Here is a 61,826-nt window from a genome sequence, read left to right on the forward strand (position 1 = left end):
GCAGACTGATGAGACTAATCCACCCCTCAGCCCAGCTACGGTCTCTATCTACCTCTTTAATGTCTCACTGTGTCTACTGTATAGAACAGCCCAGCTACTGTCTCTATCTACTCCAGCTACTCTCCAGCTACTGTCTCTATCTACTCCAGCTGCTCTCCAGCTACTGTCTCTATCTACTCCAGCTACTCTATCTACTCCAGCTACCCTCCAGCTACTGTCTCTGGCTATTCTTTAAAAGTGCCTTCCTCACCATCTTAAATAAGCACGCCCCATTCAAAAAAATGTAGAACTAGGAATAGATATAGTCCTTGGTTCACTCCAGACCTGACTGCCCTTGACCAGCACAAAAACATCCTGTGGCGTTCTGCAATAGCATCGAATAGTCCCCACGATATGCAGCTGAACAGGGAAGTCAGGAACCAATATACACAGGCAGTTAGGAAAGCTAAGGCTAGCTTTTTCAAACAGAAATTTGCATCCTGTAGCACAAACTCAAAAAAGTTCTGGGACACTGTAAAGTCCATGGAGAATAAGAGCACCTCCTCCCAGCTGCCCACTGCACTGAAGATAGGAAACACTGTCACCACCGATAAATCTGCGATAATTGAGAATTTCAATAAGCATTTCTCTACTTCTGGCCATGCTTTCCACCTGGCTACCCCGGTCAACTGCCCGGCACCCTCCACAGCAAACCACCAAAGCCCCCACCACTTCTCCTTTACCCAAATCCAGATAGCTGATGTTCTGAAAGAGCTGCAAAATCTGGACCCCTACAAATCAGCCGGGTTAGACAATCTGGACCCTCTCTTTCTAAAATGATCTGCCGAAATTGTTGCAACCCCTATTACTAGCCTGTTGAACCTCTCTTTCGTATTATCTGAGATTCCCAAAGATTGGAAAGCTGCCGCGATCATCCCCCTCTTAAAAGGGGGTGACACTGTAGACCCAAACTGCTACAGACCTATATCTATCCTACCCTGTCTTTCTAAGGTCTTCGAAAGCCAAGTCAGCAAACAGATCACCGACCATTTTGAATCCCACCGTACCTTCTCCGCTATGCAATCTGGTTCACAACCTACTGTTTTAGAACTACAGTGGGGAGAACAAGTATTTGATACACTGCCGATTCTGCAGGTTTTCCTACTTACAAAGCATGTAGAGGTCTGTAATTTTTATCATAGGTACACTTCAACTGTGAGAGATGGAATCTAAAACAAAAATCCAGAAAATCACATTGTATGATTTTTAAGTAATTCATTAGAATTTGAATTTGAATTAATGCATTTTAATTAATTTGCATTTTTGGACATACCCCTCCACACCAGCGGGGGGCGCCAGTGTTTTATGTTAGGGATCGGATCATAATCCGTGACCGGATCTTTTATTTCCCCGAGGCTCTGTTTCCATGAGTGTTTAATATTTGAGACTTCACTCATTATCTCGTGCTGAAACAACCGGGTTAGATACATAGCTAGTTCAATCAGAGTTAAATACCTCAAATATCATATTCACAATGTCTCAAAGCAAAAAAATGGAATTTATCAACAATCAAAACATCAATAGCCACTACAATGTTAACACATGATTGTCATGAGTTTAGTACTATTGGTTTGTTTTTGCTTAGTGACATTGCGAATATCATCTTTAACTCTGATTTAAGTTTGGTAAATATCTAACCCGGTTTCAGCATGAGAAAATGCGTGAAGTCCCAAATTCCTGCGAGATACTGCGCAGTCACAGATACGGAGCCTCAGAAATGAAAGGTCTGGTCATGGATTAAGAGCCACTCTCTTTATGTTAATGTGACCTCTAGTGTTGTGTTTCAATCAGGAGGGGCGAGCAGAATCAACAAACCTCTGCATCATTCAAGACCGTTTCTTTGTGAGAAGGAGTTAAAGTTCACAGTTAGCCATTGTTATGTAAATGACTGCTGAAAAGTACCCAAGACCTTGCCTTGACTCCAAGTCGGAGAAGGGGTGCCAGCCTGCGTTGCGTAGATGGTAACTTAAAAGTCTGAGCCTTTTGGGTAAAACACTGTGGTAAATCCTCAGTGGAAATGTGCCATCAGTGCCCCTTGGGGTGCCCAGTGAGATGAGGCCTGGTGGGTGTCCAGTGAGATGAGGCCTGGTGGGGTGTTCAGTAAGATGAGGCCTGGTGGGGTGTCCAGTGAGAAAAGGCCTGGTGGGGTGTCCAGTGAGATGAGGCCTGTTGGGGTGTCCAGTGAGATGAGGCCTGGTGGGTGTCCAGTGAGATGAGGCCTGGTGGGATGTCCAGTGAGATGAGGTCTGGTGGGATGTCCAGTGAGATGAGACCTGGTGGGTGTCCAGTGAGATGAAGATGAGGCCTGGTGGGTGTCCAGTAAGATGAGGCCTGGTGGGTGTCCAGTGAGATGAGGCCTGGTGGGTGTCCAGTGAGATGAGGCCTGGTGGGTGTCCAGTGAGATGAGGCCTGGTGGGTGTTCAGTAAGATGAGGCCTGGTGGGGTGTCCAGTGAGATGAGGCCTGTTGGGGTGACCAGTGAGATGAGGCCTGTTGGGGTGACCAGTGAGAGATGGCCTACTGTTCCCTGGTTCCCCTGGGCCCTGAGGCCCTGTGTAGGTCTATTCCACAGCCCTACCGGCCAGCTTGCATGTACATTAAAGGTCCTGAATGCAAAGTAATGGGATGAAAATACCACTTGCTTCTTAACATCCCACCAGCCAGTGTTCCAGAACATCTTTAACATTCCACCAGCCAGTGTTCCAGAACATCTTTAACATCCCACCAGCCAGTGTTCCAGAACATCTTTAACATCCCACCAGTCAGTGTTCCAGAACATCTTTAACATTCCACCAGCCAGTGTTCCAGAACATCTTTAACATTCCACCAGTCAGTGTTCCAGAACATCTTTAACATCCCACCAGCCAGTGTTCCAGAACATCTTTAACATCCCACCAGCCAGTGTTCCAGAACATCTTTAACATCCCAACTGTCTACATCTCAGAAAAGAGAAAAGAAACAGAGTTATGGTTTTAAAGCTGATATTGTTAAAATATATAGAAAAAAGAACGAGACGACTCACAGAGCAGAGCTTTCAGGAGGTTGCATCATCAGCTAGGTGAGGTAAGGTACTTGCTTTAAAGTCTATATTGCACAGATAGGGGTAGAGAGCTTAGAGGGAACTGTCCTCGCTGTTCTATTTCACTATATATGTTCGTTAATATGTCATTAACATATCACACATGTCATAAAAAATGCAAATATGTGCATTTCTGCATCAAAGCTACAATGCTTGGTTGGAAGCAAGCTTGTATGCATGATCTATTGACACGGTGGGGGGTATAGTATGTTGGGGATGGTGTGGTATGCATGATCTATTGACACGGTGGGGGGTATAGTATGTTGGGGATGGTGTGGTATGCATGATCTATTGACATGGTGGGGGGTATAGTATGTTGGGGATGGTGTGGTATGCATGATCTATTGACATGGTGGGGGGTATAGTATGTTGGGGATGGTGTGGTATGCATGATCTATTGACATGGTGGGGGGTATAGTATGTTGGGGATGGTGTGGTATGCATGATCTATTGACATGGTGGGGGGTATGTTGGGGATGGTGTGGTATGCATGATCTATTGACATGGTGGGGGGTATAGTATGTTGGGGATGGTGTGGTATGCATGATCTATTGACATGGTGGGGGGTATGTTGGGGATGGTGTGGTATGCATGATCTATTGACATGGGGGTATAGTACGTTGTTTGAGTGTGTGTTAATAGGGACAAAGTAGTAAAATGTTGGCTTATCACCAGAGGTGTGGACCCAACCCTCCCCAACCCTTCCCAACCCTCCCCAACCCTTCCCAACCCTCCCCAACCCTTCCCAACCTCCCCAACCCTCCCCAACCCTTCCCCTCCCCAACCCTTCCCAACCCTCCCCAACCCTTCCCAACCCTCCCCAACCCTTCCCAACCCTTCCCAACCCTCCCCAACCCTCCCCAACCCTTCCGAATCCTCCTCAACCCTTCCCAACCCTCCCCAACCCTTCCCAAGCCTCCCCAACCCTTCCCAAGCCTCCCCAACCCTTCCCAAGCCTCCCCAACCCTCCCAACCCTCCCCAACCCTCTCCAACCCTCCCCAACCCTCCCCAACCCTTCCCAACCCTCCCCAAGCCTCCCAAGCCTCCCCAACCCTCCCCAAGCTTCCCCAACCCTCCCCAAGCCTCCCCATGCCTCCCCAACCCTCCCCAAGCCTCCCCAACCTCCCCAACCCTTCCCAACCTCCCCAACCCTCCCCAACCCTTCCCAACCCTCCCCAACCCTTCCCAACCCTCCCCAACCTCCCCAACCCTCCCCAACCCTCCCCAAGCCTCCCCAACCCTCCCCAACCCTCCCCAAGCTTCCCCAAGCCTCCCCAACCCTCCCCAAGCCTCCCCAAGCCTCCCCAAGCCTCCACAACACTTCCCAACCCTTCCCAACCCTCCCCAACCCTCCTGAAGCCTCCCCAACCCTTCCCAACCCTCCCCAACCCTCCCCGAGCCCAAATATTAAAATGATGCTATTAAACAAAGTGTGCAGCGCATCAACTCTTCATTTCACGGATTACAGTTTGAATCGGACAGCAGCCAATCAAATTTTGCCAGCTGAGAAAAAGCTGTGCGTGGCAGTGCAGAGGAACGTCGGCGGGTCAATTGGGGCGGCAGGGTAGCCTAGTGGTTAGAGTGTTGGACTAGTAACTGGAAGGTTGCAAGTTCAAACCCCCGAGCTGACAAGGTACAAATCTGTCGTTCTGCCCCCTGAACAGGCAGTTAACCCACTGTTCCTAGGCCGTCATTGAAAATAAGAATTTGTTCTTAACTGACTTGCCTAGTTAAATAAAGGTTAAATTAAAAAATTCAGATGGAGCCCTTGGAAAGATGATACACAAAACACTTATTTTCGGATATAAAGACGATGCTCTACCAACAAAAAACGGATTGCAACTTGCAAAACATGCAGGAAGAAAATGACAGACGGAGGAGCAACAACTTCCAACTTTGTTCGCCATTTGAAGCTGCACAAAGCAGTAAGTCGTGGCTAATATAGCCGACAGCAATATATAACTTTACTAGTGTAGCATGTAGGCTAACGTAACACCCAAGATTGAGCTACATACAACTGGCTAAGCAGTTGGTAAATCCTGCCTGATGTTACTGCTGTTCCTAATACCATTGACATACGTCAGCCGACTGTAACCACACAGAGAGAGTGTGTGTTAAGGTTGGGCGATTTGTGTACAAGCCTACATCGCCCGATTGGGCCCCATAGCAATCCTCGTTCTCTTTCTCATGGAAATATAACGTTTATTTGGAAAGTAATAAATATACAGATATTTTTAAAAGCATTCATGATTTGCGTAAATGTAATATACTATTACTCTTGTTGAAAATATGAAATGGTATTACATTTGGTGAAGAGCACATTGTGACTTGTTTTCGGACCTGACTTGAGTGCTAAGACTTGAGACTTACTTGTGACTTGTAAAACAATGACTTGGTCCCACCTCTACTAATCATTGACTGCTGTGTGTGCTACAGACTAATCCTGCTACTGATGACCTTGACACCAGCTTTAGGACTACAGAGCCTGTAGACACATTAGGTGAAGGCTTTCAGCCTGGAATCAAGATCAAGTTCAACATCATCTGACTTTGAAACAAGCCAGGAGAGTCAAAGGTAAATATTTATAGAAGCCCTCTTGAGAAAAGAGGTCAAATCACAGTGGTGCGTGGGTAAAATCACATTGGTGCGTGGGTAAAATCACAGTGGTGCGTGGGTAAAATCACAGTGTTGCGTGGGTAAAATCACAGTGGTGCGTGGGTAAAATCACAGTGGTGCGTGGGTAAAATCACAGTGGTGCGTGGGTAAAATCACAGTGGTGCGTGGGTAAAATCACAGTGGTGCGTGGGTAAAATCACAGTGGTGCGTGGGTAAAATCACAGTGGTGCGTGGGTAAAATCACAGGGGAAGCCAATCCAGAAAAAACAGCCACATTACAACCTGTGTGTTGTGATAATTGCGTTGTTTGCTCTATAAACTGAGCAGAGACAAGAAGAAGACACAGTGATATATAGACCTAAAGGCAGAGACAATAAGAAGACACAGTGATATATAGACCTAAAGGCAGAGACAATAAGAAGACACAGTGATATATAGACCTAAAGGCTGAGACAATAAGACACAGTGATATACAGACCTAAAGGCTGAGACAATAAGACACAGTGATATATAGACCTAAAGGCAGAGACAATAAGAAGACACAGTGATATATAGACAGAGACAATAAGACACAGTGATATATAGACCTAAAGGCAGAGACAATAAGACACAGTGATATATAGACCTAAAGGCAGAGACAATAAGACACAGTGATATATAGACCTAAAGTGCAGAGGCAACAATAAGAAGACACAGTGATATATAGACCTAAAGGCAGAGACAATAAGAAGACACAGTGATTTATAGACAGAGACAATAAGAAGACACAGTGATATATAGACCTAAAGGCAGAGACAATAAGAAGACACAGTGATATATAGGCCTAAAGGCAGAGACAATAAGACACAGTGATATATAGACCTAAAGGCAGAGACAATAAGACACAGTGATTTATAGGCCTAGAGGCAGAGACAATAAGACACAGTGAGATATAGGCCTAAAGAGAGACAATAAGACACAGTGATATATAGACCTAAGAGACAATAAGACACAGTGAGACAAAGGCAGAGACAATAAGACACAGTGATATATAGACCTAAAGGCAGAGACAATAAGAAGACACAGTGATATATAGGCCTAAAGGCAGAGACAATAAGAAGACACAGTGATATATAGACCTAAAGGCAGAGACAATAAGACACAGTGATATATAGGCCTAAAGGCAGAGACAATAAGAAGACACAGTGATATATAGGCCTAAAGGCAGAGACAATAAGAAGACACAGTGATATATAGACCTAAAGGCAGAGACAATAAGACACAGTGATATATAGACCTAAAGGCAGAGACAATAAGACACAGTGATATATAGACCTAAAGGCTGAGACAATAAGAAGACACAGTGATATATAGACCTAAAGGCAGAGACAAGAAGAAGACACAGTGATATACAGACCTAAAGGCAGAGACAATAAGAAGACACAGTGATATATAGACCTAAAGGCAGAGACAATAAGAAGACACAGTGATATATAGACCTAAAGGCAGAGACAATAAGACACAGTGATATATAGACCTAAAGGCAGATACAATAAGACACAGTGAGACCTAAAGGCAGAGACAATAAGACACAGTGATATATAGACCTAAAGGCTGAGACAATAAGAAGACACAGTGATATATAGACCTAAAGGCAGAGACAAGAAGAAGACACAGTGATATACAGACCTAAAGGCAGAGACAATAAGACACAGTGATATACAGACCTAAAGGCAGAGACAATAAGACACAGTGATATATAGACCTAAAGGCAGAGACAATAAGACACAGTGATATATAGACCTAAAGGCAGAGACAATAAGACACAGTGGCAGAATAAAATTCAACCACACATTCGTTTCATTACAAAACCGTCTCTCCGGTGAAGTCTATAAAACATATGGCATGTAACAGCTACATGACCTACAGCATGGGTCAAGCAGGGTAATGTTAACATATTACATCTAGCTGAATGTTGAACTTCCATCCTCTCAGACCAGGGACACAATGTATGAATTAATGGTTGGATCAGAATCACCGTTGTAATCTTTGGCCAGTACGGAGATTTAAATAAAACCACAAGTCCAAATCACTATCTAAGGCGATGGCTAATTTAGAAAAATGGACCATTTTTAGCTAGCTAGTCACTAGAGGACAACAACACAACAAGATGCAACAATTCAAGCTTTTTTTCTGTCAATAATGATGTTTGGCTTTTGATGTGATTGGTTCTGAAGCCAAATCTAAACTGGCTTCCCGTGGCACTTTTTTTTTGTTGGTGCACCAGGACCAATCACAGCTGAGCTCCCTCAGTTTAGCTCAACGCTGATTGGCTATTATTATTTCAAAAATGTAATCAAGGGAGGTCAAATGCTCGCTGGCTTTCTTTGCAGTCAATGCTACGACAATGTCCTACTCTTTCTGACCAGACAGCATCAGATAAATAAGCTACGTATACTGAGACATGGGGAGAGTGGCTGTTACGGTACTCTTTGCATGGGGAGAGTGGCTGTTACGGTACTCTTTGCATGGGGAGAGTGGCTGTTACGGTACTCTTTGCATGGGGAGAGTGGCTGTTACGGTACTCTTTGCATGGGGAGAGTGGCTGTTACGGTACTCTTTGCATGGGGAGAGTGGCTGTTACGGTACTCTTCCTTGCTCATTTACTCTATTGTAGGCAGTGCTTGTCTACTCAACAGCACAACTACAAGTCAACCCCCCCCCTCCTCAAACCTTTCACATCTTGGCTAACAGCCCATCTCAATGCCCCATTATGGACTCTGAGTTGAACCAAACACACCAGTCTACTGTGCCCTTGTTTGATTACAGATGAACATGGCTTATTGCATGGTTACACATCCTCATGATCAGACGTAATGTTATTCACATCCTCACGATCAGTCTTCATGTCTTTCCAGGAGACTTGCAGTACTAACAAATCTTCTGTAAGAGGTCGAAGCAGTTGGGGGTGAAGAAAGAGAGGCTTGTCCACCTGGCTGTGGAGTACAGAAAGTGACCAGACGGTTGTCTAGAAGGAGCCACAGCCCCCCCCAAACCCAACATCCCTGCCAACATCGCCACAGCGCCAAAGCTTGCAAACCAGCTGCCATTACTCAACACAAGAATAGCTTCACCAGCTGAAGAACATTCTGGAATCGGCCTGGAAGATTCAACCAACACACCTTTTAAAACCTCCACATCCATATCCAGACTTAATGTGGTAATAATATAAAATGTCTAGTAAGGTTAAAACTGCATTGTGCTATAGATATTGCTAGCTTTTGTACATACTGTATGTATATAATGATGTTTTATATTTTAAAAAAGAAACTAATAGTATTGACTTCAACTTCTTCATTAATTCATTATGGTATTCATGAAATGTATTTAGATAAACTATCTTCCATCTTATTGCTAAAACAAATGATGCAGGGAGTTTAAACGAATTTGTTGGCAAGTAAAATGTATCACTAATCATTATGTCTGAAACACCTCTCATCACTCATCATTATGTCTGAAACACCCTCTCATCACTAATCATTATGTCTGAAACACCTCATCTCTAATCATTATGTCTGAAACACCTCTCATCACTCATCATTATGTCTGAAACACCTCATCACTAAACATTATGTCTGAAACACCTCTCATCACTAATCATTATGTCTGAAACACCTCTCATCACTAATCATTATGTCTGAAACACCTCTCATCACTAATCATTATGTCTGAAACACCTCTCATCACTAATCATTATGTCTGAAACACCTCATCACTAATCATTATGTCTGAAACACCTCATCACTCATCATTATGTCTGAAACACCTCATCACTAATCATTATGTCTGAAACACCTCTCATCACTAATCATTCTGTCTGAAACCCCCTCTCATCACTAATCATTATGTCTGAAACACCTCATCACTTATCATTATGTCTGAAACACCTCATCACTAATCATTATGTCTGAATCACCTCATCACTAATCATTATGTCTGAAACACCTCTCATCACGAATCACTATGTCTGAAACACCTCTCATCACGAATCATTATGTCTGAAACACCTCTCATCACTAATCATTATGTCTGAAACACCTCTCATCACTAATCATTATGTCTGAAACACCTCTCATCACTAATCATTATGTCTGAAACACCTCTCATCACTAATCATTATGTCTGAAACACCTCATCACTAAACATTATGTCTGAATCACCTCATCACTAATCATTATGTCTGAATCACCTCATCACTAATCATTATGTCTGAAACACCTCATCACTAAACATTATATCGGAAACACCTCATCACTAAACATTATATCGGAAACACCTCTCATCACTATGTCTGAAACACCTCATCACTAAACATTATGTCTGAAACACCTCTCATCACTCATCATTATGTCTGAAACACCTCATCACTAAACATTGTCTGAAACACCTCTCATCACTAATCATTATGTCTGAAACACCTCATCACTAATCATTATGTCTGAAACACCTCTCATCACTCATCATTATGTCTGAAACACCTCATCACTAATCATTATGTCTGAAACACCTCTCATCACTCATCATTATGTCGGAAACACCTCTCATCACTCATCATTATGTCTGAAACACCTCTCACCACTTATCATTATGTCTGAAACACCTCTCATCACTAATCATTATGTCTGAATCACCTCATCACTAATCATTATGTCTGAATCACCTCATCACTAATCATTATGTCTGAAACACCTCTCATCACTAATCATTATGTCTGAAACACCTCTCATCACTAATCATTATGTCTGAAACACCTCTCATCACTAATCATTATGTCTGAAACACCTCATCACTAAACATTATATCGGAAACACCTCTCATCACTATGTCTGAAACACCTCATCACTAATCATTATGTCTGAAAAACCCTCTCATCACTAATCATTATGTCTGAAACACCTCTCTTCACTCATCATTATGTCTGAAACACCTCTCATCACTAATCATTATGTCTGAAACACCTCATCACCAATCATTGTCTGAAACACCTCTCATCACTAATCATTATGTCTGAATCACCTCATCACTAATCATTATGTCTAAATCACCTCATCACTAATCATTATGTCTGACCATGTTATCTCTACTCCCTGTATATAACCATGTTATTGACTTCTCCCTGTATATAACCATGTTATCTCTACTCCCTGTATATAACCATGTTATTGACTACTCCCTGTATATAACCATGTTATTGACTACTCCCTGTATATAACCATGTTATTGACTACTCCCTGTATATAACCATGTTATTGACTACTCCCTGTATATAACCATGTTATTGACTACACCCTCATATAACCATGTTATTGACTACTCCCTGTATATAACCATGTTATTGACTACTCCCTGTATATAACCATGTTATCTCTACTCCCTGTATATTACATTTTATTGAATCCCTATATATAACCATGTTATTGACTCTCCCTGTAATACCATGTTATTGACTACTCCCTGTATATAACATGTTATTGACTACTCCCTGTATATAACCATGTTATCTCTCTCCCTTATATTACCATTTTATTGACTTCTCCATCACTAATCATTATTGACTCTGAAACACCATCATATTTTCTCCCTGTATATAACCATGTTATCTATTTGCATTTTAATCTTTCATCTTTAACTCTGTTGTAAATGGACCCATAAATCAGCAGCATTTCACTGTTAAATCTACATTTGTTTTCTATGAAGCATGTGACAAATAAAATTAGCTTGCAAACCAGCTGCCATTACTCAACACAAGAATAGCTTCACCAGCTGAAGAACATTCTGGAATCGGCCTGGAAGATTCAACCAACACACCTTTTAAAACCTCCACATCCATATCCAGACTTAATGTGGTAATAATATAAAATGTCTAGTAAGGTTAAAACTGCATTGTGCTATAGATATTGCTAGCTTTTGTACATACTGTATGTATATAATGATCTTTTATATTTTAAAAAAGAAACTAATAGTATTGACTTCAACTTCTTCATTAATTCATTATGGTATTCATGAAATGTATTTAGATAAACTATCTTCCATCTTATTGCTAAAACAAATGATGCAGGGAGTTTAAACGAATCATAAAATGTATCACTAATCATTATGTCTGAAACACCTCTCATCACTAATCATTATGTCTGAAACACCCTCTCATCACTAATCATTATGTCTGAAACACCTCTCATCACTCATCATTATGTCTGAAACACCTCATCACTAAACATTATGTCTGAAACACCTCTCATCACTAATCATTATGTCTGAAACACCTCTCATCACTAATCATTATGTCTGAAACACCCTCTCATCACTAATCATTATGTCTGAAACACCTCTCATCACTAATCATTATGTCTGAAACACCTCATCACTCATCATTATGTCTGAAACACCTCATCACTAATCATTATGTCTGAAACACCTCTCATCACTAATCATTCTGTCTGAAACCCCCTCTCATCACTAATCATTATGTCTGAAACACCTCATCACTAATCATTATGTCTGAATCACCTCATCACTAATCATTATGTCTGAAACACCTCTCATCACGAATCACTATGTCTGAAACACCTCTCATCACGAATCATTATGTCTGAAACACCTCTCATCACTAATCATTATGTCTGAAACACCTCTCATCACTAATCATTATGTCTGAAACACCTCTCATCACTAATCATTATGTCTGAAACACCTCTCATCACTAATCATTATGTCTAAAACACCTCATCACTAAACATTATGTCTGAAACACCTCTCATCACTAATTATTATGTCTGAAACACCTCATCACTAAACATTATATCGGAAACACCTCATCACTAAACATTATATCGGAAACACCTCTCATCACTATGTCTGAAACACCTCATACTAAACATTATGTCTGAAACACCTCTCATCACTAATCATTATGTCTGAATCACCTCATCACTAATCATTATGTCTGAATCACCTCATCACTAATCATTATGTCTGAAACACCTCTCATCACTAATCATTATGTCTGAAACACCTCTCATCACTAATCATTATGTCTGAAACACCTCTCATCACTAATCATTATGTCTGAAACACCTCATCACTAAACATTATATCGGAAACACCTCTCATCACTATGTCTGAAACACCTCATCACTAATCATTATGTCTGAAAAACCCTCTCATCACTAATCATTATGTCTGAAACACCTCTCTTCACTCATCATTATGTCTGAAACACCTCTCATCACTAATCATTATGTCTGAAACACCTCATCACCAATCATTGTCTGAAACACCTCTCATCACTAATCATTATGTCTGAATCACCTCATCACTAATCATTATGTCTAAATCACCTCATCACTAATCATTATGTCTGAATCACCTCATCTTTAATCATTATGTCTGAAACACCTCTCATCACTAATCATTATGTCTGAAACACCCTCTCATCACTAATCATTATGTCTGAAACACCTCTCATCACTAATCATTATGTCTGAAACACCTCTCATCACTAATCATTATGTCTGAAACACCTCATCACTAATCATTATGCCTGAAACACCTCTCATCACTAATCATTGTCTGAAACACCTCATCACTAATCATACTGTCTGAAACACCTCTCATCACTCATCATTATGTCTGAAACACCTCTCATCACTAATCATTATGTCTGAAACACCTCATCACTCATCATTATGTCTGAAACACCTCATCACTCATCATTATGTCTGAAAAACCTCATCACTCATCATTATGTCTGAAACACCTCATCACTAATCATTATGTCTGAAACACCTCATCACTAATCATTTTGTCTGAAAAACCTCATCACTCATCATTATGTAGGGAGACTGTAAAAACACTCCACATAGTGTTTAGCAGTGATGTTTCCCTCTAAGAGGCTCGGTCTTGGACAGAGGAATGTCATTTGTGGTTAACACATGTTGGGCCACAACAGAGATGGACTATAAATGTTGCAACAGGCTTTGACCACTGACTGCAGTAGGCTCCATCAGCAGACCCACAGCCGTTACAGGGAATTAGTCAACAACAATAACGTAACAAAATGTGGAAACAGTCTGAATACTTTCCAAATGCTCTTTATTTGTATAGTACAAAGCTACACAACCATGTTAGTTATTGACTACTCCCTGTATATAACCATGTTATTGACTACTCCCTGTATATAACCATGTTATCTCTACTCCCTGTATATAACCATGTTATTGACTACTCCCTGTATATAACCATGTTATCTCTACTCCCTGTATATAACCATGTTATTGACTACTCCCTGTATATAACCATGTTATCTCTACTCCCTGTATATAACCATGTTATTGACTACTCCCTGTATATAACCATGTTATCTCTACTCCCTGTATATAACCATGTTATCTCTACTCCCTGTATATAACCATGTTATTGACTACTCCCTGTATATAACCATGTTATCTCTACTCCCTGTATATAACCATGTTATTGACTACTCCCTGTATATAACCATGTTATTGACTACTCCCTGTATATAACCATGTTATTGACTACTCCCTGTATATAACCATGTTATTGACTACTCCCTGTATATAACCATGTTATTGACTACTCCCTGTATATAACCATGTTATCTCTACTCCCTGTATATAACCATGTTATTGACTACTCCCTGTATATAACCATGTTATTGACTACTCCCTGTATATAACCATGTTATCTCTACTCCCTGTATATAACCATGTTATCTCTACTCCTGTATATAACCATGTTATTGACTACTATATAACCATGTTATCTCCCTGTATATAACCATGTTATTGACTACTCCCTGTATATAACCATGTTATTGACTACTCCCTGTATATAACCATGTTATCTCTACTCCCTGTATATAACCATGTTATCTCTACTCCCTGTATATAACCATGTTATTGACTACTCCCTGTATATAACCATGTTATTCTACTCCCTGTATATAACCATGTTATTGACTACTCCCCCTGTATATAACCATGTTATTGACTACTCCCGGTATATAACCATGTTATTGACTACTCCATGTATATAACCATGTTATTGACTACTCCCTGTATATAACCATGTTATTGACTACTCCCTGTATATAACCATGTTATCTCTACTCCCTGTATATAACCATGTTATCTCTACTCCCTGTATATAACCATGTTATCTCTACTCCCTGTATATAACCATGTTATTGACTACTCCCTGTATATAACCATGTTATCTCTACTCCCTGTATATAACCATGTTATTGACTACTCCCTGTATATAACCATGTTATCTCTACTCCCTGTATATAACCATGTTATTGACTACTCCCTGTATATAACCATGTTATTGACTACTCCCTGTATATAACCATGTTATTGACTACTCCCTGTATATAACCATGTTATTGACTACTCCCTGTATATAACCATGTTATCTCTACTCCCTGTATATAACCATGTTATCTCTACTCCCTGTATATAACCATGTTATGTCTACTCCCTGTATATAACCATGTTATCTCTACTCCCTGTATATAACCATGTTATCTCTACTCCCTGTATATAACCATGCTATGTCTACTCCCTGTATATAACCATGTTATTGACTACTCCCTGTATATAACCATGTTATCTCTACTCCCTGTATATAGCCATGTTATTGACTACTCCCTGTATATAACCATGTTATCTCTACTCCCTGTATATAACCATGTTATTGACAACTCCCTGTATATAACCGTGTTATTGACTACTCCCTGTATATAACCATGTTATTGACTACTCCCTGTATATAACCATGTTATTGACTACTCCCTGTATATAACCATGTTATTGACAACTCCCTGTATATAGCCATGTTATTGATTTCTCCCTGTATATAACCATGTTATTGACTACTCCCGGTATATAACCATGTTATTGACTACTCCATGTATATAACCATGTTATTGACTACTCCCTGTATATAACCATGTTATTGACTACTCCATGTATATAACCATGTTATCTCTACTCCCTGTATATAACCATGTTATCTCTACTCCCTGTATATAACCATGTTATCTCAACTCTGTGTATATAACCATGTTATTGACTTCTCCCTGTATATAACCATGTTATCTCTACTCCCTGTATATAACCATGTTATTGACTACTCCCTGTATATAACCATGTTATCTCTACTCCCGGTATATAACCATGTTATCTCTACTCCCTGTATATAACCATGTTATCTCTACTCCCTGTATATAACCATGTTATCTCTACTCCCTGTATATAACCATGTTATTGACTACTCCCTGTATATAACCATGTTATTGACTACTCCCTGTATATAACCATGTTATTGACTACTCCCTGTATATAACCATGTTATTGACTACTCCCTGTATATAACCATGTTATCTCTACTCCCTGTATATAACCATGTTATTGACTACTCCCTGTATATAACCATGTTATTGACTACTCCCTGTATATAACCATGTTATTGACTACTCCCTGTATATAACCATGTTATTCTACTCCCTGTATATAACCATGTTATCTCTACTCCCTGTATATAACCATGTTATCTCTACTCCCTGTATATAACCATGTTATTGACTACTCCATGTATATAACCATGTTATTGACTACTCCCTGTATATAACCATGTTATTGACTACTCCCTGTATATAACCATGTTATCTCTACTCCCTGTATATAACCATGTTATCTCTACTCCCTGTATATAACCATGTTATTGACTACTCCCTGTATATAACCATGTTATCTCTACTCCCTGTATATAACCATGTTATTGACTACTCCCTGTATATAACCATGTTATTGACTACTCCCTGTATATAACCATGTTATCTCTACTCCCTGTATATAACCATGTTATTGACTACTCCCTGTATATAACCATGTTATTGACTACTCCTGTATATAACCATGTTATTCTACTCCCTGTATATAACCATGTTATTGACTACTCCCTGTATATAACCATGTTATTGACTACTCCTGTATATAACCATGTTATCTCTACTCCCTGTATATAGCCATGTTATTGACTACTCCCTGTATATAACCATGTTATCTCTACTCCCTGTATATAACCATGTTATTGACAACTCCCTGTATATAACCGTGTTATTGACTACTCCCTGTATATAACCATGTTATTGACTACTCCCTGTATATAACCATGTTATTGACTACTCCCTGTATATAACCATGTTATTGACAACTCCCTGTATATAGCCATGTTATTGATTTCTCCCTGTATATAACCATGTTATTGACTACTCCCGGTATATAACCATGTTATTGACTACTCCATGTATATAACCATGTTATTGACTACTCCCTGTATATAACCATGTTATTGACTACTCCCTGTATATAACCATGTTATTGACTACTCCCTGTATATAACCATGTTATTGACTACTCCCTGTATATAACCATGTTATTGACTACTCCCTGTATATAACCATGTTATTGACTACTCCCTGTATATAACCATGTTATTGACTACTCCCTGTATATAACCATGTTATTGACTACTCCCTGTATATAACCATGTTATTGACTACTCCCTGTATATAACCATGTTATCTCTACTCCCTGTATATAACCATGTTATCTCTACTCCCTGTATATAACCATGTTATTGACTTCTCCCTGTATATAACCATGTTATCTCTACTCCCTGTATATAACCATGTTATTGACTACTCCCTGTATATAACCATGTTATTGACTACTCCCTGTATATAACCATGTTATTGACTACTCCCTGTATATAACCATGTTATTGACTACTCCCTGTATATAACCATGTTATTGACTACTCCCTGTATATAACCATGTTATTGACTACTCCCTGTATATAACCATGTTATTGACTACTCCCTGTATATAACCATGTTATTGACTACTCCCTGTATATAACCATGTTATTGACTACTCCCTGTATATAACCATGTTATTGACTACTCCCTGTATATAACCATGTTATTGACTACTCCCTGTATATAACCATGTTATTGACTACTCCCTGTATATAACCATGTTATCTCTACTCCCTGTATATTACCATTTTATTGACTTCTCCCTATATATAACCATGTTATTGACTTCTCCCTGTATATAGCCATGTTATATTTTCTCCCTGTATATAACCATGTTATCTATTTGCATTTTAATCTTTCATCTTTAACTCTGTTGTAAATGGACCCATAAATCAGCAGCATTTCACTGTTAAATCTACATTTGTTTTCTATGAAGCATGTGACAAATAAAATTAGATTTAGATTTGAGATTATGCACCAAAAATACTTCAGGAATGGGCTTTTTAAGTTTAATAAAATAAAAAAATAAAAAAAGGGGGATAAAAAGTGATTAAACAACCCGTTTGCCATAATTCCCTCAATCCAATCAGGAAGGAGACGCAAAGGAAAACAAACCCTGTGATTAGTCGGGAGACCCCATGGTTTTCAGGCGCCCCGCCCTTACATTGTGGCTTGTGAATGAGGGGTAACTAGAAACCGACGTCACATCATCGTGTGCTCTTTTGTGTGACACAGCTCCAACTTTGTAGTGTCCAGCAAGGCAACGCTATGGACAGTGTGCACGATAAGAAAACTGCAACTTTAATTTAACAATATTTAATACATTTACATGCGTAACAATCTCCAACACAAGCGAGAAGATGCGCGCTATGGAACCTTCATTTTAACTAAGGAGACAGTGAATTACTTTTTAAGCTGTTGATCCCGAGAAGGAAACGCAAAGGAGTACATTTTTCTAACGCAAATGAGTACCTTTTTCTACAGCTATTTACAAAGACCTGAGACCAAGAAGTCATGAGAATACGGAGACCATGCGCACGGTTTTGTGAACTTGTACAAGCAGTTTAGGCTCGAGACAGAAAAGCGAAAACCGTTTTATATGTAAGAGATCATTTTTCTGGTATATATGAAACTCGAGTTTTTGAAAAGGAACATTTTTTTACATTTAGGATTTTATTCAATGTTTTTATTTTAACTATGGTGGAATCGGCTCATTGGGCAGGTACGGCGCGTTGTGCGCTGGTGATCTTGTGTGCGCTTTTCCCGTTGTGTCCAGGCCAGTACCACGGTGAGAAGGGCATCTCTATACCCGAACACGGCTTCTGCCAGCCCATCTCCATACCCCTCTGTACGGACATCGCCTATAACCAGACCATCATGCCGAATCTCCTCGGTCACACGAACCAGGAAGACGCCGGGCTTGAGGTGCACCAGTTCTACCCGCTCGTCAAGGTCCAGTGTTCCATGGACCTGAAGTTCTTCCTGTGTTCTATGTACGCGCCGGTCTGTACGGTCCTCGAGCAGGCGATCCCGCCGTGCAGGTCCTTGTGTGAGCGGGCGAGACAAGGCTGCGAGGCCCTGATGAATAAGTTCGGTTTCCAGTGGCCGGAGAGGCTCCGCTGTGAGAACTTCCCCATCCACGGAGCGGGAGAGATCTGTGTGGGTCAAAACACCTCGGACACTGGTAGCCCCACCTCGTACCCAACACCCTACCTTCCTGAGCTCATGACTCTACCCCCCAATATGGGTCGACCGAGTCAGCAACAGGAGTTCTCCTGCCCGCTACAACTGCAGGTGCCCAACTATCTGAACTACTATTTTATGGGGGTTAAGGACTGCGGCGCGCCTTGCGAGCCCACCAAGCCCAACGGGTTGATGTATTTTCGGGAGGAGGAGGTGAAGTTTGGCCGGCTCTGGGTCGGGATCTGGTCCATTCTGTGCTGTGTGAGCACCCTGTTCACAGTGCTGACCTATCTAGTGGACATGAGACGGTTCTGCTACCCGGAGAGGCCTATCATCTTCCTCTCCGGCTGTTACTTCATGGTGGCCACTGCCTACGCCGCCGGGTTCATCTTAGAGGATAAAGTGGTGTGTATTGATAAATTCAAGGATACTGGTTATAAGACTGTAGCTCAGGGAACTAAGAAGGAGGGCTGTACAATTCTCTTTATGATTGTGTATTTCTTCGGCATGGCCAGCTCTATATGGTGGGTGATTCTGTCCTTCACATGGTTCCTCTCTGCCGGTATGAAGTGGGGGCATGAAGCCATTGAGGCCAACTCTCCTTATTTCCACCTCGCTGCCTGGGCTGTACCCGCTGTTAAAACGATTACCATCCTGGCCATGGGACAGGTGGATGGAGATCTACTCACAGGGGTGTGTTATGTGGGCATCAACAGTGTGGATTCCTTGCGTGGTTTTGTTCTGGCACCTCTTTTTGTCTACTTGTTTATAGGGACGTCGTTCCTTCTCGCAGGATTTGTCTCTCTGTTCCGGATCAGAACTATCATGAAACACGACGGAACCAAGACGGAGAAGCTGGAGAAGCTTATGGTTCGGATCGGAGTGTTCAGTGTCCTCTACACCGTTCCTGCCACGATCATCATAGCCTGCTACTTCTACGAGCAGGCGTTCCGTGAACAGTGGGAGAAAACGTGGCATACACAGATCTGTAAAAGGTTTGCTGTGCCTTGTCCACCAAACAATTTTGCGCTCATGACCCCAGACTTTACTGTCTTCATGATCAAGTATTTGATGACTTTGATTGTCGGCATCACCTCCGGGTTTTGGATATGGTCAGGCAAAACACTGCAGTCATGGCGCAGGTTCTATAAGAGACTGCGTACCAGCAACGAGGGAGAAACGACAGTATGAACATCAATGACAGACCGAGTACCAGCAACCAGGGAGAAACGACAGTATGAACATCAATGACAGACCGAGTACCAGCAACCAGGGAGAAACGACAGTATGAACATCAATGACAGACCGAGTACCAGCAACCAGGGAGAAACGACAGTATGAACATCAATGACAGACCGAGTACCAGCAACCAGGGAATGATAATATAATAGACGGTGTCCCAAATGGCACCCTACGCCCTATTTAGTGCACTGCTTTTGGCCAGGGCCCATATAGTAGTGCACTAGTAAGGGAGTAGGGTGCCATTTGGGAGCAGGACATAACGCATGGAGTAAGACCTATGATGAGTTCAATACGGGGGTCTGTGGCTCGTGCAGCCCCGCCCCCCTGCAGCCCCGCCCCCTGCCGAACTGAACGATCAGAATCCTTTCAGGAGCCAATAAAAAGCCATTGTGGTTTCCTAGATCCCAGGGTTGTTGTTACGAAAACAAGCTCATACGGACACTTTATTGTGCAATGATCATCTGAAGAGGAATACGGAGAAACGAATCGTTCCTAACGTATCGGTACCGGCAAATTCTGAATCATGTAGAGCCCCTGGGTGTTTGTAAGAAAGTGTTTTTCATTACAGAGGTGATCCTGTAACAATTTTATACAATGAATGAGCCTATTCACACTATAGAGCTACGACGACATCATATAACGCTACTGGCTTCAGTTGAAGACAGAACACGTTTGACCTGATGAATTTATACTGCATATTTGTTTGACATTCACAGCCAACCAGTGACAATCATGCATATTTTTGTGGCACAGTATGACTGACAGACATTGCATTTAGAGATGGGATAGAATATGCATGTGTGTAGCAGTGGAATTATGCCAGCTACTGCAGTATACATATCTTGTAAAAACATATATTTTTTTTCTTCAAAAAATTAAATCTATTTTGGATAAAAATACATTTTTTTACAAATGCTTTTTAATGCTGTAAACGGTTTGTAGGCTACATGTACAATTTCACGGATTAAAATTATTATTATTATTATTTTTTAAATGTCTTGCTTTTATGGTCAATGTGTAGCCTATGAGAATAGTTTGTAAGTCGATGATTTAAGGGAAAGGTTCACTCTTACCCTGTAAGCAGTCTATGGAGGTAGGACAGCAATCCATGCTGTGGTTTAGTTTCCCTGGCACGGTTTACAAATGCTAATGTTTTAGCATTTGTGGACGCAAATCCCATTCAAGTCCTGGTACCGATATTAGCTTTTTTTTCCCACGCCTCACGTTTGAACATGATGCGTGAAAAATGCAGTTACCCAACAGTGTGTATGCCACCATCTTGGTCTATTTAAAATCTCCTCTCATTGATTGAGACAGGTGGGTGTCCACTCCAAAGTGCCGCCCCCTGCAACGAGACTTGGACGTTTGGAACGGGGCAGCAGGTATCCTAGTGGTTAGAGGAGGTATCCTAGTGGTTAGAGGAGGTATCCTAGTGGTTAGAGGAGGCAGGTAGCCTAGTGGTTAGAGGAGGCAGGTAGCCTAGTGGTTAGAGGAGGGAGGCAGGTAGCCTAGTGGTTAGAGGAGGTATCCTAGTGGTTAGAGGAGGCAGGTAGCCTAGTGGTTAGAGGAGGTATCCTAGTGGTTAGAGGAGGTATCCTAGTGGTTAGAGGAGGTATCCTAGTGGTTAGAGGCAGGTAGCCTAGTGGTTAGAGGAGGCAGGTAGCCTAGTGGTTAGAGGAGGTATCCTAGTGGTTAGAGGAGGTATCCTAGTGGTTAGAGGAGGTATCCTAGTGGTTAGAGGAGGCAGGTAGCCTAGTGGTTAGAGGAGGCAGGTAGCCTAGTGGTTAGAGGAGGGAGGCAGGTAGTCTAGTGGTTAGAGGAGGTATCCTAGTGGTTAGAGGAGGCAGGTAGCCTAGTGGTTAGAGGAGGCAGGTAGCCTAGTGGTTAGAGGAGGGAGGCAGGTAGCCTAGTGGTTAGAGGAGGCAGGCAGCCTAGTGGTTAGAGGAGGCAGGTAGCCTTAGTGGTTAGAGGAGGCAGGTAGCCTAGTGGTTAGAGGAGGCAGGTAGCCTAGTGGTTAGAGGAGGCAGGTAGCCTAGTGGGTAGAGGAGACAGGTAGCCTAGTGGTTAGAGCGTTGGAATCCCTAAACTGACAAGGTAAACATCTGCCGTTCTGCCCCTGAACAAGGCAGTTAACCCACTGGTCCCCCAGTAAAAAAAAACATGTGTTTTATCTCCCAAGTTGGGAATTGAGGAGGTATGAATAATTAAAGGTTGGTCAAAAATATTCTGTGCTAAGTGTTTAACATGACCTACTTAATAATGCCTATCAGCATCTTAATTAGAACAAGCAGCCTATCAGCATCTTAATTAGAACAATCAGCCTATCAGCCTGATAGACAGACCATCATTACTGTTCTATGTGATATTTCTAATAGCTGAGTCTATTGTTCTCCCAACGGCCCAGTGATGTACTGGGCCGTATGCACTACCCTCTGTAGTGCCTTGGGGTCGGAGGCCGAGCAGTTGCCATACCAGGCAGTGATGCAACCAGTTAGGATGCTCTTGATGGTGCAGCTGTATTTGGACCATGATAGTTTGTTGGTGATGTGGACACCAAGGAACTTGATGCTCTCAACCTGCTCCACTACAGCACCTTTGATGAGAATGGGGGCGTGCTGATGAGAATGGGGGCGTGCTCGGTCCTCCTTTTCCTGTAGTCCACAATCATCTCTTTGGTCTTCAGTTTAGAGGAAATAAACAAAACAACACCGATGAAGAATACATACCGTTTATCAAAAAGTATATTATATATACAGTGCCTTGCGAAAGTTTTCGGCCCCCTTGAACTTTGCGACCTTTTGCCACATTTCAGGCTTCAAACATAAAGATATAAAACTGTATTTTTTGTGAAGAATCAACAACAAGTGGGACACAATCATGAAGTGGAACGACATTTATTGGATATTTCAAACTTTTTTAACAAATCAAAAACTGAAAAATTGGGCGTGCAAAATTATTCAGCCCCCTTAAGTTAATACTTTGTAGCGCCACCTTTTGCTGCGATTACAGCTGTATGTCGCTTGGGGTATGTCTCTATCAGTTTTGCACATCGAGAGACTGAAATTTTTTCCCATTCCTCCTTGCAAGACAGCTCGAGCTCAGTGAGGTTGGATGGAGAGCATTTGTGAACAGCAGTTTTCAGTTCATTCCACAGCTTCTCAATTGGATTCAGGTCTGGATTTGACTTGGCCATTCTAACACCTGGATATGTTTATTTTTGAACCATTCCATTGTAGATTTTGCTTTATGTTTTGGATCATTGTCTTGTTGGAAGACAAATCTCCATCCCAGTCTCAGGTCTTTTGCAGACTCCATCAGGTTTTCTTCCAGAATGGTCCTGTATTTGGCTCCATCCATCTTCCCATCAATTTTAACCATCTTCCCTGTCCCTGCTGAAGAAAAGCAGGCCCAAACCATGATGCTGCTACCACCATGTTTGACAGTGGGGATGGTGTGTTCAGGGTGATGAGCTGTGTTGCTTTTACGCCAAACTTAACATTTTGCATTGTTGGCAAAATTTCAATTTTGGTTTCATCTGACCAGAGCACCTTCTTCCACATGTTTGGTGTGTCTCCCAGGTGGCTTGTGGCAAACTTTAAACACTTTTTATGGATATCTTTAAGAAATGGCTTTCTTCTTGCCACTCTTCCATAAAGGCCAGATTTGTGCAATATACGACTGATTGTTGTCCTATGGACAGAGTCTCCCACCTCAGCTGTAGATCTCTGCAGTTCATCCAGAGTGATCATGGGCCTCTTGGCTGCATCTCTGATCAGTCTTCTCCTTGTATGAGCTGAAAGTTTAGAGGGACGGCCAGGTCTTGGTAGATTTGCAGTGGTCTGATACTCCTTCCATTTCAATATTATCGCTTGCACAGTGCTCCTTGGGATGTTTAAAGCTTGGGAAATCTTTTTGTATCCAAATCCAGCTTTAAACTTCTTCACAACAGTATCTCGGACCTGCCTGGTGTGTTCCTTTCATGATGCTCTCTGCGCTTTTAACGGACCTCTAAATCAAATCAAATCAAATCAAATCAAATTTTATTTGTCGTTAGGTTAGCAGATGTTAACGTTGAGTAGCGAAATGCTTGTGAGTCTGACCAATGAGTGATCATGATGCTCTCTGCGCTTTTAACGGACCTCTGAGGCTATCACAGTGCAGGTGCATTTATACGGAGACTTGATTACACACAGGTGGATTGTATTTATCATCATTAGTCATTTAGGTCAACATTGGATCATTCAGAGATCCTCACTGAACTTCTGGAGAGAGTTTGCTGCACTAAAAGTAAAGGGGCTGAATAATTTTGCACGCCCAATTTTTCAGTTTTTGATTTGTTAATTTTTTTTTGAAATATCCAATAAATGTCGTTCCACTTCATGATTGTGTCCCACTTGTTGTTGATTCTTCACAAAAAAATACAGTTTTATATCTTTATGTTTGAAGCCTGAAATATGGCAAAAGGTCGCAAAGTTCAAGGGGGGCGAATACTTTCGCAAGGCACTGTACATACCGTTTATCAAAAAGGAACATAGACCAAAAAGGGGGGGCGTAATTCACGTAATTCACTGTTTACAGTAACAAGCAGTGACGGTCTGTTTACAGTAACAATGTCTTACCTGCCCCGCCCTCCGTGTCTGCACTGTATTGTCCTCAAAGGGCTTGTTTGGGATAGCAAGACTCCTGGTCCGGAGGGAATAGCTGCACATGTACTGAGCTTGTTTGATAGCCTTGCCCTGGAGGGAATAGCAGGGTCAGTTAGGGTCTGTTTACATAACAAGCAGTGACGGTCTGTTTACAGTAACAACTGTTAGGGTCTGTTTACAGTAACAAGCAGTGACGGTCTTTTTACAATAACAAGTTAGTTAGGGTCTGTTTACAGTAACAAATAGTTAGGGTCTGTTTACAATAACAAGCAGTGACGGTCTGTTTACAGTAACAAGCAGTGACGGTCTGTTTACAGTAACAAGTTAGTTAGGGTCTGTTTACAATAACAAGCGGTGACGGTCTGTTTACAGTAACAACTTAGTTAGGGTCTGTTTACAGTAACAAGCAGTGACGGTCTTTTTACAATAACAAGTTAGTTAGGGTCTGTTTACAGTAACAAATAGTTAGGGTCTGTTTACAATAACAAGCAGTGACGGTCTGTTTACAGTAACAAGTTAGTTAGGGTCTTTTTACAATAACAAGGTGACGGTCTGTTTACAGTAACAAGTTAGTTAGGGTCTGTTTACAATAACAAGCAGTGACGGTCTGTTTACAATAACAAGTTAGTTAGGGTCTGTTTACAATAACAAGCGGTGACGGTCTGTTTACAGTAACAAGTTAGTTAGGGTCTGTTTACAATAACAAGGTAGTTAGGGTCTGTTTACAATAACAAGTTAGTTAGGGTCTGTTTACAATAACAAGCAGTGAAGGTCTGTTTACAATAACAAGCAGTTAGGGTCTGTTTACAGTAACAAGTTAGTTAGGGTCTGTTTACAGTAACAAGTTAGTTAGGGTCTGTTTACAACAACAAGTTAGTTAGGGTCTGTTTACAGTAACAAGCAGTGACGGTCTGTTTACAATAACAAGCAGTGAGGCTCAGGGCCGGATTAAGAAATCCAGGGTTCCATTTTTTTTAGTAGCGCCTCTAGATAGATATGTCTTAATTGATCTATAACCAGTCTGGACTATGATCAATTAAGACATATCTATAACCAGTCTGGACTATAATCAATTAAGACATATCTATAACCAGTCTGGACTATAATCAATTAAGACATATCTATAACCAGTCTGGACTATAATCAATTAAACCACATCTATAATGAGCTTGTACTATGATCAATTAAACCACATCTATAATGAGTCTTGATGTCAGCGAGGGAATATAAAAAGGTGAGTCAAGGTTTGTTGGGGCATGTCCAACATGGCCTGAAATGACCTGAAACAGTCCCATTATCATGGTAGAAGCACAACCTACATAGGTTTGTTGGGCCGTGTCCAACATGGCCTGATTGACCTTTTCATTTATGTAGATTAAATCTGTGGTGTGATTGACCTTTCCAATGCCGTCTTAATTTTCTTTTGACCTTAAAATCAACATGGATTTTTGTCACTTCCTGATACGTTGGCGCCACCTATCTGCAGTTTGGCGCGTGTCAGATTTGACCTTGGGTAATAAATGACCAACTACCAGCTAATAGAGTATTAATAAAAACAAGATTAAAACTGACAGCTCTGGTATGAAATAAAAAATGTTTGTTTCGATCACAGTTATCTTATTCTTCAGTCTCACTGGCAGATACTGAAACGAAAATGAGATGCAATTTGTACGCTTCTTCTAAAACTTCTGGACTTCTAAACAGGGCCGGTTCTGTTGGACTACAACTGTCTGGACTTCTAAACAGGGCCTGTTCTGTTGGACTACAACTGTCTGGACTTCTAAACAGGGCCTGTTCTGTTGGACTACAACTGTCTGGACTTCTAAACAGGACCTGTTCTGTTGGACTACTGGACGAGTCATATAAATCAAATCAACGTTTATTTGTCACTGTATATACAGTGGGGCAAAAAAGTATTTAGTCAGCCACCAATTGTGCAAGTTCTCCCACTTAAAAAGATGAGAGAGCCCTGTAATTTTCATCATAGGTACACTTCAACTATGACAGACAAAATTAGAAAAAGAAATCCAGAAAATCACATTGTAGGATTTTTAATGAATTTATTTGCAAATTATGATGGAAAATAAGTACTTGGTCAATAACAAAAGTTTATATCAATATTTTGTTATATACCCTTTGTTGGCAATGACAGAGGTCAAACGTTTTCTGTAAGTCTTTACAAGGTTTTCACACACTGTTGCTGGTATTTTGGCCCACTCCTTCATGCAGATCTCCTCTAGAGCAGTGATGTTTTGGGGCTGTTGCTGGGCAACACGGACTTTCAACTCCCTCCAAAGATTTTCTATGGGTTTGAGATCTGGAGACTGGCTAGGCCACTCCAGGACCTTGAAATGCTTCTTACGAAGCCACTCCTTCGTTGCCCGGGCGGTGTGTTTGGGATCATTGTCATGCTGAAAGATCCAGCCACGTTTCATCTTCAATGCCCTTGTTGATGGAAGGAGGTTTTCACTCAAAATCTCACGATACATGGCCCCATTCATTCTTTCCTTTACACGGATCAGTCGTCCTGGTCCCTTTGCAGAAAAACAGCCCCAAAGCATGATATTTCCACCCCCATGCTTCACAGTAGGTATGGTGTTCTTTGGATGCAACTCAGCATTCTTTGTCCTCCAAACACGACGAGTTTAGTTTTTACCAAAACGTTATATTTTGGGTTCATCTGACCATATGACATTCTCCCAATCTTCTTCTGGATCATCCAAATGCTCTCTAGCAAACTTCAGACGGACATGTACTGGCTTAAGCAGGGGGACACGTCTTGCACTGCAGGATTTGAGTCCCTGGCGGCGTAGTGTTACTTAGGCTTTGTTACTTTGTAGGCTTTGTTACTTTGGTCCCAGCTCTCTGCAGGTCATTCACTAGGTCCCCCCGTGTGGTTCTGGGATTTTTGCTCACCGTTCTTGTGATCATTTTGACCCCACGGGGTGAGATCTTGCGTGGAGCCCCAGATCGAGGGAGATTATCAGTGGTCTTGTATGTCTTCCATTTCCTAATAATTGCCCCCACAGTTGATTTCTTCAAACCAAGCTGCTTACCTATTGCAGATTCAGTCTTCCCAGCCTGGTGCAGGTCTACAATTTTGTTGCTGGTGTCATTTGACAGCTCTTTGGTCTTGGCCAGTGGAGTTTGGAGTGTGACTGTTTGAGGTTGTGGACAGGTGTCTTTTATACTGATAACAAGTTCAAACAGGTGCCATTAATACAGGTAACGAGTGGAGGACAGAGGAGCCTCTTAAAGAAGAATTTATTGGTCTGTGAGAGCCAGAAATCTTGCTTGTTTGTAGGTGACCAAATACTTATTTTCCACCATAATTTGCAAATAAATTCCTTAAAAATCCTACAATGTGATTTTCTGGATTTTTTCCCCCTCATTTTGTCTGTCATAGTTGAAGTGTACCTATGATTAAAATTACAGGCCTCTCATATTTTTAAGTGGGAGAACTTGCACAATTGGTGGCTGACTAAATACTTTTTTGCCCCACTGTATGTCAGACTCTCCTATACCACTTTGCCACAACATGTTATACCCCAGAGGTTACAAAATAAACCCTTAAGGTGATATAACTTGCATCCGTATTATCGGGCTGTGAAACCCACATCCCTGTATTATCGGTCTGTGAAACCCACATCCCTGTATTATCGGGCTGTGAAACCCACATCCGAATGGCTTCAGAATGAGCATTTCTTACCATTTATTGCATTGCTTTCTTCAGTGAAATACAGACTGTATAAAACGCCAAATATACCAAAAGCTAAATGAAGCAGTGATTTACGACTATTTAACCGTGTGTTAATCCTTACTGAAACATTCAAACTACAAACATTTAACCAGTTAAACATAATGAATACATGACAACTAGATACAAACATTTTATAAAAAATAATTCATACAAAAAGTCAAGAGTTGGCTATAACATGAGTACAAACAAAGTGAGTGTGTTTGTGTACATTATAAATTCCCCATCATAAAAATGTATCTCCATTCCCCAATCAAACACCTTCATCGACACCAAAAGCAAAACAAAAAATGTGTACTTTTTCTCCAATCTGGCAACCCATAAAATTCTACATAGCCTTGTATAAAATGCATTATGAAGAAAATCGTGTAGGTCATTTGAGGCTTGACCCCTGCTTTGCTTCAGCTGAGGAGAAGAGCATATATCTGAGTAGCTTTAGGTACGATCATCCACGTACAGCACACCCAAACTGATCATCCACGTACAGCATACCCAAAACTGCATATCGTGGTTTCCCCTCCTGAATTGAGACAACTAATAACATGAGATGCCGTGCAATAATACAATTTAAAAAACGGTCTTACTCAAATAAAATATATTTAAAAAAAGACGTATACAAAATATACAAGAGGGGTAACATTTGAATACATTATTTTCTTTTAGAAAATACGAACTGTGTACGATGCTAACTTTTGCTATACAAGGTTTGTCAGAATTAAAACTGGGAACTCACAGCCTTTATCCTGCCATGAATAAGTACAACAGTGATGGGTTTTGTGGGATTGAAAGGTATGTCAATGTTACATTTACCAGTCATTTTTTACAAAAGAGAACATAGATGTAAGGTTGTAAGGCAATGTCAAAATCAGTTCAGGGTAACAATGGAGTCCCTAACTGTGATTGTTTTTTAATTAAAAATTGTTTTAAAAAATAAAAATAATTAGCTTCTCAGCAAAGAGCAATTGCTCAAGCAAGAATTTTGCAATGACTGTCTAGGAGTGGTGTGAGTGGAGGAGGGGAACCTAGCTGTTATTGGCAGAGAGGGTCTGAGTGGGGAGGGAACCTAGCTGTTATTGGCAGAGAGGGTCTGAGTGGGGAGGGAACCTAGCTGTTATTGGCAGAGAGGGTCTGATGTGGGGAGGGAACCTAGCTGTTATTGGCAGATTTCTGACAAAAGAGGGAACCTAGCTGTTATTGGCAGAGCAGGGTCTGAGTGGGGTAGGGAACCTAGCTGTTATTGGCAGAGAGGGTCTGAGTGGGGAAATAAAAATAATTAGCTGTTATTGGCAGAGAGGGTCTGAGTGGGGAGGGAACCTTGCTGTTACTGGCAGAGAGGGTCTGAGTGGGGAGGGAACCTAGCTGTTATTGGCAGAGAGGGTCTGAGTGGGGAGGGAACCTAGCTGTTATTGGCAGAGAGGTCTGAGTGGGGAGGGAACCTAGCTGTTATTGGCAGAGAGGGTCTGAGTGGGGAGGGAACCTAGCTGTTATTGGCAGAGAGGGTCTGAGTGGGGAGGGAACCTAGCTGTTATTGGCAGAGAGGGTCTGAGTGGGGAGGGAACCTAGCTGTTATTGGCAGAGAGGGTCTGAGTGGGGAGGGAACCTAGCTGTTATTGGCAGAGAGGGTCTGAGTGGGGAGGGAACCTAGCTGTTATTGGCAGAGAGGGTCTGAGTGGGGAGGGAACCTAGCTGTTATTGGCAGAGAGGGTCTGAGTGGGGAGGGAACCTAGCTGTTATTGGCAGAGAGGGTCTGAGTGGGGAGGGAACCTAGCTGTTATTGGCAGAGAGGGTCTGAGTGGGGAGGGAACCTAGCTGTTATTGGCAGAGAGGGTCTGAGTGGGGAGGGAACCTAGCTGTTATTGGCAGAGAGGGTCTGAGTGGGGAGGGAACCTAGCTGTTATTGGCAGAGAGGGTCTGAGTGGGGAGGGAACCTAGCTGTTATTGGCAGAGAGGGTCTGAGTGGGGAGGGAACCTAGCTGTTATTGGCAGAGAGGGTCTGAGTGGGGAGGGAACCTAGCTGTTATTGGCAGAGAGGGTCTGAGTGGGGAGGGAACCTAGCTGTTATTGGCAGAGAGGTTGTGAGTGGGGAGGGAACCTAGCTGTTATTGGCAGAGAGGGTCTGAGTGGGGAGGGAACCTAGCTGTTATTGGCAGAGAGGGTCTGAGTGGGGAGGGAACCTAGCTGTTATTGGCAGAGAGGGTCTGAGTGGGGAGGGAACCTAGCTGTTATTGGCAGAGAGGGTCTGAGTGGGGAGGGAACCTAGCTGTTATTGGCAGAGAGGGTCTGAGTGGGGAGGGAACCTAGCTGTTATTGGCAGAGAGGGTCTGAGTGGGGAGGGAACCTAGCTGTTATTGGTAGAGAGGGTCTGAGTGGGGAGGGAACCTAGCTGTTATTGGCAGAGAGGGTCTGAGTGGGGAGGGAACCTAGCTGTTATTGGCAGAGAGGGTCTGAGTGGGGAGGGAACCTAGCTGTTATTGGCAGAGAGGGTCTGAGTGGGGAGGGAACCTAGCTGTTATTGGCAGAGAGGGTCTGAGTGGGGAGGGAACCTAGCTGTTATTGGTAGAGAGGGTCTGAGTGGGGAGGGAACCTAGCTGTTATTGGCAGAGAGGGTCTGAGTGGGGAGGGAACCTAGCTGTTATTGGCAGAGAGGGTCTGAGTGGGGAGGGAACCTAGCTGTTATTGGCAGAGAGGGTCTGAGTGGGGAGGGAACCTAGCTGTTATTGGTAGAGAGGTTGTGAGTGGGGAGGGAACCTAGCTGTTATTGGCAGAGAGGGTCTGAGTGGGGAGGGAACCTAGCTGTTATTGGCAGAGAGGGTCTGAGTGGGGAGGGGAACATTGAAAACTATTGGCAGAGGTTTGAAACTCTCATTTCAGGTCTAATAACTAATTTACTAGGTCAAAACTCCATCCCACCAAAACAAAAACAGGCTGGAATTTCAAGTGGGCGGTCTTTCCAATCAGCTCTTACACTAAAAGAGCATTATCATTATTTTCACAATATTAATCCAACCTCAGTGTGGAAATATATATACAGAACAAAGAAAAATGTGCACTGGGCCTTTAACGTACTCAGTGTACAGTAATCAGTACTACAGAGTACTACACAGCTCAGATTAACGTACAGTAAGGTTGAGCCGAGGACATGTGCAGCGTTTACCGGGAATGAAGTCTCTCCGGTTGAGCCGAGGACATGTGCAGCGTTTACCGGGAATGAAGTCTCTCCGGTTGAGCCGAGGACATGTGCAGCGTTTACCGGGAATGAAGTCTCTCCGGTTGAGCCGAGGACATGTGCAGCGTTTACCGGGAATGAAGTCTCTCCGGTTGAGCCGACGACATGATTCTCGGTAAAAGCTGCACAAGTCTCCGATAAAGCGGGGAACGTTGTCTTTATATTGTGTAAAGCTGAACTTCGACGATGCAGATTGAACAGAGCCCTTTAGTAAGGTATTTTACAAGTTCTCTAACAGAAAGAGAAGTGAATGAGAACTTGGTTATTAAATACCCCTGGTGTGTTACTGAAGACAAGCGCTTTGAATGAACCGAGGAGGAGACATTAGTGACGTCGTATTACATGCCACCTGTAAAGTAACAACTGGATAACACACAGACCTGAAGTTGGGAATTAACAGTGGCATGCTAGCTACAGGTAACTGCCAAAACACCTGAGTAAATGACGGGATACAAAGTATATTGAAAGCAGGTGCTTCCACACAGGTGTTGTTCCCAAATTAATTAAGCAATTAACATCCCATCATGCTTAGGGTCACGGGGGAAAAAAAATGCTGAGCATGGCCATTATTTTGGCTACCATGACCATGCCCTCCATAGGATGACAATGAACCCATCCACAGGGCTTGAGAGGTCACTGAATAATTTGAGTATTAAAATGATAAAACCCATATACCACCACCATCTCAGGTCACCAGATCTCAACCCGATGGAACACTGACGGGAGATTCTGGAGCGGCGCCCGAGACGTTTTCCACCACCGCCAACAAAGAAACACCAAACGATGGAATTCCTTAAGAAAGAACGGTGTGGCATCCCTCCAATAGAGTCCCAGACACTTGTAGTATCTATGTCATGGTGCGTTGAAGCTGTTCTGGCTGGTGGTCACCCAACACTCTCTATTAAAGACACGATGTTAGTGTTTCCTTTACTTTGGCCGTTACCTGGATCTTCAATAAATGGTATGGATCTATAGCTAGTAAAAATATATACTGTCGAAAGATATGGGGACGGAGGGCAATTAACCAAACTGAAGCTAGGGGGTGGGGGTCTGAAGAAACACTATCATTCTGATGTCATCTATCCAACCAATGAGTCTTCTGATGGACCACGTCTGGACCATAGTAACCTTGTTCCGGTGGCCGTAAACATCAAGCAGTAGGAGTGCTGATCTAGGATCAGGTCCCCCTTGTCCATTTGGTCAATGGGGCGGCAGGGTAGCCTAGTGGTTAGAGCGTTGGGCCAGTAACCAAAAGGGTACTGGATCGAATCCCCGAGCTGACAAGGTAAAAAAAAAAAGTCTTGTCTGCTGACTTTTTTTTGTTTAAATACCCAAAACTGATCTCCGATCAGCAATCCTACTCTGAAATGCATTCAGACCCTGTTTGTGCCGTCTTGCCAACTCCTACAGTCACGCCTTCATAGGAATTTTCAAAACAGCACAAACAGACCAGGTGACGATAAGAGAACATGAGATGTATCAGACAATTATTCTCTCCTCTCTGGCAGAGATCTCTACCACTGAGAGGAACACAAAGCCAAACAAATCACTCAGTAATTGTACAAATATAAAATACAATATTATCATCAACAACAAAAAAGTTAAATCCAGGAAGACTAATTATTCCGAAGTCCTCCAGTCTGTTCCTGATAGACCTCGATGACGTCCTCGTCTTCCATCCCCAGCTACAAGAGATAGGGAGGACAGAGATGTTTAGATGGAGACACAATAGCGGTGATTACAAAGGCAGCCCAGTTCTGATCTTTTGCCCAATTATGAGCGAAAGAGCTGATGTGATTGCTCTCAATACCAATTAATGGATGGAAATAATCAGTATTGGGCTCATATGGTGCAATTTTCACCCCCGGCCAAATTTCTGCCTGCTGGAACGGCTCAGATACACCAAGAAAACATGAAATCACCCTGGGACTCGATAGAACATCACTTAGAGATGAACAACATAACATTTATAATGGGTGAATCTTTCCTTTAAACCAGAGGAGGCTTGATACCCAAACCACCAGGTCCTGCAAGGATATGGATCAGACAGAACACAACAGAACCCAACCAGGAAGAGGCTAAATGATGTGGCTATGGGTCAGACAGAACAACAGAACCCAACCAGGAAGAGGCTAAATGATGTGGCTATGGGTCAGACAGAACACAACCATGAAGAGGCTAAATGACGTGGCTATGGGTCAGACAGAATGACGTGGCTATGGGTCAGACAGAATGACGTGGCTATGGGTCAGACAGAATGACGTGGCTATGGGTCAGACAGAATGACGTGGCTATGGGTCAGACAGAATGACGTGGCTATGGGTCAGACAGAATGACGTGGCTATGGGTCAGACAGAATGACGTGGCTATGGGTCAGACAGAACGACGTGGCTATGGGTCAGACAGAATGACGTGGCTACGGGTCAGACAGAATGACGTGGTTATGGGTCAGACAGAATGACGTGGCTATGGGTCAGACAGAATGACGTGGCTATGGGTCAGACAGAATGACGTGGCTATGGGTCAGACAGAATGACGTGGCTATGGAGCAGACAGAATGACGTGGCTATGGGTCAGACAGAATGACGTGGCTACGGGTCAGACAGAACCCAACAGAACCCAACCATGAAGAGGCTAAATGATGTGGCTATGGGTCAAACAGAATGACAACAGAACCCAACCAGGAAGAGGCTAAAAGATGGGTTATGGATCAGACAGAACAACAGAACCCAACCAGGAAGAGGCTAAAAGATGTGGCTATGGGTCAAACAGAATGATGTGGCTATGGGTCAAACAGAATGACGTGGCTATGGGTCAGACAGAACAACAGAACCCAACCAGGAAGAGGCTAAAAGATGTGGCTATGGTCAGACAGAATGACGTGGCTATGGGTCAGACAGAATGACGTGGCTACGGGTCAGACAGAATGACGTGGCTACGGGTCAGACAGAATGACGTGGCTACGGGTCAGACAGAACGACGTGGCTACGGGTCAGACAGAACGACGTGGCTACGGGTCAGACAGAACGACGTGGCTACGGGTCAGACAGAACGACGTGGCTACGGATCAGACAGAACGACGTGGCTACGGGTCAGACAGAACGACGTGGCTACGGGTCAGACAGAACGACGTGGCTACGGGTCAGACAGAATGACGTGGCTATGGGTCAGACAGAATGACGTGGTTATGGGTCAGACAGAATGACGTGGCTATGGGTCAGACAGAATGACGTGGCTATGGGTCAGACAGAACAACAGAACCCAACCAGGAAGAGGCTAAATGATGTGGCTATGGGTCAGACAGAATAACAGGAAGCATAGCTACCTCTTTTGGAGTGTGGTTGTCTGAGATTCTTTGTCCCTCAAATAGAAACCGTAAGGTACTCATATGAACACCCTACAGAGAGAGGAGGAAAGAAACGCTGAGTGAAAACACAGCGTTGGGTAAGGGGCACACAGCGTTGGGTAAGGGGCACACAGCGTTGGGTAAGGGGCACACAGCGTTGGGTAAGGGGCACACAGCGTTGGGTAAGGGGCACACAGTGTGAGTCCCAATTGGCTCCCTATTCCTTATAGAGTGCACTACTTTATACTAGATGCCAAATGGCTCCCTATTCCCTATATAGTATCCCTATGGGCCTTGGTCAAAAGTAGTGCACTACATAGGGAATAGGGTTCCATTTGACACTCACTCACAAAAACTAGTTGCTCACTAAGAACGGCCAGAAAACCTTAAGTGACGTTGCGAATAAGATGCGATTGTTACCTGTCTCTGGCTATAAGATTCCTTCAGCTTCTTCAGATGGGTCGTCATTTTCACTTTGAAGTGAATTTCACTGTTGTCCTGAGGTTGGAAAAGAATGAATAGATTCCAAGTTAAAACATTTCAAATTGTAGGTCAACTGATATAAAATGGGATAAATAATTGACTGTGATAAACCATCCTAGCTGTGTAAACTCACAGAGCTACTTTTCACCAGCATCGTCACCATAATTCTCCTTCTCCAAACTTCTTCTTACCTGACCGATCACTTTCAGTTTGATATACTCTCCATCTTTTTGGTCTCCTGCATCCTGACCTGAAGGTTTCGTGTCCTTCAAGAGAAAGGACATGAAGCTGGAATTGTATTTTAACACAACGGTTACTGTTTTAGTTTGGTCTGCAGACGTTATCGCCCAATGGCTTTTGTTTCTATAATGGACCAGGTCATAAATCCTCAAATAAGTTGTGAGCTCTTTCCTTTATAGGAAACATCATCACAGTATGTTGTTGACAGTTTGATAACATTATCTATCTCTGGGCAAAGGAGCGTTATGGGGAAGGGAATTACAGATAACATAGCTAGCTAATTAGTCTTTTTGGTCTGGTCTCCTTCAATCCTTCTGTGCACCTTTCCATTTATACACACAAGCCCCTCCCCTGCCCCACCCACACACCCCCAAGCCCCTCCCCCTAAAAACATAATTAAAACATAAAAAATAAATGTTTTGTCATACCCATGGTATACGATCTCATTTAACACAGCTGTCAACCAATCATCATTCAGGGCTAGAACCACCCAGTTTATAAAGGGAATTATAAACTAGGTGGTTGGAGCCCTGAATGGCTGATCTCATTTAACACAGCTGTCAACCAATCATCATTCAGGGCTAGAACCACCCAGTTTATAAAGGGAATTATAAACTAGGTGGTTGGAGCACTGAATGCCTGACAGCCGTCACATAGTTCCATGTAGTCACGGCTCTATGTAGTTCTGTGGAATAGAGTTCCATGTAGTCATGGCTCTATGTAGTTCTGTGGAATAGAGTTCCATGTAGTCATGGCTCTATGTAGTACTGTGGAATAGAGTTCCATGTAGTCACGGCTCTATGTAGTTCTGTGGAATAGAGTTCCATGTAGTCATGGCTCTATGTAGTACTGTGGAATAGAGTTCCATGTAGTCAAGGCTCTATGTGGTACTGTGGAATAGAGTTCCATGTAGTCATGGCTCTATGTAGTACTGTGGAATAGAGTTCCATGTAGTCATGGCTCTATGTAGTACTGTGCACCTCCCATAGTCTGTTCTGGACTTGGGGACTATGAAGAGTCCTCTTGTGGCATGTCTTGTAGGGTAGTCATGGGTGTCTGAGCTGTGTGCTAGTAGTTTAGACAGACAGCTCTGTGTATTCAACAAGTCAATACCTCTCATAAAGACAAGTAGTGATGAAGTCAATCTCTCCTCCACTTTGAGGCAGGAGAGATTGACATGCATATTATTAATATTAGATCTCTGTGTACATCCAAGGGCCAACTGTGCTTCCCTGTTCTGAGACAATTGCAATTGTCTTACGTCCCTCTTTATGGCACCTGACCACACGACTGAACAGTAGCCCAGGTGCAACAAAACTAGGGCCATATCAGACCGTATACCACAGATATGACCCAAAAAATGTTTTTTGTTTTAATTAAGTTTGTAACCAGTTTATAATAGCAATAAGGCATCTCTGGGCGGTTGTGGTATATGGCCAATATACCGCAGCTAAGGGCTGTGTCCAGGCACATTGTGCTTAAGAACAGCCTTTAGCTAGGCATGGTATTTTGGCCCTATACCACACCCCCTCTGCCTGTACACTCTGGAATGCCCTTCAAGCCAATCAGATATGAGTATTCAACAATGCCATGGTATAAAGTACTTTAGAAACTGGGTTGTTTGAGCCCTGAATGCTAATTGGCTGACAGCCATGGTATCGGTAGGCCTTCATTGTAAATAAGAACGTGTTCTTAACTGACTTGCATACTTAAATATCAGACCATTTACCAGGTCTGATATATCATGGCAGGTTGCAGGCCTAAGAACAGCCCTTAGCCGTGGTATATTGGCCATATACCACACCCTCCCGTGCCTTATTGTTTAAGTATCTGCATGCTGTTGGCTAGGGGGGGGCACATGTATTGCCTACATTATGAGATTATGGACAATAGAGCAATATTATTTTAATTTTTTTTTTTAAATGGCAGCCAAGCATTGATGATCAAGTCACCAGAATAAGACCCTCAATGTTTATTTGAAAGAGGCAAACTCATCACCTTGCACTTTCACCACCCCTCGAAGTTCATCATAATTGATTTAATCTGTAGCCTAATAAACTACACGCTTTCCGATCCACACAAAGTTAACTTAAGTTGTGTGATGGTTGTGTGAATATTTGCGCATAAAAGCGTTTCCACCTAAATTTATCACATAATTAATTTTACTGATAAAAAAAAAAAGAATAATCTAATCTTTTCTAACATATGTTGTTTTGTCGACATTTGGAAAGTTTACTAGGGGAAAAAAAAGTAGTTTCCATCAGGCCCGTCATGCACTTTACTCTCGCATAAAAGGGTTGGATGGAAACATGGTGATGCAACGATATGCATTACTAACAATGGACCTGCTGTCCCCTCTCAAAACTCTTCACTTCAGCCGAAACAATATAGCTAAAGTTGGGTATTTACGTCCTCTAGATGAAAACTAACTTGGCTAACTAGCTAAAATCACAAAAACTATAATGAGCCCACCGCTTTAACTACCTAGTTAAAAGTTATCTAGCTACTATCTAACTAGCAGCAATGTATTTGTCTGAGGCTAACGTTAGCTGCTAACACGACAGCTACCATGGTGGTTAAACATTGTTAGCGGTCTGGGCGAACTGCTATAAGTTTTGTGACTCACTCGTGTTGTAAAATGTACTGTTTGGTTGATAACTGTTATAGGTTAATAGTTATTAACACTTACTGTATCTGACATCTTGTTATTTTTTTTGTGAAATTCGCCAGGGCAGTGTTAGAAACCCGTGTTGTTGACAACAATCTCTTCGCTTTTCTTCAAATAACCCCCCCCCCTTCCGCCTCCCAGAACGGTAGCTACGCGACGACGTCAGGAAGAGGAGGATCTCCCGGAAGAGGCTATTACGGACACGCCTGTTTTTTTAAATTTATTTTTTAAACTAACAACAAATCAATACATAAAGCACACGAGGGAACACAAGCATACATAGATTACAAACAATGGACAATCGAGCTAGGGGCGGGGCTGGGGGCGGGGCTAGGGGCGGGGCTAGGGGGTACAATATCACATTACAATTACACAAGGACCTTAAGGGACATGCATATACTTACAATTCTAACAGCTTTTTTTTTTTTAGTAGAGCATTTAACCTACAAACACGCCTGGTGTCCAAATTGAAGACGTTTTGTCGCGCTGCGAGAGTCGAGTGGAGATGAACGAATTCAGTTCAGTCAGCCCTGATGGGGAGAGGCTAAATAGACACACGCCTTGTGGTGGGCAGGTCAGCTATTTGTTCACCCGCAACCGACCACAATTGCTAAAATCAGTAACCGTCCGATTTTAGCCTATGTGATAAAGTGAACATCTGAGGCCTACACTCCACCCTAAACCGCAATATAAAAAAATGCCCTGTAGTCTACAGTCAGAGAAGGCTAAACGACTTTTAACAGGGGGGGGGGGGTGCAGACATTTCACTGATTTAGGTATGTTTCTGTTAGTCAACTTGTCTGTAAAAGCCTTCTACAGGGATGCTGGCCCATGTTGACTCCAATGGCTTCTCTGGAGGCGAAAGAAACCCCCACCTGTTTAGCCGAGGTGTTTTCAGAACACTTGAAATAAAAAAGGAGAGCCACAAACTCTAGGAGCTCAAATGCAATAACCTAATACCTCTTTAACACTGTGCGTTTCCCAGCCGCTGTTCTGTACCCGGGGACTGTGAAGAGACCTCTGGTTGCATGTTTTGTTTTGTACTGATGAGTGTCTGTGTGCCAACTGCTTCAACAGACAGTTCAGTACCTCCCAACACCAGACCAATAGTGATACCGTTCATCTCTCCTCAACCTTGAGCCAGGAGAGATTAACATGAATGTCATTGATTTTCACCCTCTGTGTACATCTAAATGCAGTACGTGCTGCTCTGTTCTGGACCAACTGCAGTTTACCTACAGTGTGTCGTCCTTTGCCACACATGACAACACAGCCGGGCAGCAGTATGCCAGGTGCGACAAAACTAGGGCCTGTAGGACCTGTCTGGTCGACTGAGATGTCAAGAAGGCAAAGCTCTATCATGGACAAACCTCTTCCCATTTTAGCAACCATTGAGTATATATGTTTTGACCATGACAGCTTGCTATCTAGGGTTACACCCAGCAGTTTACTTCTTCACTTGCTCAATAGCCACATTATTCAATTATAGTTCAGCGTCGAGCGAGTGATTTGTTCCAAAAATGATGATTTAAGTTTTTGAGATATTTAGCATCAGTCTGTTGCTAGTTACCCATTCTAAAACTGACTGGAGCTCTATGTTAAGGGTGTCAGTTATTTATTTTACTGTCGTAGTCGAGGTGAATACTGTTGAGTCATCAACGTACATAGACACACAGGCTTTATTCAAGGGCAGTGGATGGTCATTTGTAAAAACAGGAAACAGTAATGGCCCTAGCCGGCTGCCCTGCGGTAAACCACACTCAACTGAATTTTCATTAAAGAGGATTCCATTAACGAAAACACTCGGTGTTCTAATAGATACAGTTGAAGTTGGAAGTTTACATACACCTTAGCCAAATACATTTAACCAATTCCTGACATTTAATCCTAGTAAAAATCCCTGTCTCACATCTGTTAGGATCACCACTTTATTTTAAGAATGTGAAATGTCAGAATAATAGTAGAGAGAAAGATTTATTTCAGCTTTTATTTCTTTCATCACATTCCCAGTGGGTTAGACGTTTACATACACTCATTTAGTATTTGGTAGCATTGCCTTCAAATTGTTTAACTTGGGTCAAACATTTCGGGTAGCCTTCCACAAGCTTCCTACAATAAGTTGGGTGAATTTTGGCCCATTCCTCCTGACAGATATATACTCTCAGTGTTCTATTAGACAGGTAACTCTCTGTGTTCTATTAGACAGGTAACTCTCTGTGTTCTATTAGACAGGTAACTCTCTGTGTTCTATTAGACAGGTAACTCTCTGTGTTCTATTAGACAGGTAACTCTCTGTGTTCTATTAGACAGGTAACTCTCTGTGTTCTATTAGACAGGTAACTCTGTGTTCTATTAGACAGGTAACTCTGTGTTCTATTAGACAGGTAACTCTCAGTGTTCTATTAGACAGGTAACTCTCAGTGTTCTATTAGACAGGTAACTCTATGTGTTCTATTAGACAGGTAACTCTATGTGTTCTATTAGACAGGTAACTCTCTGTGTTCTATTAGACAGGTAACTCTCAGTGTTCTATTAGACAGGTAACTCTCTGTGTTCTATTAGACAGGTAACTCTCTGTGTTCTATTAGACAGGTAACTCTCTGTGTTCTATTAGACAGGTAACTCTCTGTGTTCTATTAGACAGGTAACTCTCTGTGTTCTATTAGACAGGTAACTCTCTGTGTTCTATTAGACAGGTAACTCTCTGTGTTCTATTAGACAGGTAACTATGTGTTCTATTAGACAGGTAACTCTCTGTGTTCTATTAGACAGGTAACTCTATGTGTTCTATTAGACAGGTAACTCTATGTGTTCTATTAGACAGGTAACTCTATGTGTTCTATTAGACAGGTAACTCTCAGTGTTCTATTAGACAGGTAACTCTCAGTGTTCTATTAGACAGGTAACTCTCAGTGTTCTATTAGACAGGTAACTCTCTGTGTTCTATTAGACAGGTAACTCTCTGTGTTCTATTAGACAGGTAACTCTCTGTGTTCTATTAGACAGGTAACTCTCTGTGTTCTATTAGACAGGTAACTCTCTGTGTTCTATTAGACAGGTAACTCTCTGTGTTCTATTAGACTGGAAACCGGAAAGATCCAGACTGTTGATTGGGAAACCGGAAAGATCCAGACTCATCCACCGTGACAGAAGAGGAGGATCCAGACTCATCCACCGTGACAGAAGAGAAGGATCCAGACTCATCCACCGTGACAGAAGAGAAGGATCCAGACTCATCCACCGTGACAGAAGAGAAGGATCCAGACTCATCCACCGTGACAGAAGAGAAGGATCCAGACTCATCCACCGTGACAGAAGAGAAGGATCCAGACTCATCCACCGTGACAGAAGAGGAGGATCCAGACTCATCCACCGTGACAGAAGAGGAGGATCCAGACTCATCCACCATGGCAGAAGAGGAGGATCCAGACTCATCCACCATGGCAGAAGAGTTCTGATCAAATACCTCGAAGTGGTAGATTTTCAGTCTTGCGGAATATACCCAAAATAGTGTTCCATTTTGACCTTTTTTATTTTATGGGAATAAATTCCAAATCTGACTACTGTCCTTCTGATTGAATCTTACTTGTTGTGGCAAAGTCCCACTAGACTGGATGGATCTTTATTGGCAAATGAATAGAATAGTCCGTAAACCACTTAAAACAATTGAATTAAGAAATAAACTTAAGGAATTAATTAATTTAAACAAATAAAATAAACCTTTATTGGAGTACATGATCATCTCAGAAGACTATGCAACAGGGTTAAAATCTATTGAAAAGACTATGCACTAATATATACACATGTTATTAACTATTAACTTGATACATCCAGGGTTCTCCTAGTTGTCTTTTTTTATTTTTTTATCTGTAATTATACTATATTCGTTGGATTCCATGATTTTAAAGCGATAGCAAACAAGTTCCTCGTGATGATATCAAAAAGCATAACAAGGAGAAAACACTGGATAAATTGCACTTTCAGTCAATTGTACAATAAACGTGATCAATAAACATGACCGTCCTGAGGTAAAACCAACCGCTCCTACAGTAAGTATATGGTAAAGATGGGATACACCCCTGTGAGGGCTGAAGCACACCCCTGTGAGGGCTGAAGCACACCCCTGTGAGGGCTGAAGCACACCCCTGTGAGGGCTGAAGCACACCCCTGTGAGGGCTGAAGCACACCCCTGTGAGGGCTGAAGCACACCCCTGTGAGGGCTGAAGCACACCCCTGTGAGGGCTGAAGCACACCCCTGTGAGGGCTGAAGTACACCCCTGTGAGGGCGGAAGCACACCCCTGTGAGGGCTGAAGTACACCCCCCTGTGAGGGCTGAAGTACACCCTGTAGGGCCTGGTGTCAATGTGAGGGCTGAAGTACACCCCCTGACCTCAACTGAGGGAGGAATAGAACACAGCCCTGTGAGGGCTGAAGTGTACACTACCCTGATTTTGCCCTGAGGGCTGAAGTGCACACCTCTCATCAATAGTAGTGCACTGTGAGGGCTGAAGCACACTCCCCACCAATGTGAGGGCTGGAAGGGACACCCCAGTGTGAAGAATGAGATACACCCCAAGAATACACCCCTGTGAGAATGAGCATACACCCTGGACTGGAGTACCAGGAGGGGCTGTGGGGGCCTGGGGTAGTGACTGGAGTGACAACCCCCGTCAAAAGTAGGGCCTGGTGTCAATCTACAGGGTTGATAGGAATTCAGTGTCCTCCTCCAGTCCTCAAAGATCTTGGGTTGCCTCCTCCTTGACCTCAACTGGACTGTTCATAGCTGAGGAATAGAACACTGCAAAAACAGGAAGAGAAAACACGTGACCTGTCAGTGCTGGCGTGAATAGTCAAGTCTTCCACTGTCCAGTGGAGGCGAAGCAGTCAGCACATGACATATACTTTAGATGAAAGAGCTGCCATAAGAGTGGTGACCCCATCCCCCCCCAGCCTGCTGAAGGTCTTCTGCAGTGGTGTGTTATAAGTGGTGCCCCAGCCTGCTGGTCTTCCTAGTTACCTGTGTTATATCAGTGGTGCCCCCTCCCAGCCTGCTGGAAGGTCTTCCTAGTTACCTGTGTTATATCAGTGGTGCCCCCAGCCTGCTGGAACCAGAGAGACATCAGCCAACGATCTGAAGTGACCTCACCATGGCCCAGAACCACTGAGACCCCAGCCTGCTGGAAGGTCTTCCCATGGTTACCTGTGTTATATCAGTGGTGCCCCCAGCCTGCTGGAAGGTCTTCCTAGTTACCTGTGTTATATCAGTGGTGCCCCCCAGCCTGCTGGAAGGTCTTCCTAGTTACCTGTGTTATATCAGTGGTGCCCCCCCCCAGCCTGCTGGAAGGTCTTCCTAGTTACCTGTGTTATATCAGTGGTGCCCCCCCAGCCTGCTGGAAGGTCTTCCTAGTTACCTGTGTTATATCAGTGGTGCCCCCCAGCCTGCTGGAAGGTCTTCCTAGTTACCTGTGTTATATCAGTGGTGCCCCCCAGCCTGCTGGAAGGTCTTCCTAGTTACCTGTGTTATATCAGTGGTGACCCCCCAGCCTGCTGGAAGGTCTTCCTAGTTACCTGTGTTATATCAGTGGTGCCCCCAGCCTGCTGGAAAGGTCTTCCTAGTTACCAGTGTGTTGCTGGAAGGTCTTCCTCAGTTACCTGTGTTATATCAGTGGTGCCCCCAGCCTGCTGGAAGGTCTTCCTAGTTACCTGTGTTATATCAGTGGTCTTCCCCTGTGTTAGCCCTGCTGGAAGGTCTTCCTAGTTACCTGTGTTATATCCCCCCAGCCTGGGAAGGTCTTCCTAGTTACCAGTGGTGCCCCTAGCCTGCTGGAAGGTCTTCCTAGTTACCTGTGTTATATCAGTGGTGCCCCCCCCCCAGCCTGCTGGAAGGTCTTCCTAGTTACCTGTGTTATATCAGTGGTGACCCCCCAGCCCCCCCAGCCTGCTGGAAGGTCTTCCCCCCAGTTACCTGTGTTATATCAGTGGTGACCCCCCCCAGCCTGCTGGAAGGTCTTCCTAGTTACCTGTGTTATATCAGTGGTGCCCCCCAGCCTGACCCTCCCAGCCTGCTGGAAGGTCTTCCTAGTTACCTGTGTTATATCAGTGGTGACCCCCCCCCCCAGCCTGCTGGAAGGTCTTCCTAGTTACCTGTGTTATATCAGTGGTGACCCCCCCCCAGCCTGCTGGAAGGTCTTCCTAGTTACCTGTGTTATATCAGTGGTGACCCCCCCCCCAGCCTGCTGGAAGGTCTTCCTAGTTACCTGTGTTATATCAGTGGTGACCCCCCCCTGCTGGAAGGTCTTCCTGTTACCTGTGTTATATCAGTGGTGAAGCCTGCTGGAAGGTCTTCCTAGTTACCTGTGTTATATCAGTGGTGACCCCCCCCCCAGCCTGCTGGAAGGTCTTCCTAGTTACCTGTGTTATATCAGTGGTGACCCCCCCCCCAGCCTGCTGGAAGGTCTTCCTAGTTACCTGTGTTATATCAGTGGTGACCCCTTCCCCTGTCCCAGCCTGCTGGAAGGTCTTCCTAGTTACCTGTGTTATATCAGTGGTGACCCCCCCCAGCCTGCTGGAAGGTCTTCCTAGTTACCTGTGTTATATCAGTGGTGACCCCCCCCAGCCTGCTGGAAGGTCTTCCTAGTTACCTGTGTTATATCAGTGGTGCCCCCCCCAGCCTGCTGGAAGGTCTTCCTAGTTACCTGTGTTATATCAGTGGTGACCCCCAGCCTGCTGGAAGGTCTTCCTAGCCTGCTGGGAAGGTCTTCCTAGTTACCTGTGTTATATCAGTGGTGACCCCCCCCCAGCCTGCTGGAAGGTCTTCCTAGTTACCTGTGTTATATCAGTGGTGATCCCCCAGCCTGCTGGAAGGTCTTCCTAGTTACCTGTGTTATATCAGTGGTGCCCCCCTAGTTACCCAGCCTGCCTGGAAGGTCTTCCTAGTTACCTGTGTTATATCAGTGGTGATCCCCCAGCCTGCTGACCCACCCTCCCTAGCCTGCTGGAAGGTCTTCCTAGTTACCTGTGTTATATCAGTGGTGATCCCCCAGCCTGCTGGAAGGTCTTCCTAGTTACCTGTGTTATATCAGTGGTGACCCCCCCCCCAGCCTGCTGGAAGGTCTTCCTAGTTACCTGTGTTATATCAGTGGTGCCCCCCCAGCCTGCTGGAAGGTCTTCCTAGTTACCTGTGTTATATCAGTGGTGCCCCCCCAGCCTGCAGGAAGGTCTTCCTAGTTACCTGTGTTATATCAGTGGTGCCCCCCCCAGCCTGCTGGAAGGTCTTCTGGGCCTCGTGGATGTGGTTCTTTATGTCGTTGACGGTTGGGAAGTAGCAGAGGTTATGTCTCTCTGGGACCTCCTCTGATTTAAACATCTCCCGCTCCACAAACCGCCTGGAGGGATAGGAAACAAGACAGGAAGACAGGTTAACACCAGGGACAGTGGTAATACAGGGGACCATGATAGAGGTTAACACCAGGGACAATGGTAATACAGGGGACCATGATAGAGCTTAACACCAGGGACAGTAGTAATACAGGGGACCATGATAGAGGTTAACACCAGGGACAGTGGTAATACAGGGGACCATGATAGAGGTTAACACCAGGGACAGTGGTAATACAGGGGACCATGATAGAGGTTAACACCAGGGACAGTGGTAATACTGGGGACCATGATAGAGGTTAACACCAGGGACAGTGGTAATACTGGGGACCATGATAGAGGTTAACACCAGGGACAGTGGTAATACTGGGGACCATGATAGAGGTAATACTGGGCTGTTTGATACGGCCCCTGAGGGCCTCCTTACCTGAGCTGTTTGATACAGGACCTGGGGGCCTCCTACTCTGAGCTGTTTGATATGGCCCCTGAGGGCCTCCTACTCAGAGGGCCTCCGACTCTGAGCTGTTTGATATGGCCCCTGAGGGCCTCCTACTCTGAGCTGTTTGATATGGCCCCTGAGGGCCTCCTTACCTGAGCTGTTTGCGGACCTGGTACACCTGATGGTACCCCTGCTCCACCAACTCCCTGATCTTCTCTGCCACCCTGGGGTGGAGACGAGATGGCATGGTTCCACCATCCTCCGCACCTTCATCACAGACACATCCCCTCTCCTCCTCCTCCTCCTGCTTCACCTCCTCCTCCATGGGGAGGAAGAGGAGGTCTGGAGGAGGAGGCAGGAGGAGAGCCTCCATGTCATGATAGAGGTGAGCTTTCTGGGTGGGGAGCTGCAGGTAGTACCTGTTATCGGGAGAGAATAAACAAAGAAACCGATGTCAATCAACCAATACGTCAATCAATCAGAAGGTTAACTTATTTAAACATTCAGTGTGTTATAAGACCATACGGGCTGAGCATCCACAAGGAACTTCAATAATATATATATATATATATCAAATCCAAGTATAAATAGCAGAATCCATCAATGCCTCAGGACTCCGCCCACGTCCCACAGGGTCTTCCGGAGGTTGAAGAAGGCTTTCTCCTGTTCCTGACGAACAACCCTCTTGTCTACGTTAGGATCCGTAGGCACCCGGTGCTGAGGAAACTTACACACCTTCTTGATATAGATCCTGAAGAATGAGAGCAATGTCAGAAAATACGAACTAAAAAAAATATTAAAAAACACCGCTCTTATCTCCACAGAGTTGGTAGCATATTGTTCTGTTAGCATAGATAGATGGGGTTTGTGTGGATGCGTGTCTACCTGGCAGGGCATGTAGCTTTGTAATCAATGTTCGGACTGATGTTCTGCTCTGCAGCCTTCTTGGGCTGGAGGCCTTTCCTCCTTGGACCATACTGACATTCCATCACTATAGCTCTACTGCCTGGATACAGATGGAGAGAGTAGATGATTCCATCACTATAGCTCTACTGCCTGGATACAGATGGAGAGAGTAGATGATTCCATCACTATAGCTCTACTGCCTGGATACAGATGGAGAGAGTAGATGATTCCATCACTATAGCTCTACTGCCTGGATACAGATGGAGAGAGTAGGATGATTCCATCACTATAGCTCTACTGCCTGGATACAGATGGAGAGAGTAGGTTGATTCCATCACTATAGCTCTACTGCCTGGATACAGATGGAGAGAGTAGATGATTCCATCACTATAGCTCTACTGCCTGGATACAGATGGAGAGAGTAGATGATTCCATCACTATAGCTCTACTGCCTGGATACAGATGGAGAGAGTAGGATGATTCCATCACTATAGCTCTACTGCCTGGATACAGATGGAGAGAGTAGGATGATTACATCACTATTAGCTCTACTGCCTGGATACAGATGGAGAGAGTAGGATGATTCCATCACTATAGCTCTACTGCCTGGATACAGATGGAGAGAGTAGGATGATTACATCACTATTAGCTCTACTGCCTGGATACAGATGGAGAGAGTAGGATGATTCCATCACTATAGCTCTACTGCCTGGATACAGATGGAGAGAGTAGGATGATTCCATCACTATAGCTCTACTGCCTGGATACAGATGTTATGTATGTTGATGATACTGTAGATGATACTGTATGTTATCTGGCTATAGGCTTGTTCATTTATCAGACTAGATACTGTATGTTATCTGGCTATAGGCTTGTTCATTTATCAGACTAGATACTGTATGTTATCTGGCTATAGGCTTGTTCATTTAGCTGACTAGATACTGTATGTTATCTGGCTATAGGCCTGTTCATTTATCAGACTAGATACTGTATGTTATCTGGCTATAGACTGTAGACTTGTTCATTTATCAGACTAGATACTGTATGTTATCTGGCTGTAGGCCTGTTCATTTATCAGACTAGATACTGTATGTTATCTGGCTGTAGGCCTGTTCATTTATCAGACTAGATACTGTATGTTATCTGGCTATAGACTGTAGACTTGTTCATTTATCAGACTAGATACTGTATGTTATCTGGCTATAGACTGTAGGCTTGTTCATTTATCAGACTAGATACTGTATGTTATCTGGCTATAGACTGTAGACTTGTTCATTTATCAGACTAGATACTGTATGTTATCTGGCTATAGACTGTAGACTTGTTCATTTATCAGACTAGATACTGTATGTTATCTGGCTGTAGGCCTGTTCATTTATCAGACTAGATACTGTATGTTATCTGGCTGTAGGCCTGTTCATTTATCAGACTAGATACTGTATGTTATCTGGCTATAGACTGTAGACTTGTTCATTTAGCAGACTAGATACTGTATGTTATCTGGCTATAGGCTTGTTCATTTATCAGACTAGATACTGTATGTTATCTGGCTGTAGGCCTGTTCATTTATCAGACTAGATACTGTATGTTGTCTGGCTGTAGGCCTGTTCATTTATCAGACGAGATACTGTATGTTATCTGGCTATAGACTGTAGACTTGTTCATTTATCAGACTAGATACTGTATGTTATCTGGCTATAGGCTTGTTCATTTATCAGACTAGATACTGTATGTTATCTGGCTATAGGCTTGTTCATTTATCAGACTAGATACTGTATGTTATCTGGCTATAGACTGTAGGCTTGTTCATTTATCAGACTAGATACTGTATGTTATCTGGCTGTAGGCCTGTTCATTTATCAGACTAGATACTGTATGTTATCTGGCTATAGACTGTAGACTTGTTCATTTATCAGACTAGATACTGTATGTTATCTGGCTGTAGGCCTGTTCATTTATCAGACTAGATACTGTATGTTATCTGGCTATAGACTGTAGACTTGTTCATTTATCAGACTAGATACTGTATGTTATCTGGCTATGATATAGACTGTAGGCCTGTTCATTTATCAGACTAGATACTGTATGTTATCTGGCTATAGACTGTAGACTTGTTCATTTATCAGACTAGATACTGTATGTTATCTGGCTGTAGGCCTGTTCATTTATCAGACTAGATACTGTATGTTATCTGACTGTAGGCCTGTTCATTTATCAGACTAGATACTGTATGTTATCTGGCTGTAGGCTTGTTCATTTATCAGACTAGATACTGTATGTTATCTGGCTATAGACTGTAGACTTGTTCATTTATCAGACTAGATACTGTATGTTATCTGGCTATGATATAGACTGTAGGCCTGTTCATTTATCAGACTAGATACTGTATGTTATCTGGCTGTAGGCCTGTTCATTTATCAGACTAGATACTGTATGTTATCTGGCTATAGACTGTAGACTTGTTCATTTATCAGACTAGATACTGTATGTTATCTGACTGTAGGCCTGTTCATTTATCAGACTAGATACTGTATGTTATCTGGCTGTAGGCTTGTTCATTTATCAGACTAGATACTGTATGTTATCTGGCTATAGACTGTAGACTTGTTCATTTATCAGACTAGATACTGTATGTTATCTGGCTATAGACTGTAGGCCTGTTCATTTATCAGACTAGATACTGTATGTTATCTGGCTGTAGGCTTGTTCATTTATCAGACTAGATACTGTATGTTATCTGGCTATAGACTGTAGACTTGTTCATTTATCAGACTAGATACTGTATGTTATCTGGCTATAGACTGTAGGCCTGTTCATTTATCAGACTAGATACTGTATGTTATCTGGCTATAGACTGTAGACTTGTTCATTTATCAGACCAGATACTGTATGTTATCTGGCTATAGGCTTGTTCATTTATCAGACTAGATACTGTATGTTATCTGGCTATAGACTGTAGACTTGTTCATTTATCAGACTAGATACTGTATGTTATCTGGCTATAGACTGTAGGCCTGTTCATTTATCAGACTAGATACTGTATGTTATCTGGCTGTAGGCTTGTTCATTTATCAGACTAGATACTGTATGTTATCTGGCTATAGACTATAGACTTGTTCATTTATCAGACTAGATACTGTATGTTATCTGGCTATAGACTATAGGCTTGTTCATTTAGCTGACTAGATACTGTATGTTATCTGGCTATAGGCTTGTTCATTTATCAGACTAGATACTGTATGTTATCTGGCTATAGGCTTGTTCATTTAGCTGACTAGATACTGTATGTTATCAGACTAGATACTGTATGTTATCTGGCTATAGGCTTGTTCATTTATCAGACTAGATACTGTATGTTATCTGGCTGTAGGCCTGTTCATTTATCAGACTAGATACTGTATGTTATCTGGCTATAGACTGTAGGCCTGTTCATTTATCAGACTAGATACTGTATGTTATCTGGCTGTAGGCCTGTTCATTTATCAGACTAGATACTGTATGTTATCTGGCTATAGACTGTAGGCTTGTTCATTTATCAGACTAGATACTGTATGTTATCTGGCTGTAGGCCTGTTCATTTATCAGACTAGATACTGTATGTTATCTGGCTGTAGGCCTGTTCATTTATCAGACTAGATACTGTATGTTATCTGGCTATTATCCATGCTGTAGGCTATAGGCTTGTTCATTTATCAGACTAGATACTGTATGTTATCTGGCTGTAGGCCTGTTCATTTATCAGACTAGATACTGTATGTTATCTGGCTGTAGGCCTGTTCATTTATCAGACTAGATACTGTATGTTATCTGGCTGTAGGCCTGTTCATTTATCAGACTAGATACTGTATGTTATCTGGCTGTGGACTGTAGGCCTGTTCATTTATCAGACTAGATACTGTATGTTATCTGGCTATAGACTGTAGGCTTGTTCATTTATCAGACTAGATACTGTATGTTATCTGGCTATAGACTGTAGGCTTGTTCATTTATCAGACTAGATACTGTATGTTATTTGGCTGTAGGCTTGTTCCTTTATCAGACTAGATACTGTATGTTATCTGGCTATAGGCTTGTTCATTTATCAGACTAGATACTGTATGTTATCTGTCTGTAGACTGTAGACTTGTTCATTTATCAGACTAGATACTGTATGTTATCTGGCTGTAGGCCTGTTCATTTATCAGACTAGATACTGTATGTTATCTGGCTGTAGACTGTAGGCCTGTTCATTTATCAGACTATATACTGTATGTTATCTGGCTGTAGACTGTAGGCCTGTTCATTTATCAGACTATATACCTGCATTGACAAAAGGGACACCATCGTAGACTACTGAACCAGTACTGTGACTGTATACCTGCATTGACAAAAGGGACACCATCGTAAGGTACGTATTGGGACTTCCACATCAGGCGGCTGGCAGGCTTGGCAGGGGAGGGGGACTGGCGTGTCCCAAACACACTGTTGGTCTGCTGCTTGTGGAGCAGGAGGATGGTCTCCAGCTCTGTGTCGGTGTTACAGTAGCCACGGTATGAGTCACCTATCTTCTGCTCCAGGAGACACAGAGAGAGGGGGAGACAGAGAGACAGAGAGGGGGAGAGAGAGATTTATCAGAGGGGGGACAGAAAGGGGGATAGACAGAGAGAGGGGGAGACAGAGAGAGAGAGGGGGAGACAGAGAGACAGAGAGGGGGAGAGAGAGAGAGGGGGGGGACAGAATAGAGGGGGGGAGAGACAGAGAGAGGGGGAGACAGAGAGAGAGAGGGGGAGACAGAGAGACAGAGAGGGGGGGGGACAGAGAGACAGAGAGGGGGAAGAGCGAGAGAGGGGGAGAGACAGAGAGAGAGAGGAAGAGCGAGAGAGGGGGCAGAGAGAAAAGGGGGAGACAGAGATAGACAGAGACAAGAAAGAGAGAGAAAAGGAGGAGAAGAAATCAAAGAGTCAACATGGAGAACTGTTGATGCCCTTCCTTCCCAGAAATGTGCAAAGCTATAAGCCTGAGGACGCTAACTATCACAAGCCTTTCCTGTTAGCATCCTCAGGCAACAGAGCTGTGTCTTAGGGTGTCAACGTGTCTTAGGGTGTCAACGTGTCTTAGGGCGTCAACGTGTCTTAGGGCGTCAACGTGTCTTAGGGCGTCAACGTGTCTTAGGGCGTCAACGTGTCTTAGGGCGTCAACGTGTCTTAGGGCGTCAACGTGTCTTAGGGCGTCAACGTGTCTTAGGGCGTCAACGTGTCTTAGGGTGTTACCTTTGTTCGAACTATTAAAGAACCGTCAGACCTAGAGTTCTGAAACTTTAGAAACCTGTTCTAGAGCTCAGGTGGATAGTGCGAGGTGAGACCTCAGGTGGATAGTGCGAGGTGAGTTACGTGGCTCTAGAAGGTTCCCGGATCGAGAAACAGCCTCATACATTTGCAATAACTTCAATTCATTTTGACATCACGAAAATGACGACATTTAGAAATGTCCCAGAGTCGCAAGACTAGGTGCATTGCAACCGCCTCGGCCCATAGATGGACCCTAACATTTCTGTCTGATAGCTCATTCAAGGACCCTGTAGCAACGCCTGGAAATGTGGATTTTCAACACCAATTAAGGTCTCTGCTCGGGCTCCAAATGATCTATCGAGCCGAAACTTGGTATTCGGGGTCGCCTCAGCTAGGCCTACACATAAGGTCAGAACTGGACCCGCAGCTAGAACGTAAATTCGTGTTTTATGTTTTTATTATGGTTTGAACAGAAGGCGCTGTGAATTTTGGGCCAGCTCAGAAATATGTGATATTTGACTTCTAAACGAGTTGGAAAAAGTGGGTGCGGTGTCAGTTTGTATCAGTTTAGTGTCAGAATGATATCTAATTGACTGATGGACAGTGACTTGCTGGCTGACTTTTGTCCATTTGCAATATGTTTAAACAGTGAGGTACCATCACCAAAGTGACATTCTGAAATCAACCCCAACGAGAGGAACCAGAATCACTGCCCGGCCATCCCGAGTTCATCGGGCCAGTCAATTTCGCATTCCTGCAGTATTTTTGAGCATGTCAAATTTGTGATGGTAAATGCCCATTGAAACATATTGCAAAGGCACAGTGCAATTGCAATATGATTCAACAGTGAAAAAACATCACCAAATGGACATGATGAAATCAACACAACGAGCGATGGAGAGGAACCACTATCACTGCCCGGCCATCCCGAGTTCATCAGGCCAGTCAATTTTGCGTTTCTGCAGTATTTTTGAGCATGTCAAATTCGTGATGGTAAATTCACATTGAAACATATTGCAAATGCACAGCTGTGGAGGAGTAGCATTTGACCGAAAGAAGATCCTAGAAAAGCACAAGCCTGCTTGATAATCCGTCAAATGGTACTATTTTAATCCAACCTGGTGATTGGAACGGGTTACCAGGAGAACATTATTAAAATGTTTTTTAATGCCATTACGGGGTAGCAAGGGGTCCACAGTTGTGTAGGGAGCATCCCCCACCTGTGCCCATCCAATAGGGGGCGCCCCTTGTCATTTTGGACGTTTTTTTTTTTAAATCGTTAAACATGCATCATACATGACAAATAGACCATCTAGGTTGATTCATGGCTTAACATAGTGCTATATATCATTTTGGCAGTATAAATGCCTTTTGGACATGGTTCACTGACTTTTGGGTTTGTAAACCGACTTCCATTGATCGTACATGGCAAATGGACATAACATCCTGATTTGGCACTTTCAAATCTTTCATATTGCATTTGAACATTTCTTATGGCATTTGGCAAAAAAAAAGTGACTTGACTTCGACTTTTGACTTCCTATGAAATCATATTGCAAATGGACAAAACATATGCCTTATGGACAAGTAAATTTTTTTAATGATAATCAAATATAACAAAAGTATGTTGATACAGTTCTTATACATGTGTATTTGACAGAAGAAAAAAAATCAAAAGAATTTCGTAGAAACGGTCCAGAAAGCACTTTTAAGGGGGTGATAAGTTTGAATTTTTTCTCTCACATTTTCGACTTTTGACTTTCTATGAAATCATATTGCAAATGGACAAAACATATGCCTTATGGACAAGTAAAAAATAAAAAAAATTATGATAATAAAATATGACTAAAGTATGTTGATACATGTGTAATTGACAAAAAAATCTAAAGAATTTCAAAAAACTGTCCAGAAAGCACTTTTTTAAGAGGGTGATAAGTTCACAAATAGTTCACATTTTCAAAATTTTACTCTTGGGTCATTACTTGTGTTACATTTGCAATATGAAAAATTATGGTGGAGCGCAATCGCCATCTATTCGATTTTTGCAGTGTTACACTTGGCATTTGCCATATGGCATTTGCAATCAACTTTGAATGAAACGACGTCCAATTGAGTGGTATTGGACACTGTGTATATGGTTCGTACAGTGCCAATATGTTCCCATTAATTTTTGTACATTTCAGGTGGGTGTTCCCTTACATGTCTTAGGGCGTCAACATGTCTTAGGGTGTAAATGTGAGTTAGGGTGCTGCACTCCACACTGGCCTTTCCCACCTGGACAAAAGGAACACATATGAGAATGCTGTTCATTGACTACAGCTCAGCGTTCAAAACCATAGTGCCCTCAAAGCTCATCAATAATCTAAGGACCCTGGGACTAAACACCTCCCTCTGCAACTGGATCCTGGACTTCCTGACGGGCCACCCTCAGGTGGTGAGGTTAGGTAACAACATCCTCAACACAGGGGCCCCTCAGGGGTGTGTGCTTATTCCCTTCCTGTATTCCCTGTTCACCCATGACTGCATGGCCAGGCAAGACTCCAACACCATCATTAAGTTTGCTGATGATACAACAGTGGTGGCCTGATCACCGATAACGACAGACAGCCAATAGGGAGGAGGTCAGAGACCTGGCCGTGTGGTGGCAGGACAACAACCTCTCCCTCAGTGTGATCAAGACAAAGGAGAGGATTGTGGACTACAGGAAAAGGAGCACCGAGCACAACCCCATTGTCATTGACGGGGCTGTAGTGGAGCAGGTTGAGAGCTTCAAGTTCCTTGGCATCCACATCACCAACAAACTAGAATGGTCCAAACACACCAAGACAGTCGTGAAGAGGGCAGGACAAACCTATTCCCCTCAGGAGACTGAAAGGATTTGGCATTGGTCCTCAGATCCTCAAAAGGTTCTACAGCTGCACCATCGAGAGCATCCTGACTGCTTGCATCACTGCCTCGTATGGCAACTGCCCGGCCTCCGACCACAAGGCACTGCCAAGTTTCCTGCCTTCCAGGACTTCTATACCAGGCGGTGTCAGAGGAAGGCCCTAAAAATTGTCAAAGACTCCAGCCACCTTAGTCATAGACTGTTCTCTCTGCTACCGCACGGCAAGCGGTACCGGAGCGCCAAGTCTAGGTCCAAAAGGCATCTTAACTGCTTCTATCCCCCCAAGCCATAAGACTGCTGAACAGCTAATCAAATGGCCACCGGACTATATACATTGACCCCTCCCCCGCCCCTTTTTACACTGCTGCTACTCGCTGTTTATTATCTAAGTCACTTTACCCCTACCTACATGTACAAATTACCTCGACTAACCTGTGTATAAAGTCTCGTTATTGTTATTTTATTGTTGCTCTATTTTTTTACTTTAGTTTATTAAGTAAATCTGTTCTTAACTCTTATTTTTCATAAAACTAAATTGTTGGTTAAGGGCTTGTAACTAAGCATTTCACGGTAAGGTCTGTTGTTGTATTTGGCGCATGTGACAAATAAAATTAGATTTGATGTGTTAGAATGTGTTAGGTTGGGAGCAGTTTAATGCAGTTTAGTGTATGAAGGCTCAGGGCCCAGTTGGTAGACGTACCTCAGCATTATGAAGCCCCAGGGCCCAGTTGGTAGACGTACCTCAGCATTATGAAGGCTCAGGGCCCAGTTGGTAGACGTACCTCAGCATTATGAAGCCCCAGGGCCCAGTTGGTAGACGTACCTCAGCATTATGAAGGCTCAGGGCCCAGTTGGTAGACGTACCTCAGCATTATGAAGCCTCAGGGCCCAGTTGGTAGACGTACCTCAGCATTATGAAGGCTCAGGGCCCAGTTGGTAGACGTACCTCAGCATTATGAAGCCTCAGGGCCCAGTTGGTAGACGTACCTCAGCATTATGAAGGCTCAGGGCCCAGTTGGTAGACGTACCTCAGCATTATGAAGCCTCAGGGCCCAGTTGGTAAACGTACCTCAGCATTATGAAGCCTCAGGGCCCAGTTGGTAGACGTACCTCAGCATTATGAAGCCTCAGGGCCCAGTTGGGGGCGTTGGCTGGGAGAGGTTTCAGAGAGGTGAAACAGACCTGAGAGCTACACACAACAGTAACATGGGGAGAGGGACAGTAACAGTTACAACTATTGTCAAACAAACCTAATATTCCTTAAACAGTTACTGAGTGTAACACTAAGAAGATGTGAGCCCACCTCTGTGCCGAGCTCTTAGCCGCAGCCGATGGTACCGTAGTCAAACTGCCGCTGTCATCCGTAACAGCCGATGGTACTGTAGTCAAACTGCCGCTGTCATCCGTAACAGCCGATGTTACTATAGTCAAACTGCCGCTGTCATCCGTAACAGCCGATGGTACTGTAGTCAAACTGCCGCTGTCATCCGTAACAGCCGATGGTACTGTAGTCAAACTGCCTCTGTCATCCGTAACAGCCGATGTTACTATAGTCAAACTGCCGCTGTCATCCGTAACAGCCGATGGTACTGTAGTCAAACTGCCTCTGTCATCCGTAACAGCCGATGGTACTGTAGTCAAACTGCCTCTGTCATCCGTAACAGCCGATGGTACTGTAGTCAAACTGCCTCTGTCATCCGTAACAGCCGATGGTACTGTAGTCAAACTGCCGCTGTCATCCGTAACAGCCGATGGTACTGTAGTCAAACTGCCGCTGTCATCCGTAACAGCCGATGGTACTGTAGTCAAACTGCCGCTGTCATCCGTAACAGCCGATGGTACTGTAGTCAAACTGCCGCTGTCATCCGTAACAGCCGATGGTACTGTAGTCAAACTGCCGCTGTCATCCGTAACAGCTGTTAACGTGATGGTGTGAAGCTCTTTCTCATCAGCAGTCTTCTCCCCGCAGGATCCTAAACCGATCAGACAATCTCAACTTCATACACCAAACTATAGAAAGCACAGGAGGCTGGTGGCACCTTAATTGGGGAGGACTGGCTCGTGGTAATGACTGGAGAGAAATTAGTGGAATGGGATCAAATACATCAAACACATTGGTCTCCATGGTTTCACATTGGGCTCCATGGTTTCACATTGGGCTCCATGGTTTCACATTGGGCTCCATGGTTTCACATTGGGCTCCATGGTTTCACATTGGGCTCCATGGTTTCACATTGGGCTCCATGGTTTCACATTGGGCTCCATGGTTTCACATTGGGCTCCATGGTTTCACATTGGGCTCCATGGTTTCACATTGGTCTCCATGGTTTCACATTGGGCTCCATGTGTTTGATGCCATTCCATTGGCTACGTTCCAGACATTATTATGAGCCTTCCTCCCCTCACCAGCCTCCTCTGATAGAGATAGTGTTCTATTCAATTCTGTAACACGGGGGTGGCAGTGTAGCCTAGTGGTTAGAGCGTTGGACTAGTAACCGGAAGGTTGCAAGTTCAAACCCCTGTGCTGACAAGGTACGAATCTGTCGTTCTGCCCCTGAACAGGCAGTTAACCCACTATTCCTAGGCTGTCATTGAAAATAAGAATTTATTCTTAACTGACTTGCCTAGTTAAATAAAGGTAAAATAAAAATAAAAACACCAAACACTGTACAAGGAATTTGAGCAATTTCTGTTAAAATTCCTTGACATTGTCTAACAAGAAATAGAATATAATAACTAATATATTTCCAGAGGGAATGTCAAAAATGCAGACTTCTGTTCGCCTGACGACTCATCCTGAATTTAATTCTGTCGATCGCCCCACACATCAGTCTGACCTGAAGTCATTTGTAGGCCAGCTCTGGTCAAAAGTAGTGCACTATAATAGGGAATAGGGTGCTGGTATCTGTAGAAGCAGGTGAGTTCAGGTTAATAATACCTGTAGGGTCTATGATGTCCAGTAGGTGTCCTCTAGGAAGTAACACCTGAGCCCCTCCTAGCTGATTAGAGGGGATAACATACATCTCTCCGTTGTCTGACTGACTGGTCACTAGCACCTAGGGGAGCAAAGATATATAGGGTATACGAAGACCGTAAACCCAACAGTTCATAGGCTGTGTTTAAGAAGCATGGAACAAAAATGAATTGACTAGTCTAGCCTGATGCTGCCAGATGTGTTTGTGATGACTAGCCAACCAGGCTATAACAAGTTGGCTATTCAGCATAAACAGATCTGGGATCACCAGGGTACCATTTGGCAGCTGCCTGGACCTGTTTCTATGCTCTTGTGAAACCCTCTCTACTCACCATGCGTTCACACTGTAGGGGCTGTCCATTCTGATCAAGTATGATAAACTCATCTGTCTGTGATAATGTCTCTGTCTGGTCCTGTGTCTGTATCGCTGCCTGATTCTCTGTCTGTGACAGTATCAGCATTTCTGTCTTTGTCAGTTCCTCAAGTTTGATATCAGTGTGGACTGGTTCCCAGCTGTCTGGAGGAGCTAGGCTGTTGATAACAAGCAGCTCGGAGAACTGTGGCTTCGTCTCATTCTCTTCAGGTGCAGGTTCCCTGGGCTCCTGGAACACAATACAATACTTCACATGCATGTGATTATGCTAATTGCCATTGATTTGGTCTCCTGATATCTGCACTGTATTATTCTTTCTCATCACAAATCATTTTGAAATGTATAGGGTCAAGTCCCGTCCTAGGGTCAAGTCCCGCCGACTCCTAGGGTCAAGTCCCCGACTCCTAGGGTCAAGTCCCGCCGACTCCTAGGGTCAAGTCCCGCCGACTCGTAGGGTCAAGTCTCGCCGACTCGTAGGGTCAAGTCTCGCCGACTCGGGGTCAAGTCTCGCCGACTCGTAGGGTCAAGTCTCGCCGACTCGTAGGGTCAAGTCTCGCCGACTCGTAGGGTCAAGTCTCGCCGACTCGTAGGGTCAAGTCTCGCCGACTCGTAGGGTCAAGTCTCGCCGACTCGTAGGGTCAAGTCTCGCCGACTCGTAGGGTCAAGTCTCGCCGACCCGTAGGGCCGACTCGTCAAGTCTCGCCGACTCGTAGGGTCAAGTCTCGCCGACTCGTAGGGTCAAGTCTCGCCGACTCGTAGGGTCAAGTCTCGCCGACTCGTAGGGTCAAGTCTCGCCGACTCGTAGGGTCAAGTCTCACCGACTCGTAGGGTCAAGTCTCACCGACTCGTAGGGTCAAGTCTCACCGACTCATAGGGTCAAGTCTCACCTGCTGTGTTTCAGTGATGTGAGACCCGTGGAGGACAGTGTGTTTGGGCTCATCCTCTTCAGTGGTCAGTGGAGGCTTTGAGTCCAGAGCATCCTCTTCCATAGCTCTCTCCTGCTCCTCCATCTCCCAAGCAGACAGTCAGCTAACTAGCTACATACACAAACAAATATAACCCTATTAGAGTGACCAGGTACAGGTATTTAATGGGGTGCAAGTGTGTCGTCATCAATCAGTATTGTAATTGCAAATCCATTCATTGGCATTTTCAGGATGGTCACTGGATCTATAGATTGCTAGCTAGTTAACCATAATGAAGACAGCAAGACGCTTTATTCAATGCTCGACTCTGGGGGCATTTCTACAAGAGTCGTTTGTGATTGTTTTGATGAATTGCAGGAGTAGAGTCTCCTAGTTACCCAAACAAATCATCATCCCTGGTCTTGGTCATAAAACGTTCTTTAAAGCGCCATGTTGGATTAAAATGTCTGTATAGCAAGCTAGCTATCGTTAGCTTGTTTGGCTAGCCTAGCTAGTAAAGGCGAATTATCTAGTTGAGTCAAACAATTCTCATGATTTAGGGTAGTCTACCTCTTTACATAGCCCTCTCTAGTCTGACTGTATAGCTACAGCGTTGTGGGTATAAGGGGGGACAAGGATTGGAAATTCAAAACGAGTCTACTCAACCTCGTCTTCGCCCAGACTTCTGCTCGCCTCGTTCTCAAACAACAAACGCGTTTTTTCTTTTCTTCTATTCATCCGACATGAAAATATTTGACCCTCGCAGGACACCGTCGAAGGCATATTTTACTTCTGGTATTTTATATATTTTCACCACAGAGAGGCGCAATTTCCACCTCTTTCAGGAAGTGACGCCAGGGTTGCTGATTTCCACCTAAAGAACATACAGAGAATGAACTGTTGGTGATGGTTGGAAGGGATACCGATTTTTGTAAAAGTGGGGTTAAAGTCCGGTTCACACACATCGAGTTTCTGTTTTACAGCAGACTGGACTTGATTTCCACATAAATAATTTGCTAGTTAACGGAACCATTTGGGGAAAATCTTGCTACGCTACAATTCACCAATAAATATACTTTCTCCAGAGCACTACATTACATGATGTAAATACGAACCTTAATTGTGTTATCAGCTAGTAATTTTGCTCCAGTGGAATTTAGAAGACAGCGGACAATGGTCCATGTATGGAGGTTCATGTTTTTCTGTGTTACTTGATAATTATTGCACCCACCTGGTGTCACAGCTCTACCAGTCTGTGATGGGAAGAATGGAAATATTTTTCTCTTCTTTCTTTTCAAAAACGAACTGGTCACCAGACTACAGAAACTATAGCAATGGGATAGCAATAACTATAACGCTAACAATGGGAATATGGCATGAGAGATTACAAAAAGGACAAAGTCAAACGGCTGTTAAGATTTCATTTTTTAAAATGGTTTTCCTTTAAAAAAGCAAAAAACAACAAAGAAGTGGAACTTTTAAGAGTGGAATCCTCGCTCACCTAATATAAAGTGGAACCCTCTCCCTTTGTCCTCTCCTCTCTGTCTCTATATTCCTTGTCACACATCAGGCCTGAACAAAACATAGAAAACAGAGCAGGAAACAAACAATAGGAACAGTCAGACAAATACCTTTCCTACCCTCCTATCCCACGCCACCACACACCTGCCCATATGAGGAGTTGTTCATAATAGTGATAACCCTTGGGATGAAACTATTCCCGAAGCACCATTAAGTTGTCTGATTTCTCCGACCTGATGGCTGATCAAAGCAGTGGTGGAGTGGGTGG

At 43.3% G+C, this 61,826-nt stretch overlaps 4 protein-coding genes across 7 annotated transcripts; 1 reads left to right on the forward strand and 3 right to left on the reverse strand.

The window, feature by feature from the left end:
- The first annotated feature begins 18,341 nt into the window (after positions 1-18,341).
- On the forward strand, positions 18,342-20,675 carry fzd7a (frizzled class receptor 7a). The gene has a single exon (XM_024408031.2). The coding sequence runs from the start codon at positions 18,816-18,818 to the stop codon at positions 20,490-20,492; it is 1,677 nt and encodes a 558-aa protein (XP_024263799.1). The 5' UTR covers positions 18,342-18,815; the 3' UTR covers positions 20,493-20,675.
- Positions 20,676-31,843: 11,168 nt separating this feature from the next.
- On the reverse strand, positions 31,844-39,189 carry LOC112239588 (small ubiquitin-related modifier 1). 3 transcript variants are annotated; one of them, XM_042306819.1, is made up of 5 exons: positions 38,931-39,183; positions 36,193-36,289; positions 35,939-36,016; positions 35,498-35,569; positions 31,844-33,857 (listed from the first exon to the last, which is right to left on the reverse strand). In XM_042306819.1, exons 2-5 carry the CDS (start codon positions 36,283-36,285, stop codon positions 33,789-33,791), a joined length of 312 nt encoding a protein of 103 aa, XP_042162753.1. In that variant the 5' UTR covers positions 36,286-36,289; positions 38,931-39,183; the 3' UTR covers positions 31,844-33,788. The 3 variants fall into 3 exon arrangements, with proteins under 3 accessions (XP_042162753.1, XP_042162754.1, XP_042162755.1); XM_042306820.1 differs by having other exon boundaries at positions 36,193-36,267; positions 38,931-39,178; XM_042306821.1 differs by lacking the exon at positions 35,498-35,569 and having other exon boundaries at positions 38,931-39,189.
- A 2,796-nt stretch (positions 39,190-41,985) lies between these two features.
- On the reverse strand, positions 41,986-42,351 carry LOC121840982 (minor curlin subunit-like). The gene has a single exon (XM_042306388.1). It carries the CDS (start codon positions 42,349-42,351, stop codon positions 41,986-41,988), a length of 366 nt encoding a protein of 121 aa, XP_042162322.1.
- Positions 42,352-46,077: 3,726 nt separating this feature from the next.
- On the reverse strand, positions 46,078-60,806 carry carf (calcium responsive transcription factor). 2 transcript variants are annotated; one of them, XM_042306823.1, is made up of 12 exons: positions 60,704-60,806; positions 60,020-60,169; positions 59,092-59,361; positions 58,724-58,841; positions 57,680-57,758; positions 57,089-57,637; positions 56,896-56,974; positions 51,989-52,178; positions 47,611-47,731; positions 47,333-47,476; positions 46,878-47,144; positions 46,078-46,294 (listed from the first exon to the last, which is right to left on the reverse strand). In XM_042306823.1, the coding sequence occupies exons 2-12, from the start codon at positions 60,140-60,142 to the stop codon at positions 46,093-46,095; spliced, it is 2,142 nt and encodes a 713-aa protein (XP_042162757.1). In that variant the 5' UTR covers positions 60,143-60,169; positions 60,704-60,806; the 3' UTR covers positions 46,078-46,092. The 2 variants fall into 2 exon arrangements, with proteins under 2 accessions (XP_042162757.1, XP_042162756.1); XM_042306822.1 differs by having other exon boundaries at positions 57,089-57,758.
- Between the last annotated feature and the right edge of the window lie 1,020 nt (positions 60,807-61,826).

The sequence above is a fragment of the Oncorhynchus tshawytscha genome, linkage group LG26, assembly GCF_018296145.1.
Source record: "Oncorhynchus tshawytscha isolate Ot180627B linkage group LG26, Otsh_v2.0, whole genome shotgun sequence".
Lineage (NCBI taxonomy): Eukaryota > Metazoa > Chordata > Actinopteri > Salmoniformes > Salmonidae > Oncorhynchus > Oncorhynchus tshawytscha.

Coding starts and splice junctions, on each gene's coding strand:
- fzd7a (XM_024408031.2), top strand. CDS start 18,816: ATGGTGGAATCGGCTCATTGGGCAGGTACGGCGCGTTGTGCGCTGGTG.
- LOC121840982 (XM_042306388.1), bottom strand. CDS start 42,351: ATGGTGGATGAGTCTGGATCCTCCTCTTCTGCCATGGTGGATGAGTCT.
- LOC112239588 (XM_042306819.1), bottom strand. CDS start 36,285: ATGTCCTTTCTCTTGAAGGACACGAAACCTTCAGGTCAGGATGCAGGA. Junction 36,017..36,192: donor AACTGAAAGTGATCGGTCAG/GTAAGAAGAAGT, acceptor TTCCAACCTCAG/GACAACAGTGAAATTCACTT. Junction 35,570..35,938: donor AATCTTATAGCCAGAGACAG/GTAACAATCGCA, acceptor CTCTCTCTGTAG/GGTGTTCATATGAGTACCTT.
- carf (XM_042306822.1), bottom strand. CDS start 60,142: ATGGAGGAGCAGGAGAGAGCTATGGAAGAGGATGCTCTGGACTCAAAG. Junction 59,362..60,019: donor ACATCACTGAAACACAGCAG/GTGAGACTTGAC, acceptor ATTGTGTTCCAG/GAGCCCAGGGAACCTGCACC. Junction 47,145..47,332: donor GACGTGGGCGGAGTCCTGAG/GCATTGATGGAT, acceptor TCCCGATAACAG/GTACTACCTGCAGCTCCCCA.